Source organism: Hippocampus guttulatus, chromosome 3 (genome assembly GCF_054856545.1).
Source record: "Hippocampus guttulatus isolate MCC_2025c chromosome 3, RoL_Hgut_1.0, whole genome shotgun sequence".
NCBI lineage: Eukaryota > Metazoa > Chordata > Actinopteri > Syngnathiformes > Syngnathidae > Hippocampus > Hippocampus guttulatus.
This window is the reverse complement of record NC_141263.1, coordinates 10,028,288-10,100,376: the sequence shown is the minus strand read 5'-3', so window position 1 is coordinate 10,100,376 and position 72,089 is coordinate 10,028,288. Positions and strand designations below refer to the sequence as shown.

Sequence of the window (72,089 nt, the reverse complement as noted above, 5' to 3'; positions counted from 1 at the left end):
ATCAATTCCTAAGTGATCCTGACAAGCTTAATATATAGACCTTATGAAACAAAAGCAACTCTTTGCTGTCTCTGTTCACAGCAGGGTCCAGACAGAAGGTCAGGGCATCTCAGCAATTAAGTGCCCAGCAATGTATTGACAGTGAACAACAGCAAGTATGCAAAATTATGCAGAGCCATTAAGCAATATGAAGTGTCCAATAGTGTGGTAATACTGATTAACAATAGTTATGCAAATGATTCAGAGACAGAGCTACAGCATTAAATATAGCAATAAGGATATGCTGGGCACGTGCAAGAGTGCCACTATAAGATATAAGTTAATTGTTTAAAAACTGAAATGAGCTGCTGGAATTTCTGATGATTATAGTGTGTGTTGTTTGCACAGATGTGCATTCCGTCAGTGCTGACGGAATGCACATCAGTCTGTCACTGACCGATTCCCATTTTGAGGGTGAGTGACGGAATTACCAAAGGAATCGCCAACAGAAACGGGTTTTCTTCTGTCACTGGAATCATCACTAACCGGGTCAGTACCGACAGACTTTGTGAGGCCGTCAGTGACAGACTCACACTTTGGTGAAAACTGACAGAAACATGCCACCTGTCTTGCATTTGTTTGTTTGCAGAAGAGAATATACCAGGGTTGATTCAAGTGGAGGTGAGGAATGGCTCCTTGTCCTTCGACAGATGTTTTACCGGTCACACAGATTGCAATGACATTGTCCTATTTTCTTCTTATTTCCTCAATCACAAATGCTGTAGCTTTGTGTGTATGTCTGCTTATTTTTAAAAAAACGTTATCTGGCTGTGTGTGATGTACAAGTACGTTCTTGATGCGAATTGGGTGTCACTGATGCAACGCCGCTGAAGAAGAAGAAGAAGAAGAAGGAAAAGAAGATGTGATGGTCGTAAAATAGTGGGACGAACTGCAATTGAGCAATGACGGAAGCATAGTAAAAATAATGATGATGTCGTGATGGGCTGACGATGACATATTTGGTCAGCTTGAAATAACGATGGACAGGTGGCCATTGGCGAACGACAGATGGGTAACATTTACAGAGGTGCCAACCTCTGGTTGCTTGATAGTGCCGATAAGAGGGATACAATTCAAAGAGACATTTTCCAACCATTTTATTTAATTTATATTCAACCACCTGGTCTCGTTGAAGATGGAGATTTGTGTTGCAAGAAATAGCAACATGAAATTTTAGAAAATAACATCATATCGGCATTAAAAACATAAACAAGGTAAATAAAATAACATGATTATGTAGATATCATCATGGAGTTCATTTTAAAAATGAGCTGCTGACAGTTTCAAAAGTGCCATGTCATGCTCAATTAACTTTTTTTGTGCTTTTTGCCATGTTAAAATGCTAATTCCTCAGCAAAAACACCCTTCAAATTGTGTTTTCCACCGTTTGCCCATCTAAGCGAACCATCTCATCGCTCCTCTCTAAGCAGGTGACTGGGTTGTCACTTTAATATGTCACAAAGTGAGGAGCCACCCCCATACCGCCCCTGCAGAATAAACACCCCTAGTTTCTCAGAGCAGGCACTTTCGTTTTTGCACTGGAGCTGGGGAGAAGTGATTCCCTTCACACACTGGGCCCCATTTACTTCAATGAGAAGTATCCAGCCACCAGAGTGGAGCGTCACCGCTATCCCGGCCCGACTGTTGTGTCTCCTACCACGGGGATGTCGGCTTTGTGCAGCTCACGACCGGGTTCTGATGCCACAGAGTGAAGATGACATGCAGTTGACAAAGAGGGACGGCCAAATTAATTACAGTGAAGTCAGAGTGGTGTGTTGTATGGAGCTATTTGCGACTCGTGGAAAAGTGGCACTTGTCTGCCAAGTGATAACAAGTGTTTATTACAGCTTTCGGAGGACGTCATGAAAGGGGTTTAAGGGACCGGCTGGGTTTAAGGGAACCAGGCGTTGTACTTCCGGGTTAGAAAAAGAGCCACCAAAATACGTCATATTTCATGAGAAATTAGATTGCTATTGTGGGGTAATACATATATAAATATAATATTAAATGCATTATTATTATTGTAAAGTGTCTTTGGGTGTTTTGAAAGGTGCTTATAAATAAGATGTATTATTATTATTATTATATATCTATCTATTAGGATTGGATTGGATTGGATTGGATAAGCTTTATTGTCAAATGCACTGTATGTTTAACATACAGCACAGATGAAATGTCTTCCCTCTCAACATAAAACAAGAGGAGCCGCTGCGGGTGTCCGCGCCGCCACCAAAAGAAAAGCCAACAAAATCTCTCTCTCTCTCTCTCTCTATATATATATACAGTATATATATTCTGATTACATTCTATTGGCCTGTGAGCTAATGTGTCTTGACCAGTTTGAGATGGAACAGGCCGACTGTTTGGGACTTAGCCCAAATTTCCTAATTGCCACCTCTTCTCTGGTTGCGACACACACACTCATCTCAGGATGACTAAGATGACAATGACAGACTCATAGAGCTACTTCAAGTACCACCTACTGCAATTCACTCATTTCAAGTGATGGCATACTTTATGCGGAAATCTTCAATATCTACCAACAGCTTGGTTCAAACAACTCTCCTTACTCACACACACACAACTCTCATTTATTTCTACTTTCTAGCTTCCCTCTCCCACAAAAATCTCTAAAATCACCCGCAAAGCAAAACTTTGCACTTGCCAGCCTGATCCTCTCTCCACATGACTGGTCCAAGCCTGCCTTCCCTCTCGGCTCCACTTATCACAGCCATCATGTGGCACTCTCCCAAGACTGGCATTGTCCCTACTCATTGTAGAACTGCTGCAATAATGTCAATATTGACAACAATTGTGAAGACCCAAACAATTTCAGTCATTTCTATATTATTGACAGTCATCCTTTCCTATCCCAAATACTGGTGAAAATGGGTGCATCGCAAAAGTCCATACTGGTATTGTCTCCATTGAGGACTGAAGCGGTCTAAATAAAAGTCACATCCTCCTTCCCTAACGACCTCTATGGCAGCTCGCTTTAGTCTACTCTCAATCCATCCTTTCCTCCGATCTGAGTGTGGTCTTTGACATCATTTCCCAAATCTTCCAGTTCAACTCACCTCCAACGGCATCCCACACGTCCTTTTGAGCTAGTTCAGGATCGACGCCGTTCTAGTTGCACCCTTTGAATTCATTTTAAATCATTCCCCTCCCAACCGTCCCCAGTCACCACAGGTCAGAGCCCTGGAAACCCTCCTCCTCACAAAATATCTCATTCCCATCTGCAATATATTTTGCCGATACAACATCCATTCTCACTGCTACGTGGATGAGACCATGCTCTACATGTGTCTCTCTTAAATCAGAAAAGACAATTTTAAAACAGTTATCCTCAGAAATAAGATTTTGCCTTGATTTCAGTTTTATTTTGTCCTGTATTTCTTTTTCCACATTCAGTTAGTTTTGATTCATTTTTAGAGCAGGTTAGTTAATTTATTAACATGTTGTGAATGCTTGGTTCTCGTTTAGTGGTGAGGGAGATCACAGACTGGAAGATTCTGAGCAAGCGAATCCAGATTGAGATGGTTTGAAAATATATGGAGGTAGCAAAATGGATGCTGCAAATTGAGAAGGGGAGAAGGATGCTGCAGATTGAGATAGAAAATACGAGGCAAAGATGAAGACCAAAGAGATTTACGAATGTGGTGAGGCAGGATAGGCAAAGATGGAAAAGGATTATTTGCTTTCGTGAATCTCAAATACATTTAAGCCACACACACACACACACACACACAAAACGAAGAATACATCGTCATTAATTAAAACAAAAAAAGTGAACTCTGTGCAATCACTTGGATTTTTGCATGAATTTGTCTTAAAATGTAATCTGAACTTCAAATTCTGATAATACAAAAAACAGTTTTCTTCAAACAATACCACACCAGCAGCTAGATCATTTTGGGGGTTTGTTGAAAACATGCAGTGTTGGAGCCAGAAACCTTTTGGTGCGATGGCAATAAAATGGCGAGAACTTGTTGCCTCACAACTGAAGAGTTTGTCAGCCTTGGCGACAGAGCGAGCAGGCCCGAAAATGAATCCTCTATCATACCATCCACAGTCAGGGTCTTCTTATGTAAATCCATCACAATCATAATGAAGCAGAAAAAAGTACAAATCCAAACAGATTTGGTTGAGCAATTGAATCCATCAACTATACTGTATGTTTTGACTAAATACCATCTGACTTTTTCAAAACTATTCTGAAATGTGTTGTAACTGTTCTAAGTTACAGAAAATAACCAACTGCTCACTTCAGACAAGCTTCCTAAACTACCCTGAAAGGAATTGTGATCAATACTCTTATTAAAGTACTAAATAATATAAAGTTAACACTGAACCAGAGAAGGTGTTGGTGCCAGTGGTACTGAATTACTGCTGAACAGTTTAAAAATTTGGGTGGGATTAAATGAAACGTCCTAAAATGGCTCGGGTCCGACTTGAAGGAAAGAAGTTACTTTGTGATCATTTGAAATTTTGAATCTGATTGAATGGCCAAGGCCATTGGGGTCTCTCTGTGTTTGTCTTGTATGACTTAGATAAAGATCAAATCAACTTTTATGACCAATTTAAGCAGGAATCTGGATAAGTGCATTTTTTTTTTTTTTGCAGCTCAAATCATATGTTAGTATTTTTACATTTTCTGTATGCACATCTAAAGGATTGTTTTTCTGACATCAAACAATGTGTGGGACAGAAGAGAAAGTCTAATGTATTAGCTAAACCTTTTTTACCCACTGTTTATTATTTCTGGCTTGTTCCGCATGTTTACACAGTAAAATGTTTTATTTTTGGTAAATCTTCTCAATACTTGCTGGAATAGATCATCATAGGATCAATTGTGCAAACTCCACACAGGAAAACTTGGAATCGAACCCTTTACCTCTGCACTGTGAGGCACACATGCTAACCATTCTGCGGGCCCCTTTTTAAACATCAAAATCGAATTGATCCAACCCTACCTCTGTTTTCTTACAGATATACTTCAGATAAACATGACTATGTCAAATGGTATTCTTTCTTTTTTTGAGAAATAAATTCCTTCTAGTTTGGATTTGAGCATGGTTTACTTGGATTCATGCCTTCATTCGGTATTTATTGACTATTTTTCTGCTGATCCTATTCCTATCGATTCGGTGCACTCTGTTGCTGCTGAAAACGATGGGTAGGTGGTGCGTAGGCATTTTATGACCTGTCCTCATCCTCTCGCCATCCTGTAAGGTGCTTAACGACAATCAATCTTAACTCGTCTCCTAAGGAGATCGCATCGACCATGAGCTTGCTATCGATTCGTGAAGAGGCCTCCAGGTGGTCTTCCCACAAACCTCACCTGCTAGCGGTTATAGTGAAATACTGATTTACGAATAAGTGGCCGTGGTAACATTACGAGTAACTTTACATCGGCTGAATGGAAATGATACCTGATAACTCACGCCCAATTAACCTGCCTTTTGTGTTTAGGACCTATTTACAACTTGAACCGCTATATAATAACAATAAATATCCATCCATCCATCCGGAAGGTTCGGAAATAATACTTGGGTGACAAATTTATCACAATCAAGTTAGGCGTTGAGAAAATGAATCTTCATATTATTACTTTTATATGTTCACCTTCATCTGTGATTCCTTGTTACACGCAGTGTTCACAAATCCATCAAGTGTGTCTGTAACTGTGAAAGCCACCATTTTATTAAATCACTCAAAGTGCATTCAGGACTCAGTTTACTTCTATAGTCACTCCGAACAATGAAAAATGGTGGACTTCTGGTTTAGGGTAAGGCTCCAAGAACCTTTATTATTATAATTACTATTATTTTTTTCTTTGTAACTGACACACGATGCTTCAAAACTGAGCTTTGAAGCATTGCTGAATATAATATTTACACATAACACATCTTATTCTGAATTCCAGGTTTGTAATTGTGTGCTCAGTGAATATTTGATGTGTATCTGACTCAGATTACACCCACCGCATCAAACACAACAGACATGCATTGATTTTGGCATTTCTCAATGCTGGAAGCGCCGAAAGCATGGAGAAGCATCATAATTCAGAGGGTTTACTTTATTTGACATGTGCAGCGTTCATGACAAAATAACAGGACACACTAAATTTCCCTTAACTGCTGTCCTTGCACTCCTCATTGCCCAAGGTGTTTGCATCTGTCACTCTCTATACATTCAGGCTTGCAGAGCTGCAGGTTCATGGAAGGAAGTGAAACTATTGGAAACATTACCTGATTAAAAATGAAACACTGTAGTCGATTCAGGATCCTGAATTTTTATGTTCAGGCCTATATTCCTAATTATAATTCCAAAAAAATGATGGCCTCTGTGTGGCCCCTACACACCTGCCCGGCGCCTCAGGTCTGTGGACCAGACTTTATTAGAAGTACCAAGAACTAAACTGAGGCTCAGAGGGGATCGAGCCTTTTCTGTTGCTGGTCCCTCTCTCTGGAATGACCTCCCACTAAACATTCGGCAAGCCTCCTCGCTGCCCATCTTCAAAACCCTCCTCAAAACTCACTTGTATTCTTTGGCATTCGACTCAGCATGACTTAGATTTGTTCTTGGTTTTACTGTTTGGTGCTTTCTACCGCCTTTATTACCGATTTGTCTTACTGTTTATTGTGCATGTTAAATTGCTCCATGTACAGCACTTTGTATGCAGCGATGGCTGTTTGAAAGTGCTCTATAAATACTGTTGACTTGACTTGACTTGACTTGAGTTTTAATTATATTTACATGGATGTCATTCTACTTTAAAAGCCCCCTTTTATCATTTTTGGTTTTCATTTTGATCATCTTTAATATTCTCTCATTTGGTTTGCAAGATCATTTGGGTTTGTTGGTTTGTGTGGGTGGCATGGTGGTCGACTGGTTAGCACGTACGCCTCACGGTGCAGAGGGGCAGAGTTCGATTCCAGCCCCAGCCTTCCTGTGGGGACTTTGCATGTTCTTGCCGTTCCTGCGTGGGTTTTCTCCGGGTACTTTGTTTTCCTCCCACATTCCAAAAACATGCATTGCAGCTTTAATGGAACACTCTAAATTGTCCCTCAGTGTGACTGTGAGCGCGAATGATTGTTTTAAAACCCTGGGCTGCTTGAGTGACTGGCGATGTTCATGCATTTATTTTAATCAATGTCAGAGAAGGAGCTGTTGTAAACAATTTGTAAACATGTAAACAATGCAGTTTATATGTTGTTTATTACTGTCTTTTTGAAGAATTGAGGGGGATTCAATTATTATTATTATTTTCGCTATGGCGGGGGTCGACTGGACAGTAGATATTCAAATTGTTAAATAGATATATTTCTCTATCTTCTGATCAAATCTTTTTTTTTCCAACTCACAATAATCAAGCCCAGAAACGGTGATCGCATGAAGCCAAGAACACGAGTGTGAGTGCGTGTGTGTGTGTGCGTATGCGTGTGTGTGTCTGTGTGTGTGCGCGTGTTTCTATGACATGCAAAAGTGAAGCCATTATCAAGATTGTCGTTGAAAAAAGTCTTGATTGCTGATTACTGCTTATAACACACACAAGCTTACGCACACACACAAACAAAAACACGCGTGTCCATACTCAGGCACGCGTGCACACACACACACATGCATACAGTTTGTTGGGTAGAATGGATATTATTGATGGTGAAAATAAAACAGGAGATTCATTACGTTGTCAATAAACATGTCTCAACTCAGTGTTGATTCATAATATACTGAACAATTGTCACCTGGGTAATACCGTGCTCGGAAACAAATGTCAGGTAATTAATGTTCTGTTTAAAAAAAAAAAAAATCAGCCATCGTAACAGCTTTATCGAAATGATTAACCTTTTCGCCAATATGGACTTCAACCAAAATTGTCCTCTAGAGATGTGCCACTGAATTTTAAGTAGCGGTGTTTACAGGCTTCAGAAGATGGCGATAAGAGAGTGTGTATGTGTGTGTGTGTGTGTTTTAAAGTAACATTCAAAGTAAACAGTGTGGGAGGATGAACCTTAATGGGCAGTTCTTTCCTCTTATTACAAACAGTTCCAGATAATTGAAGTGGCATTTTTGTGTATGCACATTATGCTAAAACCCCTTTGTGGATTAAAGAAAAAAAACAACTCAGTGAGAGAATTAGCTGTGATGACGGTAAAAATTCTTGCGACTGCAGGCAACAGGAAATCTTCACATTGCAAAGTGAAGCCAAGCTTCACGAAAAAAGGCTTCACCTTAATAGAAATGTAAAATATCAATTAGACTGAACAGAAATTGGTGATTTATTTTATGAATAAAACAAATCTGATCCAAACTTCATTCTACAGTCAGACCAAAGACAAAATGTCACTTCCGAATATATATAGATGGATGGATAGATAGATAGATAGAAAATACAGTTTATATACTGTATGTATGAGAACAAGGCTTTTTCAACACTTCATATTGGTCGATTATTTGGAAAATTAACACACAGCATGGTGACTGACCAATCGTATTAATTTGTGAAAAAAAATAATAATAATTGACCAAATTCTGGCAAAGGAAGTTTCACCCTGACAAATGTGGTGGTGTCAACTCTCAAGGTGAACTTGTTGATTCCCAAGAGAAGGAAGAAAAGAAGAGCTGTTCCTCGCAGTAGGAGAAGTAACGCAAACAAGTGTCAACACCTCAACTGTCTCGCTTAATCTTCAACTCTATTTTGGTCAAAATCCATCTTCATGCTAATGCTGCACGTAGCAATCCAGCCTGATTTGAGTTTTAATGCGGATGTCATTTGGAGACGTAAAGGATATTATTATAACGAAGGTGGAGCCAATTTTTCTTCACGGAGCATTTTCTGTCTGTTAAGAAACAGGTAGGCCCATCATGCTATTTGGGCCAAATGTGACAGCAATGTTTTTCTCCTCCGAGTCAATTTCTTGACATGTCTACCTTTCATCGTCTTTTGTGGTGAGGCTACAAGGAGTCAAGTGCACATCACATACTTGCAGTACAGAACTCGTCTGGTGGATATCTGTCTCTTTGGGTTTAGCCGTTTCAGTATTCAAACCAAGAAGAGAGAACAAGCGCAGTGGGACAGCGGCCATTTGAATAATTGAAGAGACTTTGTGGTGCTGCAGGATCCTCTCTCTCTCGTCTTTACACTCACTATCGCTACCATCTTCTTTCCCCATCGTTTTATTTTCCAGTCTAGCTACTTGAAGTTTGTCCCAGAAAGCAGTCTGGGATTTGTGCGAGCACGGCAGCGCTACCAACAATCCCAGTGGAGCGCTGAAAAAGTGATAGAAAGAAGAAGGAAAATGGAGTAACTTCACAGTCCACCTTTTGACAGACGAGTGGCTAGCGACCTAAAAGGCATAAAAGAAACAAGTCTCTTTTACTTGTTTCACAAGTAAACAGAGCTTTTCACTAAAATATGACAGACAAAACCAAGGTTGTCAAGGGAGGAACAATTTTATAGTACCAATTACAAAAAAAATAAAAAAATTGACATGGGGAAATAATTTAGGGAAATGAAAATAAAACATTCTGCTTGTGATCTCAGTGTTCCTTGTAAGAAAATTATGGCACACATAACCCATCTGGTCGATTTAGAGCAATGTAATGTTTGCAAGAGTTTTATTTGCTTGTGTCTGGATCAGGTTTAAAAGGAAATCAACACAGATGGGTTACGAAATGGGAGGAGGAGGAAAATTGTCTGAAATTGGGCACTATACGTATGGTACAGTAGGGCCACTACAGGCAAACTAATGCTATAAGTGAAGGATGTTGACCCGGAATAATGCTATGGTCAGATACTTATGGCCAGACTTCAACACAACAGAGGATCTTTTCTTTTGTGAAGTTTCATTATGCTACTCCATCCATCCATTCATTTTCTGATCCGCTTTATCCTCACAAGGGTAGCAGGGCGTGATGGAGCCTATCCCAGCTGTCTTCGGGCAGTAGGCGGGGGGAGACCCTGAACTGGTTGCCAGCCAATCGCAGAACACACATAGACGGACAACATTCGCGTTCACACTCACACCTTGGGACAATTTAGAGTGTTTTATTAAACTGCCGCGCATTTTTGGGGAATGTGGGAGGAAACTGGAGTACCCAAAGAAAACCCAAGTAGGCATGGGGAGAACATGCAAACTCCACACAGGAAGGCCGAGGTCGGACTCGAACCCTGCAGTTCTGCACTTTGAGGCCGACGCGCTAACCAGTCGACCACCAAGCTGCCTACTATGCTACTCATGAAAATAAAAGGAAAATAAATTTTGTATTCCAGGAATGTCAATCTGTTTAATTTTCATGTGGAAATATGTAGAAAATAGCAGACAACAAAACAACTGTTCTGAATGTGATTTACATGGGTTGCAGACAAAAAACAAACGATGTGGCATTGTCAGTCTCGGGGATTAAAAAACTGAATGCATTATAGGGTGTGCAGAATTTTTTTTCAAAGCCTCATTGTATGATCTCAAAAGTTAGCAAACGATTTCACAAAGTTTTGCTTTTTTTCCCACCACCACAATTCCAAATCATTCCCAGGTGTTTGAATACCATGTCTGTGACTTACTTTCCTAATACTCCAAGGATCAAGATTGGTACTACACTTTACACCCTATGTTGTAAGACTCTTTGAAGTTCGCCTACTTTGTGTGGGCGGTTCTCTCTCGTACAAGCGAGCCGCTGCTCACCTCGCTCCTTGACTGTGAGGCCAATGCAAGTAAGGACAAGACATGCTACGTTGTGTTCAGCAGGATAACTGACTGATAACTGGCCAGACGACTGACTTCGTTGTGTCATTATACACACATTCACAAACTTTCACAGTCACTACCAATTGAGAAGTTTACCCAAGTTCATCATGGACATACGGACATACATCATTATTGTTTGTTTTGGCCTTTAATTATTGATTTCAAAATCTATTTTTCCAGAGTGAGAGGAATAGTGAGATTCAAAATCCAGAATTTGTTGCTCAAGCTTCAATGTACTTTGGGACTGTTGAATATGTGTAGACTATGCCAAACCTTACTATGCCACAAGTTAGTTGATGACTACAAAAAAGATCTACTAAATTTTTCTTCAATTCCGGCAGGAATTTCAAGATGGAAGCCTTTTCTGGCAAGGAAAAACATCCAAGCTCTGTGACATATTATGCAAAAAATCATGGTCGAGTGGTCTGATGAAAATCAAGGTTGAAGTCACAGTAGGTTGTTTTGCATTAGATGTAACTTGAAATGGTGAATATTAGAATTTTAGTTTGATTAGGTGTGATTGGTCAAATCTGAACACAGCCGGGGTGTGAGCTTTTGTGCAATTACATTACCTTAAGTGCTTATTTTTACTTCCACCCTCCAAATGACTTTTTTTCCTTTTCAATCGAATATGACTGCCAACATTAGTCAAGTAGTCATGATGACGTCGACGATCAAAATCGTTGCCAATTAATTGAATAGGCCACGAGTCATTTATTCATGTATTTATTTATGACGCACTTTGTTTTTCTCTCAAAATTGTTTCGTCTTGCTCTTTTGCCGCTGGCTTTAAGCCTTTTCTGTGATGCACATGCGCAGTAGTAGTAATCTGGGTCATCCTTTATTGAAACAGAATACACTTTGTGGGTAAAGCAATGGCACGGCCATGTTCAGAATCAGAATCATTTTTGTTGGCCAAGTATTTAAAAAAAACACAAGAACTTTGTCTACGGTAGTATAGGCTACACTAGTGTTGCAATAGCAAGCAACTATGATAAACAAAGAAATTATATACAAGTCTAAAACGACTTCCCGTAATGTAAGGGTACTATTATGCAGTAGGACCACCCAATGACAGCTGTGAAAAAATGTGCAGTCATCGAGCAAAGATAAAGCGATCAGTCGGGCAATACAATAAAATGACGGTTGTGCAGTTCATGCAGATAATCGTTGCACCATTTTTAAGTGACCAGTAGCAGTAATTGTAGGACAACTTTAGGTGTGCAATTATGCAGAAAGTGCTTGAGCGTGGCGGCACGGTGGACTACTGGTTAGCACATTGGCCTGACAGTGTTCGATTCTGGCTCTGGCCTTCCTGTGTGGAGTTTGCATGTTCTTCCCATGCCTGTGTGGGTTTTCTCTGGGAACTCCGGTTTCCTCCCAGATTCCAAAAACATGCCTAGCAGGTTGATTGGGCACTCCAAAGTGTCCCGAGGTGTGATTGTGAGCACAAATGGTTGTTTGTCTGTATCTGCCCTGCGATTGGCTGGCAACCGGTTCAGGGTGTACCCCGCCTCCTGCCCAAAGACAGCTGCCGTGAAAACCCACACCGGCACGGGGAGAACATGCAAACTCCAAACAGCAAGGCCAGAGCTGGAATCAAACCCTGCTACTCTGCACTGTGAGGAAGACCGCGAAGTCGTCACGTCCCGCCCTAACCCACACTACATGCGTGACAATTAAAATACAGTGTTACCAATATCATCTGCTGAAATTGTCACTGGGACTAAAGGAAAAAAGAAATTGATCTATCTGTCCATACATTCATCTTTCTATTGTATTTGCCTGTGTGTTTATCCATCCATCCACCTTCTCCTGCAGCTTGGTGGCCGAGTGATGATCATGTCTGTCTCACAATGTTTTGGATTAGAATTCGGGGTTCTCAGGGTTACTCCCGCATTCCAAAAACATGCATCACCGAAAAGACCAGACACAAACATATGTAAATGTGTATCATATCGACTTTTATTCATTACCCTTTTATGAACATGCATTATTTGGTATTGCATTCATCCAAAACAGCTATTATGATTTATCAGGTTACAAAACAGTGCTTTAATAATACAGTAGATACTTGGATTAGCGACATTTCTTGAACAGGTACAAACTGTAGCCTATCGGAATACGTTTTTGAACCCTCTTTCCAACATGCTGGATTAATGAATCCATAGATGCCGTTTTCGATGGGAGGGTTTGAGACTAACGCCTGTAGGTGGCAACCATACCTCATAAAGTACTCCATCACAGACGCGCGCTCGCGCACACTCACGCACATGCGCGCACACAGTTTTGATGCGTTAATGCCATTGATCCCTGATAATTGACGACCGCTGTGTCATTTAAATGGCCAGATGGACGCGCAGGCAAAGTGGTCCAAGTGAAAGTGGTCCCTGGGCGCTCACTTCTAGTTTGCTTCACTGGCTCACACGCCTCCCCGCGCGCGTACAAAAAACGAAAAACCGTGCACATGATTGCGCGCACATACACTCCAAGTGTGCAGTCGGTGGGGGGGCGTTGGTCGAAGCTGTTTCGTTTGCACCGCACGGATGCTGCTGCCGCCACTTCGTACCTGCGGAATTATTACTAATAGCTGCGCTTATACGATCAATACATCGAATTGCTTAGGGCGGTGGGGGCAGAGCCATGCAGGCGTCTCTCCACATTCTATTTGATTGAAAATACAATTTGCTATACGCTGTGTAATTTTTAAAGCAGCGTATACGTCAGCCGATGTGTCCTGTCCCGGACGGGTGATGCTCGCAGTCGGCTGGCGATCTTAAACATTGTATTCAATAGGTGTTCCGAGTTTTCCTCCCGGTCCTGCCCTGCTCCCATAAATACCTTCAACAGTTAACTGACTCATTTATCTGCACCTGTAAAGTGGAGGGTGATTGTGGAGGAAAACGGCCAAACCCCAAATACTCCAGTTTTGGTTTGTGTGAATGTGGATTTTCGTATGTATGGTTGTCATTTTTTCCGTCAACGAGGAATCTGCCTGTGGGAGTCAGTTTTGGGCTTGACTGGTTTGGGTAACAAGGGCGCCATCACAGACTCCATCCGCCCCCCACCCCCACCCCACCACCATCACCAGAAACTCTGCAGGATCTCCCCCGTCTCACTCCAGATTGGAATATCTTCAAGTCTTGGTTCCGCTGATTGCGCTGTTTGCCGGTCCACAGACGGGGGCTCATCGCCATCCGTGGGAACGGGTGGCGAGCATCGCAGATCCGCGCAACTCTTTTTTTCACTGTTTGGCATTTTTCGCAGGCGAGCATTCTGACTTGTGATCGAGAGGGTGACTCGGACTGCAGCAGCCTTCCAAAAAAAGCTCCTCTCACATGGAGATTGGCGCTTCGCTCGTACTGCAAATCTTCCATTACGGGAACCAGGGCCCTGCTGATTTTGTCTTCAACGCTCCCAGTTTGTATTCACTCGATAAAATGCGTAAGTATTTGATTGCATTCACTCAAATTCAGCCCACGTCCCGTGTGATATACACGGATCGTGTCATATATCTTAAATTGACCGGTTGCAATGCGGAAAACGGGGCTCTTGAAGCTAATACTTGAATGTATGGTAATATACAATTATTTTTTTAATGCCTTGCTTGGTCCATTTCCACACCAGTGTGCTTTTTTTTATGATATCTGCCACATCCGCTGGTGTGTTCGTATGTGTATTTGTGAATGCATCCCATTCAGACGTATAGATGATGTTCGATGTAGATAAACGCAGATAGGATCGGCGTGGAGAGGTCCGTGCAACAAATTGCTGGTTTGAGCGCTTGCTGGAGGTAGTATGGATGTGTGAGAGTCCCTGTTGCCAGCGGGACATCACTGCCAGAAGAGACGTACGTCATATGGTAATTCAAATTCTGTTCAGGTATTCTCAGCATACACGTTTGCAGCACAAAGAGAGCGCAGGGATTGGGCCAGACGTGAAGGGGTTCTGAAACTGGAGTGTGGTATCTTGTAGAAGCCTAAACTCAAGATGGATTTTCACTGAATCTATACAGGGGCAAACCTCCTGTGTGTACAGTATGCCTATGCGCCCCCCCCCCCCTCCCACATGTATCCTGTTGTCTTTCCCAGCAAGCCTCTATGTGGTGGTGCAATTCCAGCAGGAATGAAGCTCCCATCCAGTACTTAACACTGTGACACAAGGTGGATGTTTGAAATATCAACTTAGTCTGGCCAATCTGTTTAAAATAAAGTACACATAAATAGAAACAATTAATCAGTGCTGCAGGTGCTAAAAATGCAAATAGTGTAAATACTTGGTTGAAGCTTGGTGTGAAGGAGCTGCATGAGAAATAAGCATCACATAAAAAAACCTGCACGACTTTGTCCTCAAGTGTACACTGTTAAATCCACAGCCTAAGTTTACTGTACAGTGAACAATGTGCACCCCCCCACCCCACCACCACCACCACCATACTTTGCACATTTTCACAATACATGAGCTGCAGAGTTTACAATGGTTTCATTCCTACAGTGGCAACGTAAACCCAAATTAATACGCAAATCAGAACGTGGTGCAGTCTATTACTAACCTATGGTAACACAATAGTGACGTCATGAAAATAGCAAATATTTGTCTGAAAAACTCCTTGACAACATAAATATAAACCAACCAAGTGAAAAACAGTTGCTTGATAACGTATTCTGCTGCTGCTATATCTCCTACATTCAATGGACAGTAATCAAATATCTTCCGGGGCCTCATGCAGCCAATCACATTAACATTCCCCCAATGATGCCACCATGGAGGGAAATTAAGATCATTGACACACTGATGACACAGCATCAGGGGAAACAGGGGCTTTTGTATCTTGGATTGCCTGCACCATGCAACTAGCGCAGATGCCCCCTACCCATCATATTTGCTGATTATTCGATGTTAGTCTGTCAACATGACCTCAATCAGGCTTCACGTTTGGCCATTTCAAACACGAAAACAACAGGTCAAACTGAATCCACCTGTTTATGCACACATTTGAGCTGGCTCATTGGTCTTCAGAAACAAAAAAAATGACTGAAGGAGTCCAAAATTAATCAGTCAGGACATTCTATGAGAAAAAGAAGAATTTCTTCGGTGATGCAAGTAAATATAATTTGACATCTTAATACTGAAATGAAAAAAAATAGTACGGTGTGTTTGGGGTTTTTTTTGTTTGTTTTGGTAAAACTTTCAACGGAAAAAGTTGTGGGCAAGAATATTCATAATTTAGCGTTCAAAACATTAGTTTTTAAAACCGAAATGGTGTCAGGCATCTGTTGTATCGAACAGATACACCTGGCTTCCTTATTCAGCTATGCTGTACATGAGAGGGGCAAAAGATTAGAAACAATTCTCCTTGCGTTGCTGTGCAATTTTATATCACTGCAGCTTACAAGCACATTCATAAACACGCATTGTAAAATTCATCCATAGCAAACAGTGCCAATTTGTTTTCATTATTATGGTTATATTAATGATGGTTACTGTTATTTCCAGTAGTTCATTGGAGGGGTGGGACAGGCCTCGATGAAGTTTGTCCCAGATCAGTTTTAGAGCCATCATTTGTACCATTTTCTCAAGGACCACCTACAAATAAATAAATAAATAATCGAATTATAATTGGCTGGCAACCAGTTCAGGGTGTACCCCTTCTACTGGGATAGGCTCCAGCACACCCGCCCTCGTGAGGAGGATAAGTGGCTCTGATAATATATGTGTGTGTGTGTGTGTGTGGATAGAGGAGGTCTTTTTAGGTGGAAATTTTGATAGAGTTTGATTGAGCTGTATTTATCTTTTTAGTTTGTGCAGGCTTACCTTAATGTTGTAGCTGGTGAGTGGTAGTGAGACAGTTGAGCCATCCGAGTTAGGAAGTTGACAACCTGCTGGGAAAATAACTTTTCACTTCTGTCATGATGAACATATTTCCCATGTGTATTGAAGCTGTTCTGGACCCATCATATAATGTTGATTTGGGTTTGTCAACACGGCAGAAGAAAGGCAATATAGTACAATCTAAAAAGGGGTAGTAGGTTTTGGCATTTACCAATATCTGCTAAGGGACTAAATAGCTGCTCAGCTCTAACAGAAGCTTTCACCATGGGAAACAAGGTCCCGGGCAAAAATATCTCCTCCATGCAAGGCACGCATGTAGTCACTGCCTCACCTCAGTGAACAGTGACTAATTTAGTATCCAAGGCCAGTATTCTTTCCCCAGTTTTGTTCTTGCGCAACCCGCTAGGTAGAAAGGCAAAACGCTTTGTCTAATTGCAGCTTGATGGGACATGGTTCTTCGTTGGCTCTCTCTGATGACAAGCTGCCATCTTAAACTTCGACATTTATGGTGAAATCAACAACGGAGTAAAGCGCTATTTACAGTATTTACATGTATTCCCAAGTGATTATGTCTGTCTACAACTGTTCTGTCATCGCCACCCACCAAAACCACATTGTGCTATCATCCGACATTATTGGATGAAGATTGCAAATTGTAGTCGAAGCATATCAGCAGTATATGCACCACAACAGTCAGCCTTTTATTGAAGTCATAGATTTCTTGTTCGAACCACAGGAAATAAAATAATGAGAGCGCTAGCCGCACCCAACCTTTCATTTCACAACACGAAGCATGGTGGGATGCTAATCACTGAGCAATTTCAAGGACCACTGATACTGGGAAAAAATAAGTGTTTCCCCTTAGTTTCTCAAATAACCTGCAAGGTGAATTATGCCTCTTAATTATTGGTACTTTCCAGTGATGCGGTTTACATGAAGCATAGCTGATTGACACTGTAGCACAAACACTCATAGATTTGAATTCCACAAGAGCAAAAGTAAAAAGACGTTGCTTTTTTGTTGACTGTTTCTGGGATTTTAGATGTGATAAGAAAATGTATGTTTTATGGGTTTACGTAGATACTATTGAATTTTTTTTAAAAATCTCTATACAATATCTATCACCAATATCTAGAGCAGATGTAAAAGTATACACCCCCGCTTGTTCAAATGGCAAGCTTTTGTGGTATAAAAAAGAGATATACACTGAAAAACTGGTGTGTTCAATTTACTGAATTTCATTTTGTCATTTAATTGCATGAAGTAAGATTACCTAGATCAGATACATTTTATAAGTTGACTACTGTCCTACACCAGGTAAAAAATGTCTTAGGATCTAGATGTTTTTATTTTGTGCAACCACTTGATGGAATAAAACTGTCTATTCCACACACCATTTTTCCTGTGTAATAAATCTTCACTCGAAAACCTTTTCCACCATTAAGGTGAAATAACATGTACATCTTTGAAGTCAGGATGGCGCCCGAATAGGCAGCCGTCAGCAGGTGCTCTCATGAGCCTTGCTTTTTTTTTTGTTTTTGTGTTTGTTTTGTCACTTTGTGTTTGTTGTTACGTCGTGTGGACCTGATGTGGACTTTTTTCAGCATTTTTTGGCCACGATATTCATCAAGGAGGAGACTCTGTGCTTGGTGGTTGCGCCTTCTCGGCAGCATGAGTATACCAGCACTGTTTTTGACTGGGAGGAATGTCGGCGCCATTTGACTGTCGTTGCTGGACAGTCCCGGGGCGCTTGTGTCTTGCGCCTGTAATGGGCAGCATTTTTCACAGCCCCTCTTTGTTCAGCGGAGAGATCGGTGCTGTTGAACGGTCTGCGGCTGGATGGATGTAAGGCTTGAGGAGCCAATGATAAGAAGAAAGGAGTGTTAGCGCGGAGCGCCGATGCGGATTTGGAACTGGGAGTCGCGGCTTGGAGTTTGAAGCGGATTACGTGGGACAGGAGAAGTGAACTAATCTCTTTTCGTCAATGGACGCTACAGCTTCGTGTTTGCTTTCAAAACTTAGCTTGTAGCAGACATGTGCACATTTTCAGCATGACATATCTGACCCACTGGTGAAAGGACACTTTGATCCTCTCCTCTTTCATCTATAACTGCTTCAGACAACAAAGTGTATGCAGATAAGTGTTGAAGATTGCACGACTGTCTGCGTCCTATGTGTTGTGTTGTGTTATTTTTGTTATTTTGACTTCAAAATGGTGCTGCGAGAGTGGCTGCCTTTCCAGCAGCTCCTATATTTTGCTGTTCTACTTCTTCCTTTCATAACTTTGCTGCTGTGAATTGGGAATTTCTCCATTGCGACACTAATAAAGGTTTTCTTATCTTATCTTAAATGTTTAAAAAAAGACCCCTTTTAGAGTGGAAAAAAACAAATAAATAAGTTAAATAATGTGGGTGTGCACATGGGGATGTGGCTGTTTTCAGAATTAAGCAATGATATTCAAACACAACGTGGATTGCGAGTCAGCGCACTCCGGCCACCATTTAAAGTACTCCAGTATAGTGGTTAGCGCGTTGACCTCACAGTGCAGAGGTACTGGGTTCAATTCCAGCTCTTGCCTTCCTGTGGGGGGTTTGCATGCCCCCCCGTGCCAGCGTAGGTTTTCTTTGGGTACTCCGGTTTCCTCCCACATTCCAAAACATGTTTGGCATGCTGATTGAACACTCTAAATTGTCCACAGGTGTGAGTGTGAGCGCGGATGGTTGTTTGTCTCCAGTGGTTGTGTGCCCTGCGATTGGCTGGCAACCAGTTCAAGGTGTCCCCCACCTACTGCCCGCAGACGGCTGGGATAGGCTCCAGCACCCACCGCGACTCTTGTGAGGATAAGCGGATCGGAAAATGGATGGATGGATGTTTCACCCCAAATAAAGTTCAACTGGCCTAGTATGCTTTTCCAGACATTTTTTGTCATCAAGCAGAAGCTAGGTTATGTTATGTTATGTTATGTTATGTTATGTTAACACTGATAGATATTTTGAATTCCTGCCATCTTGATTAGGACCCAAGTTCCAGCTGTAGACAAACAGCCGCAAAGCACTGCCACCACCACCACCATGCTTCATTGTCGGTCTGGCGTTCTTTTGATGATGAGCAGTTTTGTGTCTGCACCAAACATGTCTTTTGGAAACGGCTGTCCAACTGTTCAACATTGATTTCATCAACCCGAAACTCATTTTCCCACATGCATTTGAGATATTTCAATGCCTTTTGGGGAAATTTAAACAAAATCAAATGTGCAGACAGACTATATGAAGGAAATGGGAGATTGTTGTGTGTATGTCCCAAACAGACAGTATTTGCCAGAAATTTGGGCAGCTTGTTCAATGTTCCTGTCGGCCTCTTGGCAGCCTCTCTGACCAGTTTTCCTCTTGTCTTATAATCAGTTTTGAAGGGATGTCCCTTTTTTGGTAATGTCAATGCTGTGCCATGTTTTCTAGTCTGGATGATGACTGTCTTCACCGTGTTCCTTGGTGCTATACAGTATTTAATGCCTTGGAAAATTCCTTTGTACGGTACCCTTCTCCTGACTGACACATTTGAACAATGAGATGTCTCTGATGCTTTGGAAGCTCTCTGTGGACCATGCATTTAACTACACAAAATGTCAGAGAAGACAGACATACATATTTGGTGTCAAGTGTACGCTTGCTGACTTGAGTTTGAATGTGATCGGTTAATTCTGCAGAGATTCCAAGTGTTCCCTGTTTGTGCTTATTTTATTAGCGCAGTTGCCATGTGTTTCGCTGAAAGTTGAAGACGTTCCGGAGAGGGTGGAACAACATGTGCAGTAGATTAATTTGAAGTTTGCAAGTTAGTACTGCGGCTTGGAATTGGCTGACATGAGATTTGGGTTCTACTTACTAACCAATCGTGATGTTTGTTGACGTCATTGCATCTTGCCCCCTTGTACAAAAGTCGCTTTGCAGCACTGCGGCTACGACTGCCTGGCTGGCATGGTGACTCTAAAAGCCACTAATCATAATTATCATTTCCATTGCGGTGAATAAGCGACGCATTTGACAAGTACCATGAACACAAAAAGAGGATGAGTAATATTTAGCAGGAGAAGAAATGTTGAAGCTAAGCCATGCTAAACCGGTGCTAATCTATCTTAAATGTAGTCACGAAACAGCAGAATATGTGATTAATACTCCAGTACAATTTTCACGCAAGTCTCGCTGGAGCCGCTTGAGTTACAGTGGAGAGTAACCAACGATTAACAGTAAATTATATAGTGTCTAGAGAGAAAATTGAATACATAGCCTCACACTGTAGGCCTTAGTAAGGTGGACACTAAGGTAATTGTAGTTGGAGACCACTTCCACTGCTGCTCCTTTGATTTGCAGGGAGCAAGGGGACGTCTGTTCCTCCTGACGTCCACCACCATCTCCTTGATACCAGTCCATCAGATATTCAACCTCCTTTCAGTACTCAAACTTATCATTGTTTGTGATTTATCCCACTACCGCTGTGGCGTCCGCAAACTTCACTTTATGACAGTTTGGGAGTTTCGCAGAGCCGTCATAGATCAGCAATGTCAAAAGAAGGGGGCTTGGCACACAGCCTTGTGGGGTGCCAGTCCTGAGGGTGATGGAGGAGGAGACTGTGTTGTGAATCCTGAAAGTCTGTTGTCTGTTGGTACAGAACCTAGTACCCAAGTGATGAACTCAGCCCAAGAATGTTCTGCTTTTTCACTAGGTTCTGTGGGATGAAGGTGTTGAAGGTGGTGGAGAAATTCAAGAGGAGAAGTCAGATGTTGGTGTTTATAATTTCCAGGTGGGTATAGTTGATAAGATGGCATCATCAGTTGAGCGGTTCTTCCTGTATGTGCAGTGGTGAAAGGGTCCACATTGATGGAGTTTTTGATCTGGCCTCTGATCAGTTTCAAATGAGTTCTACAGGTTATAGGTATGACTAATGGTAGAACAAGTTTAGAAAACATTTATCATTCATCTAGCTGCATTTTCTTTTTTTTTTTACTTCATAAAACCTTGGCATTTGAACAGGGGTGCTTAATTGAAATTCACCACTCGTCCACACTACCCACAAAATCAATTTATTAATACTATATTGATTTTTGAAACATTGTATTATAATGATGCCTTTGTGTTTAGGCATGTCTTTTTTGTGAAGTACAGTCCTGATGTGCACCGTGAAAAGTGACGCAGCTCTCTGAAGAGCCACAAACAAACAAACAAACAAACAAATAAATAAAATAATCAGGACATTATGTGAGATACATTGCTGAATAAAACACACCTTACAGCTTAAGAATTGTAAGTGTGTTTAGCCCAAGGCGCATACACTCGGCCAAGAGCCTTTCGATATTCACACCCCTTCCTGTTTGAAAGCTGTAGCACACTAGCTCGGTGCTAACTGCTAACCAGCAGCCCAGGTTTAGTCTATCGATTGCACTACACTTTAAATGCAGGGAAGAGCTGTGGCTTTCTCCTCTTTGGACAAGTTGTGCATATCAGCCGCATTGCAGCTATGTTTGAGGGTAATTCAGACGTGGAAGCGTCTGCTGCATAATGACCGGGCTTCTCAAACTACAGGTTGGGGTTGGGTGTGCTTGTCGGTGCGTCAATTCTATTGCATATACTGCATTCTAAAACGTGTTGCATTTAAGGAATTTTGCTTTAATTCTTTGAAAAAAAAAGAAAAAAACCATATTTCCCATTTGTTGGATTAATATGTCTTGAGTATACTGTACATGCCTCTAAGAGGACTACATTTCAACCTCTCTACAACCAAAAATTCATTTTCTACTATAATAGCCCTACCGCAATCCACACTTGATGGTGGGTGTCACAATTTTTTTGTGGGTTTCACATTTTAATATGGAACTTGGTTTTGTCTCATCAGTTGTTATTGTCATATTGGCCCTCTGCCTTCTTTTTTTCTATGATATTAGGATTGGTGATGGAAGGGGTGATAGCTTATGTCTGCGGTGCTGTCTGGATAGCAGGAAAAGTGGAAAAGCACCCAGTCCATCAAGCATGTGTGTTTTAAGTTATAAAGACGGGCATGCATTTGTTTATGAAGTTGCAGAGTATGTCTGGGTGACAGAGATAAGTGAGTCAGATGCATTTTAAGATTAGCTTGACTTGAAGCCAGCTCTTCTTTGATGGACCATTCCTTGAACCTTTCCACCTCTGCCTCCAAATGGCATGTGTTTGTGTCAGGTGGAGAGACACAAGAACTACTCTAAATCCAATATATTGCAGCCAAGAGAAAGTTAGGATTCAATGTTGCATACTAAATGATGGCTTTGTGCACCAGAAAGGGGATTATTCAGTGAATCCAGCTCTGTGTCATTCGCGAGTGTGCATTTCCAAATCAACTCATGTTGATGTGGTGATGAATAGAAAAGGCAGTTTGCCTTGACTGTTCATATACAAACCAACGTGTCTTATGGAGAGTGACACTGTTAATGTCATGATGACACATTCACCGGAGCCCTCTTGTTTTTTTTTTTTCTTCCTTTCTCACCACTAGGAAGCTCTTGTAATGAGAAAGCTGCACTCAGGCTTGTATGTACACTGCCTCTTATGCCTCTTCAGCACTTTCTAATAACGGTTCATGTAGCGTCCTTGACAAATTCCAGACAACAATAAGTTGTATTTATTTAGATATGCTTACCGGTAGTTATTTAGATATGAAGGTTGTCACCTTATGAAGGTGGGTGTTTTCTGTTCTGTTTTTGTTTTTTTAGCCTTTCAGAATCCTCGATATCCTTTTATTGTGTTTGCAAGATTTTTTCATTCTATTTTTGTTGGAAAGAAAGAACTGATTTTGAACGGCTGTCACTTAGATAGTGCTTTTCTACATTGCGTATTCCAAGCGCGTTACCTCATTCAGCTACTGATGACGCAGCATGAGGAGCAACTGGGGGTTTGGTATCTTGCTCAAGGACACTTCGACATGATCGCAGTGGCTGGGGATCAAACCACCAACCTCTGGGTTGGGAAACGACCACTCTACCGTTGAGCCATGCTACCCCCTTTTTTTGTTTAAAAAAAATAATTCTATATGTAAATAAGATTTGCTCTGATTGCGTCTGTTCTAAATGAAAATGTTTCTCTGATTGGTTAGTTTCAGCGATGTGGGCGTCTTTTTGCCGCCTCTCTTTATTATGTTGACTCTGTTGGAATTGTGCCACGTTTAGCACATTTCTTAATGCCTTTTTCAAGTTAACCTTCAAACACACGCTACAACTGCTGTACATTTCTGGGTTGTAAACGACATAGGCATAATCCCCTCTGGCAGCTGCCAGGTTGTGCAGCGTCAACATGGAGGTGCACCAGTATTTAAAATAAATAAATAAATCACAGTATAGCATACATTGCACAGCAGCGAGGAAACAGCTTTGTTCGCTCTTCTCTGTTTCCCTCAGACTGCTTGCTGTGTGGCCGCGAGCTCTCGTCACCATATAGGTGGAATTTTTTTCCTCCAGGGGCACTGGGCTGTCATTTCCGCCTCGTCCTTGCGGCTTCGTCAAGCACTCTGCAGGGGACTGACCAGCACACACAGAACCGTTTCCCGACTGGTTCTTATTGTATATTATACATGCCTGCATGCAGCGGTACCTCAAGTTATTAACTTAATTCGTTTTGTGACCCCATTTGTAACTCCAGCGGATTCCAGGACAGCCACCATGACAGGCACCGACCACTTTATGGCCGCCTAAACAATGGAAGAATGGAACACGGTCCACTCGGACTCAATGTTCCCTGCCTCGACTGTGACATTGGTAAAGCTCTGCCCAAGGTGGGAGTTGAAACTTCCTCTGACATGGGATTCTGACAGACGTTCCCAGCAAACCCTGGCGATATAATTTGGGTCAGCCTGTTTGGACATCTGTGGATCGTTTTTAAAATGTATTTATTTGTTTGTTTTTAACGCATGGATGAATAACAAGCTACGGATGTTGCAAGATAAATGAGATCGACCCATAGTCTATAAAGAGGGTAAATAAATTATAAAATATGAAGTACTTGCTCTTAGAAATTGTTCCTTTTAATTTGATTTGCATCATTGTGAGCAATACGAGTGGGCAAGAACAAAAACGTGTGTCTTCACTGTGTCCAATTTAGCAACATATAGCAACAATGTTGCTATATAGCAACTTTTCTGACCCATTTAATGACTATCTTTCAAGAAGAAAAAAAGCGACCGATGGACTGATCGTGATTTGTCCCAACTAGGAAAGGCTGATACATTAAATGAGTTAGTGGAAGGTACTTACACATTTGAAGCTTTCTTGGAAATCTTTATTAAATAGTGATATAATGTTAATGTTATTTTAATGACTGCTAACAATTTTAACCATCCATCCATGTTCAAATTCGCTTATCGCTTACGAGGGTCGCGGCCATGCTGGAGCCTAGCCCAGCCGTCTTTAGGCAAGTAGGCAGGGTATACGCTGAGCTGGTTGCTAGCCGATTACATATGACAATTTGAAATTTTGGTATCGACTTTAGCAAGCATAATGGCACTTCACATGCTTTATTTGTTTTCGCGGGCCACATAAAATAATGTGGCGGAACAGATCTAGCCCCGGGGCCTTGACTTTGAAACCTCTGACAATTTAGAGCGTTCCATTAACCTGCCATGCATCTTTTTGGAATGTGGAAGGAAATCAGAGTATACCGAGAAAACAGGCAGAGGGAGAACATGCAAACTCCACACAGGGAGGCCATAGCCGGAATCGAACCCACGATCTCTGCACTGTGAGGCAGATGTGACGAAGGTCAGAATACCAAATGTGTTGGTTGAAGGAGATTCATCTTTAATCAGCTGTCTAACTGATTAACTATATCATATTCACAGACAACTGGTGTGTGCTGGAATACAAACAAGAAAACAAATGTTTAAAATAGTGCTCTCAGTTTACACGACCAAATCAGCAACCATGTGAAATACAGTAATATACCAGCACTCTTTGATGAGATCTGCACTTCAAATTTCACAGTCAAGACCAAGCTATAGCAAACTCAGCCTATTTATTTTCATTTGAAGTTTGAACCCAGTTGAGGTGAAAGCGAGTCATTGGAAGGGCTTTTCCTCAAAGCCCCAGCAAATCTCATTGTCTGCTTATCAGCCTCAAATTTACTCTGCCTTACTGCGATATTCCCTCAGAGAATTTGGGATAATCGCTGAAGTGATGACTGTCATGATGAGACTTTTTTTTCCTCCCTCAATGTTCAATGACACTCCTCCCGCTTTTTTTTTTTTTTTAAACTCTCTATTAGCTTCCCGATTCGCATTCCGGTTCTCACATAACTACACAATTTATCTCTCGAGGGTTAATTTAAACAAGAGGTCATTAATGACAATGTGCTATTTGTATTTAGTGTCGTCGAAATTACCACTTATGTTGCAACATATTCCAACAAAGGGGGTAACTAACTCACATTATGAAAATGATGTTAACTGAGATATAAATGCTTTACACAGAGTGCAGCTGCTAGAATGCAGACTACTGTCATAGTATTTGGCAGAAATGGAACTTCAGTAACTGGCCCCCAAGTCAAACACTGCTGAACCGAAAAGGGAATCTTATGTGGCTGACAAAATTGTCTCAATAGTGTGTGGATCTGCATCGCCTCGCCTACGTTTCCCGCCTTTCATGACAACAGCTTTCTTCCAACTACTGTTTTCTGTGACTGAACAAGGCTGTTAGAACATATTGCTCCCTTGTTGCCATGTACCAATACATTATTGGTGAACCTCGTTGTTGTTTGCCACAGGAGGATTTTGTCACTCAAATTCAGGGAAAACAGACATAAGTCCTCCTGTGAACCAATTCATTTAGTCTTGTATCATCAATAATAGAGAAAAGTGGCTCTTTTTTTTTGCGCTGAGAATGTGTTCGGCTACATGCTAGGCAGATTATTTTTTTTACTCGCTGGGGGTTCTGCAACCTTTTTAGTGTTTTTGGTTCTTGTTTTTATACACACCCAAACCTACCGGGTTTAACATACAGTTTTGTCCTTGTTTCATATTAAAAAATGGATTTTACATTTCAGTAATGGGATCATTTAAATAAAATGTTATGCCCCCTTAAATCATTAGAATTTCAAAATGCAAGTCAACAGCATGTGCTTTGAAATATGGATTAGCGTTTGGATTAATAACTGCTGACATTTTCCAAACATGGCAGTATCAGTATTTTAAGGAAGACTGTGGAGTAAAGCAGTTTGCACTGCAGTAAATACAGAAACAAGCACTAATCCTTAATTTGAAAAATGTTTGCCAGCTGGTGTTTGGAGTCAGGAGGAATACATCAGGCCCAGGTACATAGCTATGATCAGTGTGAATGAGCGTGTGTCTAGATATGCCGTGCGACTCATTGGTGACTAGTGCAAGTGTACCCTGCCATTCTCCCAGAGGCTCCATCTTACCCACAACCCAAATGAGGACAAGTGCTATAGAAAGTGGATGTGAATACAGTATGTCCACATGCACTTATACAGTGTCAGTTTATGGAGGCAGCAAGCTAAGCAGAGAAATCCTTCTTCCCAGCCACTTCGTCTAGCTCTCCTGGAGAGATTGTGAGATGTTCCCAGGCCAGCTGAGAGACATCGTCTCGCCAGCGTGCCTTACGTGCCTTCTTATGAATTCCACTGTAGCTCAATGCAAGATATGTCCCGCTGCAATATGACTGGCTGTTGCATAGTGGGGAGAGCAGGCAACACACATGTACCGGCATAACCATTTCAAATATGTATGACATTTAAACAAAATGAAAAAGAAATAAGGGTTGTTGCGGTGCGGGTTATGGGTTGCAGTGAGTTAAGGTTAGTGTGACTAGAAATAGCACTGTCACACTGAAGTCACATAATTATTTTCTCACCTGGAGATGCCAGTCGGGTGTGTCCTACCTGGATGTTGCAGCCGGTCAGGTTGCCGCCATGTGTGCCTTGCCTCGAACTCGAGTGAGATTCATAACTTATCCTGGGTCCTCCCCGGGGATTCCTCTGAGACACTCCACCCATGGCCTCAGATTTGGAGGTGCTGATTCTCCATTTCACACTGAGCTACAAACTACCGCAGTGAGAGTTGAAGATTGTGGCTTGACGGCCAACAGAGCTCCATCATCTGCAAAAAGCAGCAAAACAATTCTCAATGACTCTACTGTGCCTCGAAATTGTGTCCATAGAATTTCTGAACAGCATTGATGACAATGGGCAGCCTCGGGGCAGTTCAACCCACACTGGATACGACTCTGACTTGTTGACTCTGACAGTTATTGCAGTATATTATGGATTATTATAACAAGAATTCTGCATACTGCTTGATTGCACAACATCACCCCATAACCATAATCGTTAATAAAATTATGGCTTTAATATTTGTAATTTCAATGCATTGCATCAACTATTTAATGGTAGACACAGTTAGTTGCAGCTTGTATCAAAGTACATGCGATTTCAACGAGCCAGCTTCAAAAGTGGATCTACAGATTCATTAGTCTTTGCAAAGACTGGTTTCAACCAAAGTAAAGGAAGCAAGTCAATTACTTTGCATATCAGATTGATCTGATCTCAAAAGTAAAAATTAAAGCTCAGCACTCTATTTTGCAAACCAACATACAAACAACATTGCTGATCATCTCGATTGCTTAGTTTATGCACGGACAATAATTGAGGTCACCATTTTGTGCAATGTACAAATGTTTTTCTCGACCCACTAATTAATTTGCCGCTATTTTGCGGTTCAAAGTTGGTGTCTCTCCACTACACCGCGGTTCCAGCGAGACCAAAGTGACAACTCTACTGTACTGTACAACCCATAACTTATCACTACATGTCAGGATAGCTTAGCAATTGCCGCTTTTGTTTCTTTCTGATGTCAATTACTCCACATCTTCCCTTCGTGCTACGATTAAGATTAAGATATCCTTTATTTGTCCCACACTGGGGAAATTTACAGTCTACAGCAGCAAGATTGTGGGTAGAAAGAAGAAAGAAGAATGCTTGTCAAAAGTGTCGTCTACTCACCGCCATGGAAGCGATGATTAGTGACTTATGCTTTCCTGACACCTAACACGAAGCAAACTTTTGCCTCTGTGACTCTGCATTGTGCATGGAACAAAATGGTGCAAAATCCCTGACGCAAACAGCCGAAAGTAGGGATGATGGGCAGTTGACGTGACGACGGTGTTTTCTTTTTTTTCCCCACAATATCGGGATATACAGTATATTCATAAACCTCTGCAGAAAAACTGTTGTTGCATCATTTTCGTGCCGACACAAGTCTTGATGCGTTTGTCTGGAAATTTGATTCATTCACCATGCTGGTCAGTCTGGCGTACCGAAGGCACTTCTTTTGCCATGCGCCCGGTGCACCTGACAATTTGGTAGCTGAAGGCAGACTAAATTTTACACCTACTGTCAAACTATTGGCACAGGGAGTTTAAGGTGATTTTGGTGAATTTGAGCGAGGTGCAGGCACACTTCTTTTTTCTGACTTCCGGGTTGAGTGAACGCTGGCGCGTTTTGGCTGCCGCTGCTCAACCCGTATTGTTTTGTGTTTTTTGTTATTGTAAAGTGTCCTTGGGTGTCTTGAAAGGTGCTTATAAATAAAATGTATTATTATTATTATTATTATTATTATTACTTCTGAGTTTTGCAGACAGAGGTGGTAGATGTCCCCTTATTTCATTCACAAATATGACAACAGCGTGCAATGAACCCTCTCTCACATAGCAGATGGAGTAAATGAGAAAAGATGCTTTAATTGGTGACGAAACAAGTTGATTTTGTTGACGCTCACAATGACACAAAATGCACCAGTTTGCATGGGTCTATAAAAATACCAAAACTTAGCCTTGCTTGCCCCTGCACAAACCTACACCGATCCTCGTACCAGACTTGCCCTTGGCACGAAAACAGAGCCCGTAATCTTGATTTAATAAAATCCATTTATGAAATTTGCATTGGCCAGCGTCTGAAGTGCGTATGTGGTCCGGCACAATGCCATCAGGGCCCCGGGCCACCGTTAGACATCAGTGTTGCGGGCGTAACAAGTTAGCGATCTGTGATTTCCTTAAAAAAAAAAAAAAAAGACGCTGCGCAACATTTGGCACTTTTGCAAAACCTTAAACCACAACAAGGTGATGGTTCAGGGAGAGGATGCCTAAGTTGTATAAGAAGGTGCGAAGAAGGTGCGAAGGTATATCTTGTGCCAGATTTTGATTCCTGTTACGATTGGATTCCATAGCTCTGCCGTGGACAAAAAAAATAATAATAAAAAAACTATACTGCAACTCAAGTAGCATGTTTGAGAGGCATGTACAGTACTACATGACGAGAACTTTCTCCAGTCAACAGCCCTGGATATGAATCGGTAGATCTGGCAATGCTAAGCTCATGTCCGTGCTCCCCATTATTTTAGACGGGATAGTGCCCCCTGCTAAGCAGTGAGCCTGCTGTAGTCCACTGTATTTCGATGACACCGCTATCACAACCCAGAAACACGCGAGCCGATCTCTGTCTGCAATTTCAACACAGCGCCAATTACTGGCACTGTGTTGGAATTGCAGTCAATTCTGGAACTAAAATACTTTGATAGCTACTGGACAGGGAGGGTCATTTTGAGTGGACTGCATACTATTTTCTGTTCTTAGGTTCCAGGTCTGTTCAATTGAAGTTTCACTGTATATTACTTCAGATTTCTTATGCTCCTCAAATACTTGTGCTAAATCCTCCAGTCTTAATTATTTCTTGCACTGCTTACATTTGTTACACTCAGTAAACATTGTGCATTTCACTCTAATGGTTCTGTGGATGCACCACTTAAGTTGAATTTTGAAAGCCCATCTAAATAACACCTGCTGTTTGGACTTTAATTATCCAAGTAGGGAATAAGGATACAGACTGTGGGGGAGTCCCTAATCTTTGTCATTTACACCTTAGTTATGTTATTTACACCTTGGAAATGAAAATAATCGTCATTACTGGCCTGTTGAGAACAGTAGCTTTGACAAACGTTACGGTCCCTACCACTTTGCGGTTCAGTATTTTTGGCTTACTTTCCAGTAGCAATTTTCTGCCGATCCAGTAAGTATGAATCTAAATGACTGTCCAAAATACACAAACTATACACACATGTTGAATGTTTTGTCTGATCATGAAGTCATGAGTCATGTGTACCGGTGTTTATATAAAAGGGTGTCTGGGTGTCCCCTGCCTGCAGCCTGAAGACAGCTGGGACAGGCACCAGCACCCGCCGCGACCCTTGTAAGGACAAAGCGGATCAGACAAGGGATCGATATGTATATATTTTTTTCTTTTAATTGTTCACATCAGTGTGTAGTACAATGCCCTAATCTGGGTCCTAATGTTAATTCTAATAGTATCTCTGTCACTGCGATTAACAGTTGTACAGTACTACTTTTGTGCATTGTTAGTGTTTTAGAAATGATCTTATTCGACTTGACCTATTTAGCTTTTGACCATGTTTTTGTCGGGTAACATATGCGAGTTTCAGTCTTTTTTGCTCATTCCTATCCTTGAAAATAAATTACATGACTGTATGCAGTGTTTGTGAGCAAACAAAAAAAATGCACATAGGAATTTTCACTGACTTAAACAGTAATAGGTGTGAAACAGCAAACAACATAGGGGGAAATTATTGAACTTGAGCTAGGAAGAAAGCGATATCAGAAAAGTTGTCCACTGATGGGTAATGATAAAATAGACACGACATGTTTAGTCTCTCTCGTGATTATTTCTTGACTGTGTTCTTGGAATAGTATAGGTTTGCGAAGGGATGCATCTGATTATGGTTGAACAGTGCCTTCAATGTTAACTCTTACAGTTCCACCTTTCAGTTATTGCTCACACTGTCTGGTAGTATGCCAACCAGATTTTAGTTTCTGTCCTGTCAAATAAAGAGAATTACAGTTGTCACACCAAAAGCAGTGTTTTTCAATGAATAAATGTGTTAACGTGAGACGGAGGGGTAAAAGAAGAGACTAAGCAGACGAGAGAGACTGCCCAAGATATACTAAATTATCACGGGTGACAAAAATCGTCACGTTCACACATTTTTATGGAAGATTTGTTCCAACACCAACATTCTGCTCAGGCGATCTGTGATTGGCTAAATAAAGCAGAGAAAACGTTGTGGCAGGGCACAGCTGACGGCGGCCTGTGTGTGTCGACTGTTGATTACGGTGGGAGACTGTCGTTCCATCCATTTCATATTCATGAGCCAAATGGTGCACGTTGTAATATTCATGAACAAATTAGACGTTCAAAACACCACTGTGAGTAGGGCTGAATGCAGAATACATTGGATTACAAGTCGTTTCCTGAAACCCGATTTTCCTGGTTTAACATCCATCCATTTTCTAAAGCACTTGTCCTCATTAGGTTCATAGGTGAGCTGGAGGCTCTCCCAGCTGATCTTGGGTCCAGCCTGGCTTAAAATGCTCCTTAAATGTTTCGTCTCATAAATCATTCTGGGCATACCATCTCTTTTGTAGTTTGCGCCTGAGGCCAAAATAAGCCATTCACATTCACACTGTCACCGAGTGAAAATTGAACCAGACACACCATCTGTGATGAGGGTAAATACATATATTTTACAAACGTGCATTTGGTTTTGCACTTTCTTTCAGAAAACAATCCATATTTTTATTTTCTCAGTTTTTAGCATTTATATGTATATAAAACATTGTTTGTCTTACCTATATTATATGCAGTCACAGTGTGGGTGTGGAGCTGATTTAATTTGAGCTACGCTTTATATGTTGTAGTCAGAGGTACCAATGATTCACGAACAGTTATGACAGATGAGTCCCCTTCCTTGAACGTCAATTGTTGTTGATTGTGATATTTTCAGACATTTACTTGGACAGGCCATTTTAGCTAAAAATGGATAAATCACGTGGTCTCGTTCATTCATTGTCCCTGTCCGGGAGCACAAATGTCATTCATTGTCCCTGTCCGGGAGCACAAAGGGTTGGTGCGTCATGTTTTCTAGATAAAAAGCGCTTGAAAAAAGGCAAGGTAATAGTAACACAGAGAATATAAATGATATCACGAGAGTCCAATTACACAAAAACAAAACAAGAGCAAGATCATAGACAACATAATATCAATACTTACTAAAAAGGTACTAGAAAAGCAAAACTGACAATGACGAGATCGAGAGGTCCAGAGAAGAACACTTGAGCATAAGCAGTAAACAAGGTCAACAATCAAACAGAGACTTGGAAATAAGGGAGTCCTTAAGTACTTGGCTAACTTGATGAAAACATTGGCAGCAGGTGTGCATGCTGGAGGGAAGGCCCTCTACTGCCACCTGCTGGAGACACGCAAGAACAGGATCATGACAATTGATCTTGTTTGAGCATTGTGAGCCGGTCGCATGAGCCAATGTATATATATGTGTCTACACCAGGGGTCGCCAACGTGGTGCCCGTGGGCACCAGGTAGCCCGTGGGGACCACACCAATAGCCCGCCAGTGCTTGGATTGTGATTTGCTCGTAGAAATTATGATTTAAAAATGCAAACACTGGCAGTATTGTGAGACATCTTTGAGATGATCAGAGCCTAAAAAGTAAAATCATTAAGTATTAAAAATAACACATTCTAATATTAAATGTAATTTGTACAAATGTTATTTCAGACATGTATCAATTTGGTAACCCTTCACACAATCAGGACACATGAAGTAGATCTCACTCTCAAAAATATTGGTGACCCCTGGTCTGCACTGTGATCATGCGTGATTTTTACCCATGGCCATATGTGAAGTCAACCGAGACAGCAAAATATGCATACTTTCAAATGAATAATGATAGGACATGCAAATTAACTTTCCAATCAATCAACAATCAAATTAATATTCATCTCATTTAGATTCATCAAAGCCAAATTCACAGACTTTGAGACTGCCATGCAGTTGGTCAATCACTGTAATGGTTTGGATTTATAGCCCATTTTGCTCATTAGATGATAAAAGTACTTTCTAAGGTATAAAGTGGAGATTCATGGGTATAATCCATTAATCGAATAGATCACAGTTCCTCTTGACCAAAGTATGACAACGCTGAAGTATATTTCTCTGAAAATGAACTTGGCAAATGTGTCCCCCCCTGAAAAAATAAAATAAAATACTGCAATGTTGACTCCTGTAGAAGTGCCATGAAAAAGCTCAAAACTAAACCTGAAAATTGCATTAATGTCACTGTTGCCATTTTGGGTTTAATTGTTGTTCAGCAGTGGTTTGCCTTGCTTGGTTGCAGTTTTGTCTGATCAAGCTAATCAGTAAGCGTAAACTTGAGACCAGTGATTTGTCAAGAAGGTTGTTCAATATTGAATGATGTGCATCTCTCTGAATCAATGGATGGATGGATGGTAAATATACTGCACTGTAAATATAAAAACACAAAGTAGAGGAAGCACATTTTGGGAAGGTAACCATTTAATTTATTGTATTTAGATAGTTGTCTTGAGTGGCTGCCAATCAAGTGTGAAAATTCACAACCAAAATTTTGCGGGGGAAATTTTGTGCCTATTTCAAACAATGGTTGTTTTAGTTGCCAGATTTTTGTCTTGATTGTAACATTTCAAAAGAGCTAATTTACGAAAATAACTCTGCTCCCACAGCCAGTTTTGACACCCCTGACTTGGCAGCTACTTGGGGGAAGATCTGCCATACAAAACTTGGCTGTATCATGATCTGGAATAATCTGGATAGGAGTGGATCCCAAAAAGGACAGGGGTAACATTTTTTGACACACAATTTTTATTTACAAACAGGTGTCAACAAGTCAGCTTGGCAGGTGTTTGGTAACGTGCCTGTCGCCACGCTCAATACAAACTTGGAGTAGACATTGGGCGGTACGGAGGACTGTGTGGTTTTTTTCCTGAAATCAGAAATGACTTCACAAGACTAAGCGGTATCTAGATAAGCATGAAGCAGCAACAGCAAGAAACACTCAGAAACCAACAGTTGGAATAGGGAAAAAGAAAACAAATGCATACTTTGTATAAATCAGTCTAATATCTATAGACAAAGGAAAAACAAAGAAATGAAAATACATTTTCAATTCACTGTGAGCCATGCAGATCCAAAATAAAGTGCATTCACCAAAACGGGATGTATTCAACTTTGCTAATGGTACAGCTCGTTTGACTGATTAGAATCACAGAATATCATGTTTTAGATGTCCAAGGGTTGGACCTTGCTTTTTTACAAACACACGTTCATGCGAATATCTAGCCCATTTCTCGCTCTCACCAGCATGAAGATCTATTGAAATTGGCTGTTTATTCAACATCTGTATTTTGTTTGCTATGTTACTGCAGATGCTTGATGAACGCTGAACTATGAATGATTTTTACACCCAACTGAGTATGCAGTTCTTTTGAATTACAAGAAAAAAAAAGGTTTTATATTTTGTATTTACAAATTGGGTGAAAATGCACGGTATCGATATTGGAAATGGTATCGGGGGCCCCAAAAAAAGATGGTATCGGACCAACAGTAGTAATTCTGTCGCTTGGTGATGAAATGCCGCAGAGTGGACAGAAAATGCAATCAATGTCTTAATAAGTCTACTTGTCACTTGCTTATTTGCCCCCTTGAGTCTCACCTCTTGAAAACAAGTAGGCAGTAGCCCTCGTCCCAACCCTGGTCGTCATAGTAACAAAGCTCTACTTCACTTGCGTTGGCACACCTGTATTGGATCAGTATTATTATTATATTCCAAACTAGTTGTCTTAACAATTCACGATGAACAGAAACATACATCTCTGTCCACAACCTCTCTCCACAGAGACTCATTTCATTGGATAGAGTTATCATTTTTTATTTTTTTAAACTTTTAGGAGTTCAGGAGACATGTATCTGATGAATCTCTCTGCATGAACATTCAATCCTTGTCATTCTCATTGAGCATAATTCTTCTTCATGGTTTGAAGTTTGAATTTATACTTATCGGTTAGTACATTACAAAACAAGTGAATGTATCCTGTGACTGGGTGGCAACCACTTCAGTCTGTACCCCGCCTACAATCCGAAACAGCTAGGATAGGCTCCAGCACACCTGCGGTCCTGTCATTGAGTATATGCGGTTCAGAAAAAGGATGGATGGAACTGAATGTGTCATTGTGTCAAATACAGTTTCAACCTGGAGCTATAACCTGGTAATGAAATGTGCAATGAAAGACATGTCGATTTAATTTGCATCTGACAAAGTCATAGTTGATGTCGGTTCATTTTTTAATTAACTCCTGACCTGAAGGTCTGGAATAATTTTTAAACTTGCTGTTTAGCAGCAAACAGTTGTGGTTTTTCACAAGTTTAAATAACAATATTAACAACCCTTAATGAGTCGCTTGAGGCGGAGTCGAATGTTAACACTCATTTGCTGGAAATCAAACATGTAACTTAATCAACGTGGAAGGCAGAAGACTAACTCGCACACCAAGAGGTGCTCAGTGTCTTGCTTGAGAGCACCTCAGCAATGCTCAGGATATTAGCAGGGAGCACTCCAGGGACCAGTTACACTTCTCATATTTTGGTCCACAGAGAGACTTGACACGACCACTATCTACTCAACAAACATTTCTTTGCAATCTGAGCTACTGCTGCTCTTGTCGAGATTGTATTGACCTCGTGCTCTGTGAGAGTGTTGGAACTTGGAACAAAAACGCGTCGTGCCACTGACAGTCACAAATAATTCATACAGCTGATGGAATATAATGCATCAGAAGATAGTCAGTGACACTATCTAATATTTTAATTAGAGTTAGTGTTGATCAGAATCGATGTCGTATGAGCTGTTTAGCCCTATTTCATTCTAAATAATCCAGTTAATGGCTTAAGCCACAAGCCCACATCACCATCGTGTTAAAAAAAAAAACCCCGTCAATTGTTTATATATCCAATAGACAAAACGTTATTTTATTGTGATTTGATGGTCTACAATATACATGTTGCGACTAAGACGGCAATCTTCCATAAATCTTCATTCAGTTACTGCTGACACCGCACATGACCTCTTCTGGTTTACATAGCAGCATTTTATACCAAGGAACAACTTAAGCGCATTTAAGCAGAGGTGGCTATCAGAAACCTGATTAGAGATGACGATTGCTTCATATATTGAAATACAGTTTGCTGACTGGTGTATCACTTTCAACGTTCTATCCGATGCCAACTGTACGCCTGATCTAAGTCGATGTACAATGTCTGCAATTTGCAACCGTTGTAAGGACGGCCTCCACAAAATCGATGAATCAGCATTCTGTAGCATTAACTCTCCTGTCCTATTGGATCGGTTGAGTTAGTTCGCAGTTGTTTCTCAACACACACTGAGGCTTCAAATTCTGCCACTACTGTTTAGATAAGAGCTGAGGCTTTTTTTTTTTTCATACATCAAAGACAAATGTAACTAAACTAAATGTCTTTGGAATTTCCTGCATGAACAACATGTAATATTACAAACAGGATGACAGTTTGAGGTTTTTTTTTTTAATATGATACTTTTGGTCAATTGTGACAAACTAAGGAGAAGACCAGGGGAGAGGCTCCCTCAAAATAAGGTGACTGTCTGCTCAAGCCATATTTTTCATCCCACAGAGTCCTCACTGTCAAAATCCTTCGGGAACTTTCAAAGACACACACAAAGGTTTCTGCTTGTCCCCCTGTCTCATTGGCATCACGGCAAATAGGAAAACAAATGCAACAAAGAGAACTTTGTGTGAGCGAAATGTCACATGAAACATCTTTCCGTATCCTATACTGAGGCTCTTGGCTGTGCAATTAACAAAAGGTGTTTCGCATTTGCAAGTCACCGGCGATTGAGGCGGGCCCTCGCAGACCCCAGCGTGTTAGTGTGGTGCAGTCATTTAGAGGATTGCTTGTGTAGTGCCATCCGTATTCAGGGGATGAGCATCCACTTTTACAGCAGGACGGAGAGAGAGAGCGAGATAGATCGAGAGACTTCAGCCAACCTCTTTCGCTTCCCCTTTTATCATCCTTTCAGTCATCTGGCAGTCACTTTCAACCATTTGCATCACGCCACAAGCCCTGGAAATGTTAATTGAGGAAACAATTCATTCTTACCAGAAAACAGTAAGATAAAATCATGCGTTACCACCTGGCACAAGCGCTGTCATACACATTTGACGGCGGTATGAAAAAAGGAGCTGTAAAAATAGATGGGCTGAGCTATGCGATACAGTAATATATCTCTCCATATTCAGTGCATTGTATAATGTTTCATTGTGCGTAGCCCCTTTTCGGTAATTTGTGGCACCGTTGAAACCATCATCCGTCTCACTACTTTGAATTGTTGGTTTTAAAAATGCTTCACATGTTTCACATTGAAGCCTTTGTTGTTTCAAATTCAAAAGTAGTCTGCATTTGCTTGTGATGCACTGAATTAAAGACTAGCCAATTAAGAGATGTTTGTATTGCAAAGAAAGAAAAAGCTGTGAGTGCTATTCTTTTTTTAAACTTTGGAGCTAAGATGCATTGTGTTTATGCATTAGCCAGCGGTGGAGGACTCGAGTGATATGATTTGACTTGAGTGAGACTGGAGTTGTTATTTTTGGGACTTGCTGGCCAAAACTTTGGAAATTACTTGACTTGGGACTTGGTATCTAAGTGACTCGACTTGACTTAGACATGGACATGACTTGACAAGTCATCTTGCCACTCAAGCGTTATTGTGAAACCATTAACATGCAATCTTATAGTTTAAGCATAGACATTCATTTTCTAAGTGAATTGTGTTACATGTTATTTAAAGTGAGATTTAAACGCTCATTACGTTTTTGGAGATCATTTAAAATCATTATTTAGCAAGAATCAGCTTAACATTTTTGTTTTTTTATTTTAGCTGCATGCTTTTGAACAAAGAACCTTTCACTTGTATATCAGGAGTCTCTGTGAAGCCAGAACAAGACAACCTTGACTGATAAGTTTGCTCAATACAGAAGTACCTCTGTTGCATTTCTTTTTTTTTTTTTGCATTGGTCTCTAGTCACCTCCTATCCCTGTCTGCGTAAGAATCCTCCCATATCTATTTTCCTTCACACTCTCTCACCGACCACAAGACTTCTGTTTGACTGGTGTCCATTTGAAGGAAACCCACAAGTCAATTTGTTTTCCAGACTGCTTTATTTGCTCGCCTAACTGTCCTACACACAACTGTACTACATTGGACACCACTTTGTAACTTGTTGTAGATGATCAGTGACAGAAAAAAATAATCATCACTCCAACCTACGTTGTGATTGCGCAAGATTTTATGACTTGACTTACAACTTGCTTGAAACCAAGTAATGACTTGAGTTGACTTGCATTTTGGTGGCGACTTTTTTTTTTTTTTACAGTGACTTGAGACTTGACACTTGAGACTTAGTTGTGACATGCATATATTTGACTTACTCCCACCTCTGGCAGTAGATGCTTCGATCATGAAGGAGACTCGTACTTGGTGACTCGACAGCATCACCTATGTGGCCCTCACTTTCAACATGGACACTGGCAATGTATAGGACAAACATTCAATCACATGGCTGAAGAAAGCCTTTTCTGATGTGAACATTTCATTCAGTAGGAAAATACAAGGAAGAGGTTAATACACTGTCAGTGGTTCATTCTGACCCCCTGACTTGCATGCATGAGGCAACGCGGTTCACTTCCCACTCAGTGACGGTGTGAATGTGAGTCTGACAAGTTGTCGGCCTCTATTTGTGCCTTGTCATTGACTGGCGACCAGTCCAAGTTGTAGTCTGCTTTCTGCCTGAAGTTGAAATAGGCTCCAACTCCCCGCAACCCTAAACGAGGCTTGAAAATGGTTGGAGTGAAGATGAAAACATACATGCCAGGAAAACTATGATGATGTAACAAGATGATATCACTGAACGGAATCATCGTGTCCTCCGTTCAAATGAAGGGTGTTTGCCTCAGAGACACGGTTTCTGAAACAATTGAAAGCCAGCAGGAATTCAGGTCTAACGAATAGACACTGGAAGCGTCGTAATTACAGCTCTATCTGCCAATCTCCGCTGGTACTGTCGTGGTTGGACCTAGGATTGAATGAGAAATAGAGCAGTTATTCGCTGATGTGTGCAGAGGCTCTTCAGATGAAACTGTTGGATTACTGAATCATGCCAAATGAATAATAACAATGTTTTAATGGCGTGGTGTTTTGTCCTTTATCACAATATAGCCTCGAGAATGATTTGTCGATGATATAGCTCGAACATTGTAGGCCGGTTCTACTTTATTTAGTGTGAAATATTTTCCCAAAAGCTTTTTTTTTATGCATTGTATTTTAGGAATGTAGTATTTTGTTGTAAGAAATCCATTCTAAATCTTTAACCTTTAAAGAATGAGATTTGATGAAGGCTGAGTAACAAGTCAGTCATAGTGCTGCACATTTGGCACATTTATTGCAGTGTTTTAACTGTAGGCCTTCCATCGCGGATTTATTTTGGGGGTACATGCAAATTAGGGTGCATCCTTGGTATCGCTTATCCTGTTCAGGATCGTGAGGGTACGGGAGCCAATCCCAGCTGACTTTGGGTAAAAGGAAGATCGGCGGTCATGATACACTCAGTTTAAACATTCCTTTTTTCTAAAAGCCAAATACACTTCCGTTTTGGCTCTGTCTGTGTGTCTCAAACGTGAACAGATTTACATTCGAGGCAATGATGTTTTGTCAATTCATCCTTGTGCTCTGAATGGTTTTCAGCGATTGCAACTTCTTGATGAGATTAATGCTTTCAGCCGAATGAGTCTCTATATTATATTAACCAATGAAGCATGTTTTTTTTTTTTTAATTTGGGAGCGAGCAAGAGCTTTCCTAAAGAAAACCTGCCATTTGCTTGCCTGGCCACGGTCGTTACAAAAAAAAAACAAAAAACAAAAATCGAGATCTACAATAATCAGTGAACCAGTTTCAGCTGATTATTATGGAAACTTTGTGCCATGACAAGCATGTCCTGATATGTGCCTGGTGTCTTTCAGCCGTAACAAATCAACAGAAGATAAATCATCCTCTCTTTCACAGCAGACAATTGTGGTCACTTTTCTGTGTAGGAGAAAAATTCCAGTGGTGTTGCATCAGTACGTGTGTTGCACACGTGTTTTACAAGTCACAATGACAACAGTAGTGAGCATAGTAATGAATAAGGAAAAGCAAAAAAAAAAAAAAAAACTTACTGTGAGAAGATTAAATAACTGCGGTAGTCGAAGTGTATATTGGGCTCAAACAAGAAAATAGAGATACCTAACTGCAAATTGAATCAGCGATGTAGCCTACCGTGATATTCAAAGTCCACACATGTCGACACATCACATTTCCTTCTCCTCAGGGACAGGTTTCATCTTGGAATTGTATGAAATCAACTTGTACTCTGTGGCAGGTTTGGATATTGAATCAAGCTCAACTTTGTCAGGGATGAATGTGCATATCACAGACAGACATATGTTGTGAACAACATATTTCTCATCTAAATTGGCTCCGTAAAGATGAACCAGCAGTGTCCTGCTGTCTTATTTAATATTGTATCGAGATGCGTACATTGGATGTATTGTATGTTGTGTCACGGTTCCAACTTCATTGTGGCTTTATAACTGATTACTTTGTTTACACAGCAGAATGAAAAGGCAGTCTTTTATGTCTTATTCATACGTGATGCGGTACATTTGCCATTTTTCTTTTTTCGATTTTAAGGTGTCAGCCCACACATAGTATCCAGTGCACTCGAAAAGTTCAGCAAGGTGCATCCTTAAAATGCACAAACATGATTCACAAAATCAAAAAGCCCCCTCAAATATTGTACATAGAAAACCTGTGTGTCATAGCTCTTTCCATTTTAGAGAAAGGCCTGATTTTAATTACTATACATGGTGAATTAGCTAATGAATAATGAATGGATTCCTCACACTAAGTGCTCTGACTGCAAATGCACTTGCACTTCTCCCACTCTGCAACCTCTTCACACACTCCCAATGTCTCGTTTTGATGCTGCCCCCCCCACGCCAACACCCGCTCCTGCCCCAAGCCTCACAGACAGACACACACACACACACACACGCACGCACACACACACACGCACGCATGCACGCACACACACACACACACACACACGCACACGCACACGCACACGCACACCCCATTTCATCCTATCTTTGCTTTTCTCACTCAGATTTGATTAGATTTTTCTCAGTAAGGAATTATTTAGTGATGAGAGTGGAGGATTAGACAGCGAGAGAGCAAGACTCCAGGATAGGAAAGGACAGGTTTTCATGGGAATAAGGGAGAAGCAGAACGGTGCTTCGAGGAAAGTGAGTGAACAAAACCCCCTCAAGGATTACGGTTCTTTTGTAGACCTAAGTCACACAGGAAGTGCCTCTGTGTGCATAACTTCAAATTCCATTATAACAGATATGAATTGTCACGCCTGTACAAATATAGGAACATACATGTCGTACTGATACAACTGGAAGGCTTCAGAGGGTTTAAACACACCAAGCCGAGAAATTCTCCATGGAGTTAGTGTCCTTTCCTTATCTCAATCTTTTTTTTTTAGTTCACAGCTGCTCCAGATTTTCTCAGTTTTTCAAAGACAGGCATGACAAGTGAAGTGGAAATTTTAGAGTGCCTGTAGGTGTGAATGTGTTTGTCTGTCGATATGTGTTAGCACTGACTGCCGACTTGACTGGGTAGGCTCTAACTTGTGCATACAAGGTGGCCAAAGCTCACAATCAACCTCACAACAATATCAGCGTGCCAGCCACTAGAGTTCTGCCTCAGGCTACGTGGCATTCAATTAAATGGAAACACAGTCAAACATGAAAAGATAACCCATAGAAGTGTTAGCCTGGGATTAAGTTGAACAGTGTGAACAATTAATGTAGTGTGATGTTTACTGTGTTTGGAACTGCATCATGAACAGTCATGATCATCTAGACTAGAGGACAGTGATGCTCAGACATCAGCACTGTTACCGTCATCAGAATCAGAATCATATTTTTTGGTCAAGTATGTGAATACAAAAAAAGAATTGGTCTCCAAGAGTTTGGGCCACACTGCTATTACTGTAAGAAGCAACTATAGCAAGAATGTTTCAGTAACCCATAAGTATAGAAAGTCTTTATGTATCGTAAGGTACAATAATGTCATCCTGATTCAGTACCTATGGTAAGGAATGAGGAATGACCCTCAGATAGCAGACCCCCAATAAGGCACAACACATTGTACGTTGTTCATAACAGACAACAAAATGTTGTAATGCAATAACCACTGGAAATGAAAGAAAATAATCACATCTCGCAATGACAACAGTGAAGCAAAATGTCATGATCAGCAGCACTTTTTTGGAGACTTACCCATTACAAAGTTTCATGAACCCTTTCAGGGACAGCGGTTACTGCAGTGGACAGCTTATCATGTTATCAGGTTACAGGTTATCATGACTGGTGCATGAAAGGGTTCAAATCAATCTTTGAAATTGCTGTATTATGTCATCTTGTCAAATTGTTAAAGTGGGATTTTGGGGTGGCATATGACTCAGTGGTAGAGTGGTTGTTTCTCAACCCGGAGGGTGGTGGTTTGATCCCCAGCCCTCACAGCCATGTCAAAGTGTCCTTGAGCAAGATACTGAACCCCTAGTTGCTCCTGGTGTATCCACGAGGTGAATGAGGTAATAGTGTGAAGCGCTTTGAGTACCCAAGGTAGAAAAGCGCGATACAAGTGACAGCTCATTTACCATGAAGTACATCAGATTACATTTTCTACAACTCTGGAAAAACATCATTTTTGCGGGGACGTGTAAAGTCACTCACCACACTCACACAATCTCTCCATACAGTCTTTCATATGAGGGTGTTGTCTTTCATTCACAATTAGCTAAGCAGCAAACATCTGTTGACTTCATAAATAATACATACATGACACATGAATTAAAACTGTAACAGACAAACTGGTCAAGTGCTAAACCAGCCCTGGATGTAAAAGTAGCCTATGTGATGAATACAGTGTGGGAAGGTTGCTTCTCCAATTCCAAAAAAGACCACATGAACATGAAAATATTGCTGCATTGTGGGCAACAATGATTATTTGATTTGCAGCATTTCACTGTTGACCACGGTCAGTAGACACATTTTATTTGTGAGGAGATTCAAGGCAACAAGAAAAAAAAAAAAAAAAACATACTTTGAACCAAGGCTGACCAGACACCAGAAATAGTGCCTTGTAGACCTGATTTAGACGGAAGAAAAGTGTCAGTTGTGAGAAGGTGGACAAGCAGCAGCGGCTAATTGGAGCGTGCTATTACGTTTGCACAAGCAATTCTCAAGATATCAGTCTTAACATGGGAGGTATCGCTGTTGGTCCACTCGCAATATAATCAAGTGAAGACGCTGATCCAGAAACGTAACATTTCAAAATATTGATTTTGGAAGCAATTCAAGCTAAATCGGTAAATAATGTTTGCATGCATGTGACAAAACACACGGTTCCATTAGTTCCAATCATGGCACGACATTCAGTATGAACGCGAAGACAAAAATGCATTTCAATGACACATTAAGGACAGACTGACAGGGATGCACATTGTGGCGCACCGTCAGCCCTTAACAGCTTATTAGCATGCCAGCTGAGACTTCTCACCATGAAGGAATAATGAAAGAGAAAACATGATGGACTGCCTACCGTAGGCTGTCAATGCCGGCTCCACACAATCAATCATCAATCAGCGGCAACAAAACTCACATATTACAACCAACAATTCTGTGTCGCGCCGGCCGTCGCAGATAAGAAAACACTTTAGCTATAAAACAAACAACAGAACCTTCCCGCCTCCATTGCTATCGCCATAGGTGCGATAGTACAAAAGTTAAGAATGCATGTAATGTTCGTAGGGCACAAGCAGTTCAATAACAGCAACAAAAATGCAGGTATAGCAAATGACCTTGTGGCGGCAGAACAATAATCTGGCTCGTGGTGATGATTTGTGAGCCTCTGGGTAGCTGCCGGCCTTTTTTCAGACAGTGAGTATGCAGCTTACATCCATCTTTTGCAAAATAGTTTACTGCCACTTGAACAATTGCCTTTCCCCTGCTTTGACTTTAAGATGCTCTTCCACCAAACGCATCCTCCGCTGGATGATCAAAGCAGCTTAACAGAGAGAAAAGAATAGAGTGCGCTGAAAAGAATAGAGTGTGATGTTGAGGTGGGGGTGCGGGTGGGGAGAAATCAGTGAGAAAATGCCCCCTCCCTCTGTTATTGAGTCCAAATACATTTGATGATGGTTATTTTTAAACAGACCTTAATCCTGTGCTCCTCCTTCATTGTGAGTTAGATAATTACAGTAATCTGGTTGGAGAGAATTTAATTTTCCCAGCGATAAATTGTTGCAGTGGGATGGACTTGCCGGCTTATGTTCGGTGTCCTCGAAATGTAAGTGCTCAGTGAGAGCTCAGTGTGAGAACATTCTTCAATATCTACCTTTGTAACTTTGAGTCGCTAATTCGCACGCGCCATCCGGGAAACCTCATGAAATGCAGTAGTGGCAAGGATATATTTCAGATGACGAGTTACCATTTCTATTTCGGACCGGAAAAATAAAAACCGAACGACGAATCGGCTAAAGGTATTTGCTTCACTTCAAAAAAAATAAACTCTATGTCGGGGTGAGTTTCATCTTGGATCGAGATTTTCCTTTGAAACATCTTGCAAAATCTGATATTTCCAGTTAAGTACTACCGGTCCGTGTCATGTTTTTGCCCTGCCTACCCTTGAGCAACACTCCCTGTTGATTCGTGGCCACGATCGCTGAGAGTCAAGATGCCCCTCTGTGACCTCCCCGAGAGAGCAAGTGTAAAGAGAATTCCTCCGCAGGGATCAATAAAGAAACCACATCCTAACCACCATATTGAGCTGCATGCAAAATTGAACAAAAAAATGAAGGTTTGCTTGCATTCATTCTTTAACCAAAGTATGCGACTTGCTCTCTGGTAATTTGTGAACCACTTCAGTGCATTTTGTGCTTATGTGTGAATATTGATGAATTACCCACAGGACGATGAGTCAAATTAAGCGTATACTCGATGAAGCAGAAGGTGGCAGATTCCAGATGATTGCATTGGAAACAAATACGATTTCAACGAGTAGATCGGTAAAAAGTAAAAACTTCACAAATTGGACAAATTTTCTCATCAACATCTTGCATTTTTTTATTCCTATGACCTCGGTTGACCCTGAAATGACTTTGAATCCTGGATACTTTAAAAACATGTTTCACCAAAACAGGGATAGGAGTTGCAACCAGTGTTCCCTCTAGTTTCCCGTACATCTGAGCATTCACGCAAAGTCCCCGAGCATTCTTTGGACCAGGGTGAGCAAGATCAAACATGCACATAGTGGCCAAACCACTATCACATCTGTCCACTATCACATCTATCCATGGGATCGAGATTTGTTCCACGAATAAAATGAGCCGGAGGTTGTAAGAATTGGTTAAGGTCCAACTAAGGATGCTACGAAACTTTATGTCACGAATCAACCCAGGTTGACTTGCCCGCAAATCAATCTTAGTAAATGTGAATTGTGTAAAGTTATAATTTTCAATAAATTATGACTTGAGCATTTGCTCTTTTATAATACAAAATATATGAAGTGAAGAGTGACATAAGTGACACTTTTCATCAAAGACGTGAGTATTAAAATGTTTGAAAAGCTAAACTATATTAAATGCCACATTATGTTATTCCTGATCACTGTAAAAGTGCTGAGATGCTTCACTTGTTAGATAATCCCCAAGGAGGATTTTAAGGACTTTACGTAGCCCAGTAAACATGAGAGTTTTCTCAAATTCACATGCATAAGATGATGTTAAATTTTGCCGTCTTTGGTAGTAAATATTAGCAGGCTAACTCATGTTGTCAGATAATCATGACAGATTTAAAAAGCAAAGCAGGACAAGGTAGCCGAAATTACATAACTCCCATTTTGTCAAAAGTACAGGGGGGCTCTAACTTTTGTTTGCCTTGGGCATCCAAATGACTAGCTGTGACCCTGGACTGAGCCAACCAAAGTGTGCTGATTTTCAGCTCGTGCATTGATGACGCAAGGCAGCTCACAGCTTCAAGAAATCGTGTGAATAGCACGACGCATTGAATGTTTACGCTTCATACATACGTCGCAGCAATATGCTTCCATTGTGCAGAGACACTCTCCCTCAAGCATCGGTGTTTTCCCCGGTCGGTTGTGAGGGGATTGGTGCGATGACGAAAGGACATAATGAATGCTGGAAAACACCGCGTTTCCCATTGACGTGTTGTCAAAAACGCATCACGTCTGCCAACTGTTTTTGCTCATTATCAGCATATTTCAGCCACCTGACCCCAAAATTGCTTGAAATACCAAGAATAATACGGACGTATGCAGATTTTATTCAGCGTAAAATTGTTGCTAATGCGTTTTCAAGTTTTTATTTTTGTGCCACCCGGAGATAGCCTTGGTCACCCCGTGGCCACCCCAATGATAAAATTCTAGCGTTGCCACTGACACCAGCCATAACTAACAGAGACCCAGCCCTCCGCGGGGATAACGTTATGGTAGGACCGTACAACTCACATTAATGCCTCTGTCAAGACTATACGTACAAGACAAGGTAAAATAAACGTTAGTGGGCATTTTCGGAGGAAATTATGGTACATCTGACCATTATTACCATTGTGACATGTCCTCACACTTGACCATTTTCTTTTTTTGACGCATTTTTTTCGTGCTCTGTCAACCACATGTGCCAAATTAACAATTTCATTGTATGAATATATGCTGAATATGAAAATGCAAAAAAAAAATCAGTACACCTCAGGATTGACTTCTTTTTTTTAATGCACTGTAGACATTTGCTGTGTACTGAGAGGGTGAGAGTGGCGCACAATTGCACGCACAATTTAGTGGCAACATTATTTCCAAGGGTCTTCTATACCAATCGGTTGTCTTTAATACCAAATAATTAAATATCCGCCCATTCTCGACACCAGGGACGAGTAACTTGAATCATTCAGAGCGCACAGGTTTTCATCAGGGCTACTAGGAGGAGGGGCACTTAGGTTCATGAACTTCCTAACCAGCTGCATGACAAAAATGCCCTTTTAAGATTGGACAAAGTACATCCCGGCCTGGAAATAACAATTTTTATCCATCCACCCATTTTGTAATCCGCTCATCCTCACGAGTGTTGCAGGCGTGCTGGAGCCTTTTCCAACCGACACATAGACGAGCACTTGTGCTCAAACTCACACCTAGGGACAATTTGGAGTGCCCAATCAACCTGCCATGCATGTTTTTGGAATGTGGGAAGAAACTGGAGAAGTTGTGGAAAACCCACGCAGGCACGGAGAGAACATGCAAACTCCACACAGAAAGGACGGAGCCTTAATCGAACCCTGCACCTCTGCACTGTGATGCCGATGTGCTAACCAGTCGATCACCATGCCGCCTGCAATTTAATTTTTTTTTTTTTTGTAAAACTCCCCAAAATTCTAAACCAAATTCTTCAAAATTCTGTTAAACATTATATTTTTTTCCATGGCTCCACCCAAAAATAGCAAAACAAACAATGACATAAAATAAATACAATTAAATTTTAGATTAAAAAACAAATTGTGAATCGGCAAGAACCGAATCACGAGTATGTGGGAAGTACTCTATAGTAGAGGAAACATATTCATAATTTCCCGCTCAACAACATTTTATTTCTTTAGTTATTTTTTCTTTAGTTATCATTTGCCCATCCCGCCTCAACAACCTTAACCTGCTCACAGTCTCAAGGAACTGGAGCCTATCCAAAAGGAAAATAATCCACACACACATTTACATTGTCAGTGAGTGGGAAATGCAAATAGGTCATGCAAAGGAACAACTATACCAACAGTGATTGAAAACCCTTTGCTTTATAGTTTGCAGTGAAAGATAGCGTTTTGCAGTCTTGTATTGCACTAAACCAGTCAATAAACACCCACCAACAGCCGGAGGTACTGTATAGACTATGGTGCAAATTTTTACTTTAAATGCAAAAATGGAGAAAAAAAATCATCAGCAGCAGATTGTGATTAAATATATGAGCTGTGGAGGTAATGGGTGTGTGCAAAAACTGTGGAGGTAGTCTTTTTGTGCAAGTGGATGGATTACAACCCAGGGACAAAGGCGAGATGTGGAAGGTAATGGACAGAGTTAAACGTCCTAACGTTTGAATCTGTTTCTGAGTCATGCGGTGTGGGCTCAGGGGCTCTGGTACCTTGTCGATGAAAAGAGGAGACTGATGTGGTAACGTGAGGCGTGGGGTACCGATAGGTCTCACACGGAATGCTGATGGGTTTGTTCGTGTTGAAAATGTCAGAGAGGGTAGAAGTGCTGATGATCGTGCCCCTTTGAAATCACCGTGCATTGCGGAGTCTTTCAGCATTACACAGTGCAGCTTCCGTACAACAGAGTGAAGCAGGCAGGAATTAAACTCTCAATGGTGCCCAGGTGAAAGGAAGCAGTGATTCCTGGTCTGCACGATTTGCAGTCCTGAAAATACTCTGCTGCATCCAACCCTGAAACTATATGTACTCTATTAGCTCCTATAGAAGAGATAATGTCACTGGTGGAGTCACTGGTGAGCACACACGGTTGGCTGTGCGTGCATTTAAAAATAAATAAATAAATAATGAATTACCACTACTCAACGATATTTACGTGAAATAATAACTTAGATACAGAGCATATTGTACTTGGACGTTTCTTTTTGAGCTCGACAAAAGTCCACTTGTAAATAGACATATTCGTTTACAAATAGTTTTATATATACAGTATATACTGTATATATATATATATATATACAGTATATATATAAAATTTGACACAGCATTTCTTCAAATTTGAAGCTGTTGTTTTTCATTTTTTCATTGTTTACATTAAAAGAACCTGTTGGATGATTTGGAATGTGAGCGTGAAAGACTCGTGGTAGTCTAGATGCATGTACGTGAGTCCAAACAGACTGCACATTTTATTTTTCAGGCTTTTAAATTTCATCCTCAACTATGATCTTTGACAAGGATGGACTGCGATGTAGGGAAGATGATGAGCTTAACTACAGTAGGAACACCTCAACATCAATTTAGAGGAAACATTGGTCTTTAATAAACGGATTCGACATATGAGCATATTCATTAGTTGCTCATGAAACAACCATCAATAAATATTCAATGCATTCAAGATTACTTGTGTTTAAAACCAAACACAGGTTAACATTAGCCAATAAATACATGCAGAACTATAAACACAAATGACCTTCTGCTGAACATGCATTTGGACTGGTTTTATGGGTCTATCCAGCTGGTGTCCAGGCAGACTACACAGTAAACACAGGATTCTGCACTTACTCTTATTTTTGTTAATCATAATTATGGAACTGTAAAATGCGAAGTATTGCATCTTGTTCGGTTTAGTTTAGGTGCACCGGATTATTAGGTGCAAGATCGATAAACGGGTCTATTTTCGTACATCGTCAGACATAAGGCGCAATGGATTATAATATAATATATATAATACATTTTGCACCATTATGCTAGGTTCAGACTGCGGGTGGGGTTGGGAGTGGTGGGGGCAGGGGACGGGAGCTTCAAGCGGAGAAGAGATGGGGTTTCTCCAACAGTCAAAAAACAAACGTCTGTACTGTACATCGCTCGTCAATCTGGTGACCGGGTGGTTGTGTTATTACTTCCACTGCAAAATACCATCTTGGTTGATAGGTCAACCACTGTAAATAAGTCAACACACACTAGATATGCTAATTTAGTCACTCGCCATTATCCAAACCCGCCCCTTTGCTTGGTCTTGGCAGCTATTGAAGCTGGCTGTCTCGTTTATCGCTCGGTCCCGAAGACTGCATTCATATTGCCCTGCAAACATTGGAAACGCGCTCCCAGAAACACTCAGGTCGTGTTCGATCTGACTGCCTAATTAGGCTAACAGGACTACATTTTCCATGATTCTTTGACACAGAAGCAGGAAGAAGTTGTAGTGTGACGAAAGCATGTATGCCTGCTAGCATTTTGATGCGTGAAAGTAAATAGGAAGAAATTTGAATTCAAGATGATGAGCACAAAAGCAGACATGCATACATACGGTACACCAGATTACAAGGCGCACTGCACTGTCTCAATTTTTGAGACTATTAAAGAATTTTAAATGTGTTTTATGGTCAGGAGAATTTGGTATGTTCATATTAATAAAATAAACATGCTTGTATGCTCGAGCCTCAACGGCCGCATTGCATCACATGACGGGTTCTGCTGCGCGGCATTTCTGTGACACGTCTGCGACACATCCCGTGCACACGTCAGAAACTATTGCTGCACGTACACTGCAGCGCACATTCTCTCTTGCGATTTGTCCGTTTAGTTGTGACTAAACAACTGTTGCGATGACATCCTGAGTTCCACAATACACAAGGCTTCTTTAAGGGTACTTTATTTATCACCACGGAAGAGAAGATCCGCACCACGCAGCTCGTTGCTGCTGCTGGGAAGCAAGCGAGTTTAGCGGGGCATGGGTGTTATGTGCGTGCGTGCCTGCCTGCCTGCGTGCGTGCGTAGAAGCCTTGCCGCAGTGACTTCCGAGTGGGCAGCAACCGCATGAATATAAAGAAGCCCCAAGTGTGGTCAAAATGTCTGCCTGTGAGTCCTGAGGGCCTTCCTGTATGGAGTTTGCATGTTTTCCCATGATTGCGTGGCCTCCTCTTACATTCCCCGAAATATGCATGTAAGATAAAATGAATCGAAATCATCCATGGGTGTGAATGTAATTTTTGTAGACAGTTCACATGCGTAAAAACTGGTACATCTCAATTAAACTGTTTAAACACATTTTAGGGTATTCCTTGGCGTCTGTTCTCAGTCTCTTACTCGTCATCTTCCCCACTTTTGAAGCCAAATGTGCTTACTCTAAGCTTCATTAGTCACACGCATTTGGAAGTTTATGAAACTGACACATGGAACAAAAGCTAACCAAACATTGTATATTTCAACACCCGCATTTATAACAAAACCATATCATTTCATTGAACTAATGTCCACTTTTTTAATGCTAACATGTGATGCAAAACATATGGTCAATTGGAAATTTGCATAGATGTTACAGTAATTGCAACCCTTCAAAGAACTGTCACTTAAACACACGCTGAGCAACACATAGTGTAAACATAGCACACATCACTCACAAGCATACATCCTTTGCTGTTTGGGAACAAGGCCTCTTACTGGAGTTTAGTTGGGGACCTTCTCTGCCTATTCTTCCTCTTGCCCTTCTTCTATTGTGTTGCATGTCTTCCAGTCGAAATCAGCGCTGTCGTCATGTTGCATGTAATTACACGGAATTGTGCATTGTTAAATTTGCACTTGCCTTTATAATGTCAGAATCTAGAGAAATTGATCACTTAAGAATCTGTCATATAACGGGAGTGCAAACAATCAGAAGTAATATAGTGAGGGTTCAACTTGCATACACGTATATTGAATAATAGTCTGTGTAGTTAAAGCCATCAACTTGAATATAAGTGTAGTCATGTTGCTGTTAAAGATTTTAAGTCCTTGTTGCAGAGCCGCTGTTATTTTACAGTAAACAACTCAACTCTCTGGGGTAAATCATCAAATTTACTGAGGCAGTTAAGCTTTTGAGGTTTTGAATGTATTTCTTCTTGTTTATGTTCGCAGTTACTGTAATTATCTCTCAACACTGTACTTATTGTCTCATAGGTGCTGCTCCAAGCATTTGGTGGCAGCAGAGAGCAAAAATGAATGGCCCGGGATTTGACCCTGGACCAGCAGATGTTTATAGATGAAAGCAAAAGGTTTTCCCTCAATATTTAATCATGGATATATTTTGTCAGGGTGAGCACATACTTTGTAAAAATTAGAAAATCTGGATTTTTTTTAATTTTATTTATTTTTTTACTGAATTTAAACCTCAGGTCCAGGTTCCCAGTTTTCACTTTAATGTCTATGTCATATATTTTGTTGGGTGACCGGTGCTTAAGACAGTACAGCCGCCCCAAAATGGAATCATTTCAAGTTAAATTTCACAAGTTCATGTTAACTATAATTCTTCATAAATTATAACTCTTCATACTTTGTGTAATGTGTGTACACAGACCTTTATATAATACATCTTTATTTATATAGCGTTTTTACAACCGCTGCCATTATTCCAAAGCACTTTACAAAAGATTAAACATAAAATAACAATCACACAACAGATCACGCGTCCCGGTGGTCCAGTGGTTAGCGTGTCGACCTCACAGTGCAGCTCCAGCCTCCCTGCGTGAAGTTTGCATGTTCTCCCTGGTCCTGGGTGGGTTTTCTCCGGGTACTTTGGTTTCCTCCAACATTCCAAAAACATGCATGGCAGGCTGATTGAACACTCAAAATTGTCCCTAGGTGTGAGTGTGAGAGTGGATGGTTGTTCGTCTCTGTGTGCCTTGCGATTGGCTGGCAACCGGCTCAGGGTGTCCCCCGGCTACTGCCCGATGACGGATGGGATAGGTTCCGGCACCCCCCGCGACCCTTGTGAGGCTCAGAAAATGGATGGATTGATGGATGGACAACAGAACACATAAAGCATCTACAATAATACAATCGTAACAACTACTCCTCTGTACGCCTTGTTTTATAATTAAGATGCGGACATTGGCCTCCACGCCGCTAAACGTAATCATTCAGGGTGGCGGGGGCGGATGGCGTGCGTGATGCAAGACAACGTATTTGTCGACGAGGGCAGTAAGCGTGGGCAGACAGCCGTGTGCCGAAAAAAATAAAATAAAAATCACAGACCAGGGTGTGCTGGGAGGCGTTTGGGGTTACGACTGTCCCGGAAATGGAACAGCCGTTCGGGAATCTCCAAAAATTCCCCATGGCTACCACGCAAGCCCCGGGTGCAAAGCACGACATGAATTTAAACGAGCAATAATTGTCAATACAATGCAATACATGGTGATGGGTGAATCTTTATAAATAGTGAAGGGGGAAAAAATAAAGAAAGAAACATTTTGTCAGAGAGCTAAATCAAACTCTTTATTAACAAGGTGGAAACAAGGTAGGGAATATTGTTTCTTGGCTTTGGCACAAAAAAAAAAAGTGGTCAGATTTGAAAGAAGCTAACACACACACACACACACAGACAGACTTGCAGCCCATCGACAGTGTTGCTGCTATAACGTGGGGTAGGTGAACCCTGTCTGCTTACACAGAGGGACACATGAATAATGTCTACTCTCAGGAAGGCAAATGTGGTTGGCATATTTTCACTGATGGCGTCATCAACATAGCTGAGAGTCATGCAGATCCACTTGGAATCACTCTGTTTCAGTATTTTATTGAAAACAAAATACAACACAATAGGTGGAGAGGTGGTGGGTCAGAGTCCTCAAAACATGGTGCGGGGTGATGCAAGGAGGGAGAGCAATGCTAGCCCTGAGTGCCTCACTGTCCAAAAGGCCACACACACCACTCTGATTTTGCAATCCAAAGTCTTTATTCCTCCCCAAGGTGCAATTCAAAAGGTAAGAGCAGCGTCATTAAAAAAAGAACTTCCAAAAGGTTTACATAAAATTGGACACAAAGTGCAAAACCTGTATTTTATTGATGATTAATGGTTGATACTAAGGGAAACTGGACATGTGAAAAGCATGAGTATACAATCTGGTGTCAATTTACCACCTTACCGACTACGTCACTAAATCTCCTAAAAGTGCGTACACGTCGGTCAGATTTCTCATAGAGGTGCGGGTGGTCATATACGTGTGTAGGAATTTGCAAACGTGTGTGTGCCTTTTAGTTCTGACTTTTTCTGATAGCACAAAAGTGGTCAGGAAAACGAGAAGAACATTTCCACCTTTGCGGCGCAGGCTCAGATCCTAAGCAAAAACTACCCTGGTAGGTTGCAAGTACTTTTGTCTCGAGTTAGTGTGTTCCAGACTTCCAGTGTGAGCAAAAGTGTTGCTTCAGTGAGGTGGCACTCGTTTTATTTTGGGTGGTTGTTAGTTTCTGTTTTGTTTAATTTGCTTGATAGCACTCAGCCAACATATGAGCAGCTTTTTGTAAACAAAAGACTTTGACTCGAATCCACTGTGACTGATGTTGTGCATATGAGTCCATCTGGTGTTTGACAACAATGAGCACTGAGTGAAGACGAAGCCTCCACATTAGCTTCTTGTGTTAGTCTCTTTCAAGGTAACTGTAGACTGATTAGTTGCCGCGGAAGATCACCCCCGTGATACATCAGCAATTATGCTATTTGTGTGCTCGTTAGTGTTAAAAAATGAGTACACTCTTCATGAGTTAAGTTGTAAAAATAAAAAAATTGTGTTTTAATGTTAAGTTTTGGACCCGATGACAATATGAAAAGTAGGGTCAGGCATTATTTGAGTTTGGACGATTCCCGTTCAGATTCTGGTTCGTTGATTCGATTCTGGTTTCCTAATGATTTTTGATTCTGATTCTTCAACAAAAAATAAAAAATAAATAAAGGAATGAGGAACGGAGTTAACCAGTTATTTTTTGATAAGCTTATATGAACTTCTCTGTTCTTTAATTTCATAAACTTTTTACTGTTTGTGAACTTTACGATGAGTCACTCAATTATATCTATTTTAATGAGTATATTTTAATTTTTTACGAGAACTTTATTATTGAGAACCTCAAGGAAAGACAGTAATGCAGCAGTTACTTAATGCATGCTACTAAACACCCATTGATGGGCTAGTGTTGTTTTTCTTTTGAAAGAATATATCCTGGTATATATGACAAAAAGCTGCATTTGAGGGGCAAGCAAGAAAAATACGGTGTGTCTTATCTAATCAGTCTATATAACCGTATATCATGATGTAAGTCTATATTTAGGTATAGGCCGTATATGCTATAACGTAAATATTAGCTCGGCATTTGCATTTGTGTGTAGACTCATGTTTGTAGTGCCACTTTAAATTGTTGGCTCAATGTTGGTATTAGACGTATTCAAACAATCCTGACTTCAGGTCAGAATCTACATCAGTTCTAGTTCAGCTGCTAGGCGCTGGCCAGGGGCGCCACAGCTGGCAAGATCCACAGGAAGGACCTGGGGCAGGTTGAGAGTCAGCCATCGGAAAGTCTGATGGCCAGCCAGGAAAAGCCCCGGCCAAGCTTCTGTGCGCCCGCTGTGTGGCTGCGGTGGCGGGGAAGGGCTGCGCGCCGTCCACACACATTTCCCATTGGTCATTTTTCGTTTGTGTTTGCCGGCTTCTTCTGCGCGGTAAACTAGGTATCGAAAATTAACACCGATATTTTAAAATCTGAACAATTCGGGGAGAACCCGAATGTTAGTCCCAGTTCCACTGGATTGTCGACACCAAACCCTCATGAAAGGGAAACATTCTTTATCCATCCATCCATTTTCCGAACCGCTTGATCCTCACTAGGGTCGCGGGGGGTGCTGGAGCCTATCCCAGCCGTCTTCGGGCAGTAGGCGGGGGACACCCTGAATCAGTTGCCAGCCAATCGCAGGGCACACAGAGGCGAACAACCATCCACGCCCACGCTCACACCTAGGGACAATTTAGAGCGTCCAATCAGCCTGCCATGCATGTGTTTTGGAATGTGGGAGGAAACCGGAGCACCCGGAGAAAACCGGGGAGAACATGCAAACTCCACACAGGGAGGCCGGAGCTGGAATCAAAACCGGTACCTCTGCACTGTGAAGCCAACGTGCTAACCACTGGACTACCGGGCCGCCACATTCTTTATACATTCACTTAAGTTTTTTATGTTGATGAAAATTTAGGCTCAACCATATGCAAAACACAACCGAATGGGCTTTAACCATTGTCACGGAACAGACTGTGGCCGTATTTGAAAGTACCACTGAATATTTATCATCATTGCAGGTGTGCCAAGTGTAAAAGACTGAAGCACGTGCTCTATGGTGACAAATTTTGCCAGTATTCTTTCACCTTACTCTGCACAGCAAAGCCCTAGAGAGCATCCTCTTCCATTCAGTCAATTTGCAGACGAGAATAGCTTGAAAAGAATAGCTGTGACTGAGCACGGGCGAGCCCTCGGCAGTTTGCATGGAGGGCAGTCTGCCAAGACCGGCCATTGAAGCTTCATGTGGATTGTGTCATTTTCCATGTGACACTCTTGAATGACTCTATCTCAGCCTTCAGGAGGCAGCGCATAAGAGACAATGCAACTGATATCGCCAATGCACTGCCTCGTGAATTTACGAATACGATTCATAAATGAATGTAAACATTGATATCGAAGCACGTTTATTGTGTTAGTAGGAGTAAGGGTAGCAGTAGTCGCAGCATTTTCAGGAAAGGAACGGTATTTGCTCACTTCAACACGCTCGATTTCTGCTGGGGGAAAGAACCTTTTCTACTTTACATGTAGATACGACTCTGAATAAATAAATTTAAGAATTGATTATTAAATAATATAATGCAGAAATGCAGTGCCCACCAGATGTTGTGTCAATATTGTGTACATGGACCACTGTGCAGTATTTTACCCTATACAAAACTGCAACATCGTATTCCAAATGACCATTCCAAAGTACATACTGCATGGCATTGTGATCGAGCCCGATTCAATTATGAATCACTACAAGCATAATACCAAACACCATTCAAATACTGTCTAATGTTTTCTGGGGTTTTTTTTTCCAAATGTTACATTCAATTCATAATCTGTCATTTTGTGTGATTAAAAGATGTGGAAGTAAATGTATTTGAAGCATGCAAATATGAGCCAGTATGAAAACCCAAAGGTGAGGTAAAAATAAACAATAGATAACTTTTAAAATAACACGCAGCTTCTCAACATGAATGAAGCATATGCCATAACACAGATAAAGCTGTGACCATTGGTCCAACACAAATAATTCTTATTTTAGATTTCACGCTGTATAGCAGATAATAGCATTCAGATTTTCATAACGACATCTCAGTCAACGCAGATTGACAATTTAAATTCCAAAAGTCAAAGGAGCCATCTGGTTAACGCTTGCAGACGGGCAGCTCATGAGGGATCATGTACTCTGACAGGCCTTGCACAGCGACCCAAATTTAGGATCCCACCCATTTTGATGAACATAGCAAGGAGGGAATGCATTTGATTATTTTCCATCATCCTCAAAGTGAGTCATTGCCGTGAGACTGTAAATCCATGTTTGTGCAACCGTTCACCAAGACTTTCTCCACTGCCGCGATGCCTTGTATACACTTAGACTCTTAGAGGTGGGCTAAACAAGTGACACGAATACTAAGTGTGCCCTCAGCTTCAGCCATGCGGGCATCCAGTTTTAATCTCTCTGCAGAGAGCAGACCAACATGTGTGGAAGTCCCTGGACAACGATTTAGCCCATGTAATTATCATAATGGAGGCAACATAAGGTAATGTCTGATTATGAATTCAATTATCACTTGACGTGTGTCTCTAAACGATTCAATTACTTTCCCTCTTTCCCCGTATTGGTGAAAGAGACCAAACCTCCCCCACTAATGTTGGTGCATTATGTCCTACTGTAATCAAGAGAAAATATCACATTCAAAAAGGTCAATAGAATCGAACCGGAGGATAACAGGTGAGTAAAATGCAGTACAAATTAGGAAAATTGCAAGAACTGAAACCACAGTAATATATGTAGTGCTAAAATAGCATGTCTCTGGCAGTATGAAACAAACTGCTCATTATTATCTTTGTACAAACCCCTTTTTCAATCCATAATGTATGATGAATGGGCCTAAAATGTGCATGTTTCACTGGATTCTGTACTCATGAAACATTCACAGAAATAAATGTGTTCTATAATTAGTAAATAACCTACATATTTGTAGGTCATGATCAAGCTTGCACTCAGTGTCATGAAGAATAAAAAGTCAAATACACCTATCCGTGTGTGTGCTTGGCTTTACTGTGCCCAAACAGAGTCAAATAGACAGATAGGGGTGGGGGTCCTTGTAGCACTTGTCAGGATGATCATAATATCAGATGGCAGTTTGATAGCTCCATTTAGTGACTGTTTGTAGTTTAATATCCTATCATGACATGGATACATAGAATGACATGTATCACATGGATCGGAATTGAGACTAGTCTTTTAAATTGTGATCATTTTCATTTGAACACGATCCTCCCCTCTGGGATGGCAGACGTTAAACTCAAGTCAGAAAGGTCAACTGTAACACCTTATTGTGCATGGTTCACCATGAATAAAAACATCTGTCCTCTTTTCTTCCTCGGCAAACGAGCTTGTCCGTGAACTGTCATTTATCAGAACAACTGGAACATTCTAAGGCATGAATTAGTTGAGGCATTTTTCCCCAGCCTCCTGAGACCGTGCACATGATAAACAATTTGGATTTCGTGATGTTGGCCTACTGAGTGTAAAGTATGCCTTTGTTTCACTGGAAACTACAAACTGAAACATTTTGTGCATTTGAAGGCATCTGGCATACATCCTGCTGACACGTTAAAACTAAGGCTCAGAGTCCAAAGCATCTTGCACAAAAATATCAAAGGTGTTTCAGTGTAGCACCTTGAATATTGTGTAAACTGTGTGCAAAAAAGAAGAATCATACATCATTCTAACTCAGAGTCAAAAAACTTGAGAGGGCTCATTTTACATTTTAAAGCATAAGTAATGTTTGGACCAGCATTGTGAGGAGTTGCATTTCCGTATATTTACGCATGCATGACATTTTGAAGAGTCACACAACCATTTGGCTCAACCCGGAGATTCTAGGATCTGAGGTTTAAGGGTGCTACAGTGAGGTCAATGGGTGCTACAAAGACCAGGGAACGGGCAGCTGTATGTGATGTTTGGGATGGTGAGGGTGTGAGGGGTTCATTGGGAGCTGTGCATCGACCAGTGAGTGGTGGAGTGTAGGAGCACTTACCACTCCAAAATAAAAAAAAAGAAAAGTGCAGGTCGTTTGCGAGTAAACCAAATCTGATCCACATTATAGATTAAGAAGTGCTATTGTAAAATATCAACAAATGGTAACCCGAGTTTCTGGGGAGGAGCGTGCATGTTTCTGGAGTAAACCAACCCTTTAAGCTGAGTCCAAAATTTGATAACTCTTAGAATTAACTGAAGAAAAGACAAAATCATCTAGTTAATTATAATAGTGATGAATATCCTGAATAGAATGAAGTTAAGAGTCTTTGCGAGTTGGAGGGTAGATATAAAAATAGTAAAATAATAATTTGAATTCTAATACAGTAGTCCTCTCCCTGTTCTCTGTGTATCATCAACTAAAGACACTTTCACTCTGACGCGATGATGGAAAGGTAACGTCCAGCTTTCCACTGGTGCTCCAAATCAGATGCATGAGGGCTGAGGTTGATCAAACCATTCTTTAAATTAAGGGAAGGGGGAGGAAGGTAAAATGTTTGTGTTTTTGAAATATTACATTTCAACTTAGTACAGGGCAGCCCGGTGGTCGACTGGTTAGCGTGTCTGCCTCACAGTGCAGAGGTGCAGGTTTCGATTCTGGCTCCGGCCCTCCTGTGTGGCATTTGCATCTTCTCAACGTGCTTGCCTAGGATTTCTGCGGGTACTTCAGTTTCCTCCCACATTTCAAGAACATGTGTGGCATGTTAATGGAACACTCAAAATTGTCCTTAGGTGTGAGGTGTTCGTCTATGTGTGCCCTTCGATTTGCTGGCAATCGGTTTAGGGTGTCCCCCGCCTACTGCCCGAAGACGGCAGGGATAGGCTCCAGCATGCCCCACCACCCTTTGTGAGGATAAGAGGATCAGAAGATGGATGGAACTGTGTACTGTATGCTTTTGCCACCGCTAAAAATGGGCTCAACCTAAGTGTGTGAAAATCTTGTGAATATCCATATGGCCTGTGAAGTAAACCATTTGCACACAAACAGGATTCAGACAACACATGCATTGTATGTTTGTGAGTTTAATTAATCCATGTGTTAATGAATTTGCGAAATAGCATTCAGCTCAGCAGTAGGTGCCTAAGTGGTGACATGAGAAGAGACTTCTGCTACAGTTGGCCCTCTGACGAATAATAACTTCACTACCTACTGGGTGCAGTTTAAAGGGGTCCTACACTTTATCTTACTAATTTTCCATTGGCCTAGAGGATCCATCCATCCATTTTCTTATTCACTTTATCCTCACAAGGGTCGTGGCGGGCGCTGGAGCCTATCCGAGCTGTCTTCGGGCAGTAGGCGGGGGACACCCTAAACCGATTGCCAGCCAATCGCAGGGCACACATAGATGAACAACTCACAACTCGGGACAATTTTGAGTGTTCAATCAGCCTGCCACACGTTTTTGGAATGTGGGAGGAAACCAGAGTACACAGAGAAAACCCACACAGGCACGGAATCGAACCCTGTTCCTCTGCACTGTTAGGCTGCGCATATATGTATACATATATATATATATATATATATATATATATATATATATATATATATATATATATATACACACACAGTATATACTTAACATACATACATGCATACATACATATATATATAAAGAGGTCCTACACTTTATATATATATATATATATATATATATATACACGCACACACAGAGAGAGAAGAAAGAATGGTTGTTTGTCTATGCAATTGGCTGGCAACCAGTTCAAGATGTACCCGAAGACAGCTTGTGAGGATGTACGGATCAAAAAATAAATAAATAATGGATGGATGGATACATCGATTCAATTTTAAGAGAATTTTGGATTGTGAGATTTGAGAATTGATTTGCTGTCTTGTACAGTATTCTCTTTCTGTGCAAAGGCATAACGGCATTTTCCTGTTAAAATCTAAATAGATGGGAACAGTATGAAAAAAAGCATATATCCAAGACGACAGTTTAATCGCTGCATGTGAATAAAACACAATCATCACGTGATGGACTTTTCAAAAACATTGCATGTCAACTGCACTAGACACCTTTTATCGACCAGTGTTTCTTGCTGTGTGTTTGCTATGTCGAAAAGCTGTGTTTAGGTAGTATTGCAGTGTTTGTGATTCCAGGCAGATAAAATGAGCACTTGCCAGCGGGAGACCTCATTCCATCTCATTCTCTCCCAGAGCCCTGTTCCTCTGCAGCCTCCAATGCTGCAGTAGCATGGCAGCTTGGCTGGGGAGAAAACAAGCCACATGTACCATGCACCTTTGAGATTGATTAATCCAGCCACTCAGTCTTACAAGAGAACAGTTCCACCAATTTTTCCATGTAGCAAACTTATAAAACTCATTCATGATCATGCATGGCGTTGCACAGGAGCTAGCAGGGCCTATAAACCCATTAGAAATCTGTCTAGCCCCACTTCAGGCCCACCCCCCAGCACTTTATCTATTTCTTTCTTTCTTTTCTTAAGTTTAAAAACATTTTTCTCATGCTCACAAGTAAGTATCCATTCGGTTCCAATATAACTCCAGCTTCTGTGTTTGTGCTGCAACTGTGTGCGTTTGTGAGGGCAAAAGAAGCAGGTTGAGTCTTAGTTATTTGCGTATTCGAGGTGCGTTCAGACATAATCTCAGAGCATGCACTGGTTCACTGAAAACATTCTGAAACTTTGAAAATTTGTCACTCGGCTATTTGGACTGCACCAAAAACAGCACAAGGCACTTGGTGCTCCGACTGGGAGAAGATGGGCCAGTGCTGCCTGCGTTCCGAAATTAATGAGAGCGGAGCACACTCTACCTCCCAGAACACACCCACTCTCAGAGTCGTGCATGGGTATCAGAGTAAATTTACGAATGTTAGTTATAGTCCATCTCAGCAAGGATTGCTATATATATATATATATATATATATGCAGTTGCTTATACTGTATGCTTATATCTGATCATTTATATTTCATTCTGGACTGTTTACAGTTCATTTTTAAATTTATTTTTGTGCATGCAAACTACAACTTCGTTTTTCTTCTTTCTTTCAAAATGTTGCTGCTGTAAATTGTGAGTTGATGCTAAAAGAAGATGATTAACAGACAAGTTGGGATGTCAGGCTGGAAAGACACTAAAATCGTAAACGAGTGAATTCTAAAAAAGATGTTAATCTAATTTGCTTATCTGCTCAGCATATTGCACGCGAGATGTTTGGTATACTGTGCTGTGTGTTGATACATGCATAGGTTGCTTGCAGGGCACTACATAATAAGGGGTGCTATCACATCAATCATGCTGTATGTACTCAGCGCCACTGTACGTTGTATTTGTTATTTGAATGGCTTGGTCTATTTGGGGTGCTCTGCAAGCAAGCAAGCAAGCGAATTCCTAAACACTCATACACTGAATGGATAGTAAGCCTCTGGATAATAAGCTCTGACTTTTTTTTTCTTTTGTTTTTTCTTTTTGGTTGAACAACATTGTACAGGCTGATATTCTATCCATCAATTTTCTAATCCACTCGTCCTCACAACGGTCGCAGGGCATGCTGGAGCCTATCCCAGCCGTCTTTGGGCAGTAGGCAGGGTATACCCTGCTAAATCAAACCGGAGTACCCGGAGAAAACCCACGCAGGCATGGGTAGAACATGCAAACTCCACACAGGAAGTCCAGAGCCGGAATTGAACCCTCCATCTCTGCACTGTGAGGCGTACGTGCTAAGCAGTCGACCACCGGGCCGCCCAGGCTGATATTATTCATTTCATTATTATGGGCTATTTTCTGTATTCAAAATGAAGTCTTACAAATATTCTCATTTGTAAGTGATGGATAGGGTTTGGGCACGATGAGCACAGGCTTCTTCTTACTCCTTTGTAAACAGTGTTTTGTATATTGATCTAATTTTCTTGCCTTTTTCATTCATGTTATTTTTATAGTGGCAATCTTGTTCAAATAAGAATTAATTCATTCATTCTTGCAGAGTAAAGTTACTGTTTTCAACATCACAATGTTTCCTGTTTCTTCACTCGAAATTCACTATTTGGTTGTTGGTGCTTTGATGAATTGGACTCTAATTAAATGTAAATGGGTCATTGCTCCTGTCATGCCAAATGCCAGACAAATGCCAGGTCGGGAACAGTTCTCATCGCATTGCATGAGAAATGTTTTGGTTTCTAACATAAATAAAAGGATTGAAGTTCATTTCTATGCAACAATTAAACACCATAGTGTGTGTGTTAGTTTTCCCCAGTTTGATTAAAATAAATGTTTATATTAAAAACCTGAGACAGAACACCTGTCATAAAATGCAGTGTGATTGCAAACCTGAAATTAAGTGTTGTTAGTCTTGCATTAAAAAATAATGCAGCTCTTTTATTAGATCTTTGCCACTTATTCAAAGCAGTGGTATCCAGTGAACCTTTATCATAATTTGCATTTTTCGTTTTCATTCTATCATTCTTTGACAATTGTCCAGATGTATCTGGATAGCACTCAATGGAGAAAATGTGCTACTTCAACAGAGAAAAAAGTGCTTATTTACCACCATAGAAATATTTACACTACAAAGTACGTTCATCTTATGAGGGGTCTCTGAGCCTTGTCTGCCCACAGTACTTCACAGGAGTGCGAGGCCACATTAGAGTGCAACAACAACTTCAACAATCTTCCAAATGCCGATCCGAGCTTCTCACCAAATGATGTTTCTTTTTGTGTTGCAGAAAACATAACCAGCAGATGAACTATGAATGCTGAACAAAATGATCTCCTCCTTCCAGCGCCAGACAATGAGAAGTCGTAGGCTAAAGGGGGCGCTGTCCAACCCCCTCTTTGTGCTACTCCTGGCCCTTCAGATCTTGGTGGTGGCCGGGCTAGTTCGTGCACAGACCTGTCCTTCTGTCTGCTCGTGCAGTAACCAGTTCAGCAAAGTTATATGCACCCGCCGTAGTCTACGGGACGTGCCAGATGGTATCTCGACCAACACCCGTTACTTAAACCTCCAGGACAACCTCATACAGGTGATCAAGGTGGACAGTTTCAAACATCTGCGCCACCTGGAGATTCTGCAGCTGAGCAAGAATCACATCCGCAGCATTGAAATAGGCGCCTTTAATGGACTGACAAGCCTGAACACCTTGGAGCTCTTTGATAACCGACTCACGACAATCCCCAATGGAGCATTTGAGTATTTGTCCAAGCTAAAGGAGCTGTGGCTTCGGAACAACCCCATTGAAAGTATACCATCCTATGCCTTCAACCGAGTCCCCTCCCTTCGAAGGTTGGACTTAGGTGAGCTCAAACGTCTCTCCTACATTTCAGATGGAGCCTTCAAGAACTTGAGCAATTTGCGCTATTTGAATTTGGGAATGTGCAACCTGAAGGAGATCCCGAACATCTTACCACTGGTAAGGCTGGAAGAACTGGAAATGTCTGGAAATCAGCTGACCATCGTCAAGCCTAGCTCATTTACAGGATTGGTCAACCTCCAGAAGCTGTGGATGATGCATGCCCAGATCCAAACGATTGAGAGGAATTCCTTTGACGACTTGCAGTCGTTAGTGGAGCTCAACCTCGCTCACAACAACCTTACCTTCCTTCCACATGACCTCTTCACACCCCTGCATCGTATGGAACGGGTCCACCTTCATCACAACCCTTGGAATTGCAACTGCGATATCCTGTGGCTCAGTTGGTGGCTAAAGGAGTCCGTACCCGCCAATACAAGTTGCTGCGCCCGTTGCCATACCCCTACGCTCTTTAAAGGTCGCTACATTGGAGAATTGGATCATAGCTACTTCCAGTGTGATGTTCCCGTCATCGTAGAGCCACCCTCCGATTTAAATGTGACAGAGGGCATGGGGGCAGAGCTCAAATGTCGTACAAGCTCCTTGACATCCATCAGCTGGCTCACGCCCAACGGCTCCCTGGTGACACACGGGGCTTATAAAGTGCGACTGTCTGTGCTCAATGACGGCACACTTAACTTTACCAGCGTCACGATGCAAGACACCGGCACGTACACCTGTATGGTCAGCAACACGGCGGGCAACATCTCCGCCTCGGCCGTGCTCAACGTCACTTCTGTGGAGAACAGCGGGGTGACCTATTTTACGACAGTCACGGTGGAGACCATTGAGACCCCAGGTGACGATGGCCACACTCCGCTGCCCCCATTTGGTTGGGTGTCCTCCTCGACCACAAAAACCACCCCGGTTCCAACGAGGACCACGGAGAGGACTTACACCATTCCGGTTCTCGATTTGGATGGAGAGGGAGCCCTCAACGGCCTGGACGAGGTGATGAAAACAACCAAGATCATCATTGGCTGCTTTGTGGCCATCACACTTATGGCTGCTGTGCTCCTCGTTATTTTCTACAAAATGAGGAAGCAGCATAACCAACAGGATCCCGATGGCCCAGCCTCCTCGATGGAAGTCATTACCGTTGAAGAAGAGCTTGCAGGTGTTGCTGCTATTGACAGACACCTATCGCTGCCCCCGCTGGAGCACTACAACCACTACAACACCTACAAGAGCACTTATCATCACCCCTCCATGCTCAGTACCATGCACAGCTCTACCACACAGGAACATTTATTGATTCAAGCCTGTTCAAAAGACAACGTACAAGAGACCCAAATCTGATCCTGCATTTCACATACTGTGAAACATGGAACATGAGCAGTTTTAGGAAAACAAAGAAAAAAAAACACACTGCAATATGACATTAACACAGCAATGACAGTGCTAAATCAACATTTGACAAAGGGACCACCATTGATACTTTAAGTGTCTTTCCAAAAACAAAGATTATTTATTTAAAAACGATGTCTGGTGACTAAAGACAAAAACTAATTGTGATAGCTTTTTAGCTTGTTTTCCTTTCTCGTTTATCGCTCTTGCTCCATCTCGCTGTAATATGGCACGAGGAAAAGAATGGCTTGCCAAATGTGAATATGGAATGTAGGTCTTAAACTGAAACGAATACGAGGTCATTTCATTTTGGTATTTGCTCGCACCTGTTATGTTTTTGTGTGGGTCACTGTTTCAGTGTTTACAAGGATTCATTTGCTCGTTGTTCAGCGTACGATGTCCACATTGAGGCAGCCGTCTGTACGATTCCCACCACGAGACGAGTTAATTTTCATAATCATGCTGTTCTAACCGCCATTCAGGAGACTCTTTTGATGGAAAAGCTTGTGATGATCTCACAGGGAAGCCTGTGTGTCTGAAGATGAAAGCAGTCAAATTAGTGGAGGCGTTTTCCCCGTGGCGCCTAATAGCAGCCATATAGATCATCTCATGGTAATAAACTGAGTAGCACCTCCATTGACTTATGACTTAAACTTCAATTCTTAATTAGGTCCTCCTGTTCGTTTTCTCCCGTTTATCAATCTGCCCACATAATCCCTCCCCTTCTCGTTTACTCCGTGTCCTCATGGTTGTCCTTCTCGGGCTGTCGCCGCTGCTTAATTCAGGGACATTCCCCACCCCTTGCCATGTCTCATTTGTCTCGCGTTAGCCGTCGGCATGTGTCGCACGACGGCAGAATATTGCTTGAGAAAATGAAGGGCAGCATAAGGCAGCAGTCAGTAGTCTCCCTTTTAACCCAGTTATGATGTATGTCCATGCAGTGTCGCGTTACCTCGCCATCACCCCGGGGTCACACAAGCTCATGTGCTGATAGTCCATCTGTTGGTCCAGATAAAGAGGCAAATGAGGCAGCTTTGTAATGTAGTGTGACCCTGTCGGACCAATGCAGACAGGGCTAACAGACTCAGTGAAGCAGCAAGGGACCTGGCACAAAAAAGGGGAGATGGGTTACGTCTCATTAAACTGCATCAGCACTTCATTTGCAGACCAACAGTGGAAAACTGATAACCAAACAGCATTAGACTTTTTCGCCATCGGTTTGCCGAGCAAAGCAGGGCTTAAGAACTTTGCTGTGGAAGCAAACCCTGCTGCTCTGTGTCATTGTTGTCTGACAAAAAAAAATGGATACACTTTGATGCTGCATCATTTATAATCCATCAGAACATTGTCGAGATGCTAATATTATTCCGTTTTTCTAAAAGGTAAAAAGATCCACAGTCGGTCTGTCGAGCAGGGACAAACCCACAACGGTCACGAGGGGTCTTCAAACACAAATCTAGAGGATATGAAGGAAGAGGAATCAAAAATAGATAAGGTATAAGGAGGCAAAACTAGCCATCAGACTGTCACCATGGAAACGGTGACCTTGTGCAAAAACTAAGATGTGGTAGATAATAGATATGCCTTTCACTTGTCTGTAATGGTCGTCTGTTCAACAAGCTTATTTTGATTTCCCAGGGAAGATTACACAGGACCAGCGATTATTTCTAACCATGAAATAATGTAATGGGCATTTAAAGATGGAATAATAGAATTCGAGCAACATATGACATCATCATCGCAGAGCACTCTGCAGCTTCATGTTTTTAAATGAAATAAAGTGCGGCCTGATTTGAAAATGTGACCGCTTTATATTTACCGCTGCCCTTCCTTTCTTGATTTTAAATTCAGTAAGGGCTGCAACCACATAGCTTATAGGAGGAATATACCGTAATAAAGGCCCATCGCTCAAAAACTCATCTGCGTCTAATCAGTTAGTCACACACATTTTTTTTTCATTCGTTCTCAGTAACACATTTGATGGAAGCAAAATATACATTAGGAGACCAATGTGTGGGTGCACACTGCAGAAATGGATTACAAATGTCTGCCTTTCTGCTGGCGTTATGAAAGATGAGGGCATCAATAATAACCTGAAATGTGTGAACCCTTTTCCAGTTTTCTGTTTTGGTGCTCAGTTTCTTTTCACTGCTGTTGGTGACTTTTTGATTCAATGTTGACGCTGGCTATAATTAAAACAGTTGGGACTTTGTATTTGTATGTATTTGAGAATGAAGGGTTGAGATTTTTTTTCAAATTTTTCTGATTTAATTTTTTTGCTGCATTGGTAGTATTATTACGTACGTGAGCAAACTGTCCTGATGTGGAGGCCTATTTTGGGACAAAACTACGACTGCTGTGTCTGAGTGTTGGACATGAAATACCAGCAGCGTGAGCTTGATTTTTGTGCAAAACCCGAGCCAAGGTGATACAATTCGTCTGAGTTATTCTGCCAACTGTGTACGTCTGGAGAGGGTTACTGGGTCTAGGAATCCATTCTCTCTCGTTTTTGGAGAGAATAACTGTCAAATGGTTACGTTTCTACAAAAAAAAGAAAAAGAAAAAAGAATAAATAATATTTTCAAAAAGCTATTGCAAAAAAATATTAAGCTCATAATTTTACATGTGCTTCAATTGTTTAATAAAATGTTGAAGAAAAAATAAGGGTGGGGGTGGTTGAGGGAATGGGAGCAGCAAGAGACTGTGCTTGTAATAAGTTCAGGAAATTTCTCTGCAGATCATGTCCACCTATTGATACCTGAGATTGTAGTTCATACTGTACATGAATATGAATAAATTGCTTTTTTTTTCCTAACGGCTTCCACGGAGCATATTATCATGATGTTGTCAGTATTTTGTTCTCTCATTTTCCGATGAACACACTGACATAAATATTCAAGCAAGAAGAAATTGTGCAGACTGCATAATTTAGAGAACTACACTTTGAAGAGACATGCTATAGCTTTTACAATTATATCACGATGAGCTTTCTCTGCGAGGCAAAGGCAGTGATATTTCTCTTGTCACATACTGGTAGATGTTTAATCCTCTAGGAATCTCTAGTGTGGAAATTTGATTCGATAGCAAATCACAGCTGGATACAAAACAGAACAAATAAGTTCTTACATTTGCTTTTAATATGCTCCTAAGATAAAACAGAATAAAGCTACACACAAGTGCTTGAATGCACTGGAAGATTGTGAATGTTCTGACTTCCTTCACGGTTAGCAATGCAAACTACAATCAACAAGAATCAACAATACATGCATCAATAAGAAGAGTGGAGGCCAACAGAAAAAAAGCTGGACAGCTAGGTTAGTGTGTACTTGTTGATATTGGCAAAATGACTTGCAAATGTTTACATAGCAAGATATTGGAAGCTACCTTCCTTTGAAATCACATCTGTTCTTTTCCAATCATCACTTATTTTAGACCTTCACGCAATGTCACTCAAGATTTCAATCGTGTATGAATCAATAAAATGGAGTATAAAAAAATGATTATATTTTGTTGAACCTGTTGTCATGGGACCTAAATGAGTGCCACCGCTCAGCAGATTCAAATTCCATCAATGAGCAAAATATGCTGCTCAGTTTGGACTGTTGAGCTTTTAAAATAAGCCTCGCTAATGGTATTTAAGCATTCTATCAGATGGCTCTGATGTCATCCCCATGCTGGAACAGTGCCTAGGAGGGGGATAATTATAATTACGCTCATGCATTTTTGGGAGATTCTCTATTCATTTCTGATATTGGAATTCTTCAGCAGCCACACACAATTTTCATGGGAACTGTCATTCTTAGTTTCACTCATAATTTTGTATATCATTTGATGCAATTGCAAAAATACCGGCTGATAGGTTCAGCCCTCTTAAAGAGTGGCCATTCGTTGCTTCAAACAGAATGCTATTTCGTAGTCACTGGAGCGCTACCACATTTAAAAAAGGGAAATAAATGCAGCAAAAACAAACAAAAAAGATGAACAAAAAAACCCCGCACTGTATTTCGTTTTTCTTGTAAACGTCTCCTTTAAGAAGATCTCTGCTCAGAGGAGGCTCGTTCGAAGAGGAGACTGCCAGGTTGAACGGATCATCGGCAAGCTGTGAAACAGATGGTTTGCCACGTGACAGTTGTCCATAATCAAGGTTCTAATAACACCTGTGACACATGAAAGGTGGCTAGAAAGATGGGAACATGCTCATCTTGAAATGTGGAGACTCATTTAATTGTGTTTGATGCACACCTTGTTTGCATGTTTGCACTGAGGATTGAGAGGAAAGAAATTTCATCTGTGCTGCATGTTATACATCAAGCATATTTGACAATAAAGATGACCTTAACCTTGAAAATATCAAACCTTGGGGTTGCGATCAAATTGCGCATTTTCTAAGAAGAGTAAACGGAAGAGTGACACTTGCAATCACAATGACTCAGAAGTGATCTCTTACTGCCTTGAAATACAGTGATGCATCCGCCCCTTTTCTATACCACTTATCCTCATTTGGGTCGTAGGTGAGTTTGAGACTATTCCAGCTGACTTTGAGTGAGAGGTGGCATACGCGCTGGACTGGTCGCCAGCCAATCACAGGGCACCGATTGGCAATCAAGCAACAAGAGGGGTTGGCGACTAACCCTGTTGATTAAAGGTGGTAGGTAGCAAGAAATGATTGCAGGTCATTTTGTGAATGGGAATGACCGAGAACCAAAGCATGAGAGTCAGCTGTGTCAAGCACGACATTATTAAGCGCCCTCTAATTATATTTTTTGCTGGCACATTTCGGAGAGAATTTTTAATTCTGCTTTCATCACATGCATTGCTAATTTCTTCTTGGATGACATGAATAAAGCAGTAATGCATTAGGTCATATCAGAACATTGTTTTTTCAATACAACAAAGTCTGTACTAAGCCATCCGCAGTGGCTTAATTACTTGGAGTGAGTGGAGCGCAGTTCTCGCAATTTCACAGTCATCATTTTAATTCTTCATGAATTCTCATCTTCACTTGACCACGTCATGTTTTCAACTGAAGTGGTTTGCAAAAAACGTCGGCTTTAATGTTTTTGACGATTCAAGCGTAGGCCTCAACAGTGCTGGTGGCTCGGTTGCCAAAGGCACAAATGCAATTGCTTCATGTTGGTTGCACTTGATGTAAAACTTCTCTCGTCCATAAAAAAATCCATTAGGGGAAAATGTTTTTATCGCGTGCTTTTAAATGCTCAGTTTTTCGAGACCTTATTGTAATCGTGGCTCATCACACCAGGTTGTTGATGGATGGCTGCAAACTGTCACAAGTCGGATTATTTATTTATTTACTTATTTTTACATTGCAGTAATGAGTACCAGGTGAGGAGAAAGAGCACATAACAGCTAACGTAAGTTGTACTAGTGACATGATAACAATGTACTGCACGGTCAAAAACGTGTTTGGGAACCACTAGGATTTCTGCATAAATTAGTAAGATTTGACTGTGTCAAATGTGATTCGATCTTCGTGTTGTCATTATCTTATCTGTCTGTTTGCTGTGTTGCAGTTTTGTTTCCTCAGTAGCTTGGGTTGTGTGTGTGTGTGTGTGTGTGTGTGTGTTTTTTTAAAGTCTGGGAACGAGCAGAGAACCAAGCATGTTCTCGCTGTCATTTTAGCTTCACCAACTGACCGCTGCGTTTGCCGCCACGGCGATGGCGCTTCAGAAAGCGCCTGAACACGGAGGAGATCAGCCGGTATGTCAGCCAGCAACAGAGAAAACGTCTTCTCACCACCATGCTCAAAGGCACCCGGAATGTTTATGTTTTGTTGAAAATTCC

At 41.2% G+C, this 72,089-nt stretch overlaps 1 protein-coding gene across 1 annotated transcript; it reads left to right on the top strand.

Moving 5' to 3' along the window:
• Nucleotides 1-13,933: 13,933 nt before the first annotated feature.
• On the top strand, nucleotides 13,934-69,106 carry lrrc4cb (leucine rich repeat containing 4C, genome duplicate b). The gene is made up of 2 exons (XM_086107821.1): nucleotides 13,934-14,237; nucleotides 64,317-69,106. The coding sequence occupies exon 2, from the start codon at nucleotides 64,344-64,346 to the stop codon at nucleotides 66,237-66,239; it is 1,896 nt and encodes a 631-aa protein (XP_085963947.1). The 5' UTR covers nucleotides 13,934-14,237; nucleotides 64,317-64,343; the 3' UTR covers nucleotides 66,240-69,106.
• The last annotated feature ends 2,983 nt before the right edge of the window (nucleotides 69,107-72,089 follow it).

Excerpts from the sequence above, each read along its gene's own strand:
- lrrc4cb (XM_086107821.1), top strand. The coding sequence starts at position 64,344 with ATGCTGAACAAAATGATCTCCTCCTTCCAGCGCCAGACAATGAGAAGT.